This window comes from Perca fluviatilis, chromosome 15 (assembly GCF_010015445.1).
Source record: "Perca fluviatilis chromosome 15, GENO_Pfluv_1.0, whole genome shotgun sequence".
NCBI classification, from domain to species: domain Eukaryota; kingdom Metazoa; phylum Chordata; class Actinopteri; order Perciformes; family Percidae; genus Perca; species Perca fluviatilis.
This window is the reverse complement of record NC_053126.1, coordinates 35,615,670-35,685,874: the sequence shown is the minus strand read 5'-3', so window position 1 is coordinate 35,685,874 and position 70,205 is coordinate 35,615,670. Positions and strand designations below refer to the sequence as shown.

The 70,205-nt window shown below is 40.5% G+C and overlaps 2 protein-coding genes across 2 annotated transcripts; one reads left to right on the top strand and one right to left on the bottom strand.

The window, feature by feature from the left end:
- The first annotated feature begins 15,206 nt into the window (after positions 1-15,206).
- On the top strand, positions 15,207-46,268 carry LOC120574811 (protein NLRC3-like). The gene is made up of 11 exons (XM_039825264.1): positions 15,207-15,270; positions 30,956-31,045; positions 35,451-35,579; positions 36,063-36,167; positions 36,649-36,727; positions 36,888-37,116; positions 37,206-38,967; positions 39,065-39,238; positions 40,899-41,072; positions 41,200-41,246; positions 44,553-46,268. The coding sequence occupies exons 2-11, from the start codon at positions 30,978-30,980 to the stop codon at positions 45,083-45,085; spliced, it is 3,300 nt and encodes a 1,099-aa protein (XP_039681198.1). The 5' UTR covers positions 15,207-15,270; positions 30,956-30,977; the 3' UTR covers positions 45,086-46,268.
- A 4,607-nt stretch (positions 46,269-50,875) lies between these two features.
- Positions 50,876-59,354, bottom strand: LOC120575321 (keratin, type I cytoskeletal 13-like). The gene is made up of 7 exons (XM_039826037.1): positions 59,119-59,354; positions 56,963-57,045; positions 55,160-55,316; positions 53,734-53,895; positions 52,068-52,193; positions 51,590-51,840; positions 50,876-51,473 (listed from the first exon to the last, which is right to left on the bottom strand). Exons 1-7 carry the CDS (start codon positions 59,293-59,295, stop codon positions 51,386-51,388), a joined length of 1,044 nt encoding a protein of 347 aa, XP_039681971.1. The 5' UTR covers positions 59,296-59,354; the 3' UTR covers positions 50,876-51,385.
- Between the last annotated feature and the right edge of the window lie 10,851 nt (positions 59,355-70,205).

Below are 70,205 nucleotides of genomic sequence, written 5' to 3'. Positions count from 1 at the left end.
ATATCATGGATTAGACTTGCTTTCATGACAACATCATGACAGTGTAACGAAAACATTCTTTGAGCTCAAGTAAAGTGGTACCAATTGTATTTGTCATTAAGATATCATGGATAAGACTTGCTGTCATGACAACATTATGACAGTGTAACAAATACATTCTTTGACCTCAAGTTAAGTGGTACCAATTGTATTTGTCATTAAGATATCATGGATAAGACTTGTTGTCATGACAACATTATGACAGTGTTACTAATACATATTTTGACCTCAAGTAAAGTGGTACCAATTGTATTTGTCATTAAGATATCATGGATAAGACTTGCTGTCATTATCACATTATGACAGTGTAACAAATACATTCTTTGACCTCAAGTAAAGTGGTATTAATATACACAAATATACACAAATATGGCATACATACAGATAAACTAACTGAAAAAATAAAGTGTGCACACAAAAGAAACCCTTTTCAGTTCTATGAGCTCAATTGTTCTTTGATGACAAGAGTTCAGAGATGTTCAACATTGGGTCCCATATGAGTTTGGTTTCCGTTTGTCCTTCCACCATGAAGAATGAATCAAGGGAAATCCACCTAGGTTCAGAATCTCGATCCTGAACTGGGAATCTATAAACCCTGGAAGTCTCTGGGATGTGAAGAATCGATGTGATTCAATATCGCTCTGTGGACTGGGCCTCCCCTGCGTAGCCTTTTCACCTCCTCCACCTGTAGATAAGGCCAAAAACTTTCTCTCAATTACTATTCAGTAATAAAATCAATTGCTTAGGCTACAATGAAAATAAAATTAGGTCATATTTCAGTTAACTCATATTGAAATATCTAAACCTCTATTCAGTTTGTACAACCGTTCTTACATTTCTTCTTAGGTATCAAACGTATATAAATCCCTTTCATGTACCAAAAGCACATTTATATTAATAGGCAACCTTTATACAAACAGTGCATTTCTAATTGAAGTTGTATGGAACCTTAGTAACATTAACACTATCCTAAATATAATTGCATAAATTGCATGTAAACATCTCTCAAATTGTATTATTTTCCCATAACTTAAGCTACAGTGTTGTAATCTAGAGGCATTAAGTGTTGTGTGCTTATTTATCTCTCCCTGTAACTGTAGAAAGAATGCACTAAAAATTAGCCTCTTTTAGTTAGCTACTTCACCATAAACTCCAGTTAAACAGTTAAACTTACAATTTGTACTAACATTCATTCAACAAAATACCCACAGCTAGCAATAGTGTTGAAAAGCAACATTATACTTTCCATTACCAATAGATATAATCGTTAGCCTTTTCACAGGCAATATGCAGTAGGTCTGCTAGCCTTCTGTGGCTAATTACCCTATTAGTATATGAATACAGCACCTTAGCTAACCCGTTAACGTAATGCTATTGCACCCGATTAGCATGGATGCTAGCAAACTCAAGTGTTAAGGGGGTGACTCACCATTTTGCTGCCTATAACTCTGTGACGATAGTCGATTCAGGCACAGCTCTTTTTCACTCTATTTACAACAAGGTATAGCCAGTATTAGATAGTATTTAGTATGTAGAATTGATTTATTTCACTAACTGGCGTTCTTTCTATCTTACTGAGTGAATAACGGCAGCATCCTCCTATTTACCAAACATTTTGATGGGTTTGTAAATAAGCCAATGGGTGAACTTGGGTCCGTGAGCTGACCAATCAGATTTACGTCTCCTCACATCCCTTTTGGCACCTGCATCAGAATGTAGGATGCTGCCATTATTCACTCAGTAAGATAAAAAAGAACGCCAGTTAGTGAAATAAATCAATTCTACATACTAAATACTGTCTAATACTGGCTATACCTTGTTGTAAATAGAGCGAAAGAGAGCTGTGCATGAATCAGCTATCGTCACGGAGTTATAGGCAGTAAAATGGTGAGTCACTCCTTAACACTAGAGTTTGCTAGCATCCATGCTAATCGGTGCTAATAGCATTAAGCTAACGGGTTAGCTAAGGTGCTGTATTCATATGCTAATAGGGTAATTAGCCACAAAAGGCTAGCAGACTAGCTACTGCATATTGCCTGTGAAAAGGCTAATGATTATATCTATTGGTTATGGAAAGTAATGCTTCTTTTCAACACTATTGCTAGCTGTGGGTTTTTTGTTGAATGAATGTTAGTACAAATTGTGAGTTTAACTGTTTAACTGGAGTTTATGGTGAAGTAGCTAACTTAAAGAGGCTAATTTTTAGTGCATTCTTTCTACAGTTACAGGGAGGGATAAATAAGCACGCAGGTCATAATGCCTCTAGATTACAACACTGTAGCTTAAGTTATACAATTGAAAATAATACAATTTGAGAGATGTTTACATGCAATTTATGCAATTATATTTAGGATAGTGTTAATGTTACTAAGGTTCCATACAACTTGAATTAGAAATGCATTGTTTGTATAAAGGTTGCCTATTATTATAAATGTGCTTTTGGTACATGAAAGGGATTTATATACGTTTGATACCTAAGAGAAGAAATGTAAGAACGGTTGTACAAACTGAATTGAGGTTTAGATATTTCAATATGAGTTAACTGAAATATGACCTCATTTTATTTTCATTGTAGCCTAAGCAATTGATTTTATTACTGAATAGTAATTGAGAGAAATGTTTTGGTCTTATCTACAGGTGGAGGAGGTGAAAATGCTACGCAGGGGAGGCCCAGTCCACAGAGGGATATTGAATCACATTGATTCTAAACATCCCAGAGACTTCCAGGGTTTAGAGATTCCCAGTTCAGGATCGAGATTCTGAACCTAGGTGGATTTCTCTTGATTAATTCTTCATGGTGGAAGGACAAACGGAAACCAAACTCATATGGGACCCAATGTTGAACATCTCTGAACTCTTGTCATCAAAGAACAATTGAGCTCATAGAACTGAAAAGGGTTTCTTTTGTGAGCACACTTTATTTTTTCAGTTAGTTTATCTGTATGTATGCCATATTTCTGTGTATATTAATACCACTTTACTTGAGGTCAAATAATGTATTTGTTACACTGTCATAATGTTGTTATGACAACAAGTCTTATCCATGATATCTTAATGACAAATACAATTGGCACCACTTTACTTGAGGTCAAAATATGTATTAGTTACACTGTCATAATGTTGTCATGACAACAAGTCTTATCCATGATATCTTAATGACAAATACAATTGGCACCACTTTACTTGAGGTCAAAATATGTATTAGTTACACTGTCATAATGTTGTCATGACAGCAAGTCTTATCTATGATATCTTAATGACAAATAAAAATGTTACCACTTTACTTGAGGTCAAAGAATATATTTGTTACACTGTCATAATGTGGTAATGACAGCAAGTCTTATCCATGATATTTTGATGACAAATACAATTGGTACCACTTTACTTGAGGTCAAAATATGTATTAGTTACACTGTCATAATGTTGTCATGACAACAAGTCTTAGCCATGATATCTTAATGACAAATACAATTGGTACCACTTTACTTGCGGTCAAAGAATATATTTGTTACACTGTCATAATGTGGTAATGACAGCAAGTCTTATCTATGATATCTTAATGACAAATAAAAATGTTACCACTTTACTTGAGGTCAAAGAATGTTTTCGTTACACTGTCATAATGTTGTCATGACAGCAAGTCTTATCTATGATATCTTAATGACAAATACAATTGGTACCACTTTACTTGAGGTCAAAGAACGTATTTGTTACACTGTCATAATGTGGTAATGACAGCAAGTCTTATCTATGATATCTTAATGACAAATACAAATGTTACCACTTTACTTGAGGTCAAAGAATGTATTTGTTACACTGTCATAATGTGGTAATCACAACAAGTCTTATCCATGATATCTTAATGACAAATACAATTGGTACCACTACTTGAGGTCAAAATATTTATTAGTTACACTATCATAACAGTGTCATGAGACCCAGTTTTGTGAAATTTCCTGTCAGACATCTATCTGAAAAAGTGCTAGAATTGGTATCTAATCTTGCACATCTAATTATAATAATCATTAGGTCAAAATGTCATAAATACAAAAAGAGGTGAATTTCTGTTTATGTCAAGTTGTCATGACAAAGACATCCTCTGGTAATGTCATCCTGGTTAATGTCAAGTTGTCATTACAAAGACATCCCAAACTAATTTAATGTCAAGTTGTCATGACCAAGACAACTTCTGGTAATATCACTTTGATTAATGTCAAGTTGTCATAATCAAGACAAGCCCAACAATGTCAACTTGTCATGACAAAAACCAAATGACACTTAATGACAGAAGTCATAAACGTTTATGACTTGTTTATAAGGTTTATGACACATTCATGACAGTGTCATGTCATAGTTATGACAGTGTCATGTCATGGTTATGTCGGTACTGTCAAGTAAACTGTTACCCAAAAAAGTGTGAAATAACTGAAAACATGTCTTGGTAGCACTTTATAATAACTAGCCATAATTCATCATTTATTAAGCATTAGTTAAATATTAGTTAATGGTTTGTTCATTATTACTTATTAATTGTTCATACATAGTTCATCACGAGTAAAGTATTTATTCACACAGTTATAAATGTTTTTTTCATAGTAAACAAGCCTATTAGTTAATGGTTTGTTCATCATTATTAATTAATTGTTCTTACATAACTCATCATCAGTAAAGCATTTGTTCACATAGTCATAAATGGTCTGTTCATAGTAAATAAGCCAATCTTGAAAAATATGTTTGTAAGTACACAATTTATACTTAGCAAATAATGAAACAACCATTTGTAAATGAAATAAATTTCCCATTATAAACCAGTTACTATCTATTGCTAAATGCTTTGTTCATCATTTGTAAAGCACTGCTCATATGTTAATTCTCATGAATAAAGCATTTGTATACACATTCATAAATGGTTTGTTCATAGTAAATAAGGCTCTCGAAAATTATGTTTATAAATAGAAGTTTGACACTTTCTAAATATTGCAAAATCCATTAGTAAATTAAATAATTTTCCCTTTATAAACTATCTACAAACTAGTAGTAATTTATTTGTTTATCATTTCTAAAGCATAGTTCCTACATTCATTCTAATCAGTAAAGCATTTGTAAATGCAGTTAGTAAATGGTTGGTCCATAGTAAGTAAACCCATGTAAAATGTTTATCAGTATATTTTTTAATAATTCCTACATGATGCATTAACCATTTGTAAATTAAGTAATTTTACCATTATCAACTAGGTACTCAGGAACGTAAAAGGTTTTTTAAAACTAGGAAGTTAATGATTAACAGACTATCTAGACCTACTTTTGCTCATGTCTTAAATAAAATGTTATGATTTAGAAAAAGGCCTAAACTAATAGCGGGGGTGTTAACACATATGTTACAAATACTTACCACTAATGTAATCCATGATTAACTCATGAGTTACTACTGGTTAGTTGACTACATGATGTGAGCCCATCTAAAGTGAGGACTTGCTATGCTTTACAAAGCATTTACAAATGAGTTGCAAAGGCTAGCAGATACAAAAGAAACACAAGTCAAAAAAGTATTTGTAACCCTTATTACGATGTAGTAAGAATGTACATTTATAAAATAGCTCGTAGTAGTGTTATGTAGTTTATCAGTGTGAATTTCGACCAGAACCAGAAGAAAACTAGATTGTTAAGAGCCCGAGAATTGAACATCAATAAAGAGACTAGGAAACCAAGATAAAGTTTGAGAAGTGTATTAATATACACAGAAACATGGCATAAACATATACAGATAAAACACAGGTATGAAAAATAACAACTACAATAAAGCGCTCATAAAGAAACCCTTTCAGTTCTATGAGCTCAATTGTTCTTTGATTATCAAGTATTCAACAGATGTTAAACGTTAGAGGTCGAGTTTGGTTTCTGTTTGTCACTCCCAGAACGATGAAGGAATCTCGGGCATATCTTAAGTTCTGAGTCTTGCTCTCTGTAACTGCCACCCAGCCAACTGAACCTGGGAATCTGTAAACCCTGGAACACTGGGATCTGAAGAATCAATGTATCATTTCTCTGTCTTCTGGACCGGACCTCCCGTGCATAGCTTTTTTCAAATCTCCACCCTCACTCCACCTGTGTAGATAAGCGCCAAATCAGTTCTCTCAATTACTATTCAGAAATAAAATCAATTGCTTAGGCTACAATGAAAATAAAATGAAGTGATATTTCAGTTAACCCATATTGAAATATCTAAATCTCTGTTCAGTTGTACAATTCTGTTCTCAAATGTCTTCCTTAAGTATCAAAATATAAATTACTTTCAGGTATCAAAGTGTACATTTATATTTATACGTACCTTATACAAAAAAACACATTTCTAATTCAAGTTTTATGGAACCTACCTTAGTAACATTAACACTATTCTTAATATAATTGCATTAATTGCATGTAAACATCTCTCAAATTGTATTATTTTCCACAAAACTTAAGCTACAGTGTTGTAATTTAGAGGCATTAAGACTTAAGTGCTTATTTATCCCTCCTTGCACAGGTAATAGTAGAAAGAATGCAAAAAAGACTAGTATCAGTTTCTTGCTACCATAAACTCCAGTTAAACAATTAAACACACAACTTGTACTAACATTCATTCAACAAAATACCCACAGCTAGCAATAGTGTTGAAAAGCAACATTACTTTCCATAACCAATAGATAGAATCCTTAGCCTTTTCACAGGAAATACACAGTACTCTGCTAGCCTTTTGTGGCTAATTACCCTATTAGCATATGAATACAGCATCTTAGCTAACCCGTTAGCTTTGCACTATTAGCAATAGACAGTATTAGCACCGTTCTCTTAATACATCCATGATTAGCACCGATTAGCATGGATGCTAGCAAACCTAGAGTTAAGGAATGACTCACCATTTTAATTGAATTCACTGCCTTTAATTCCGTGACGACAGTGTATTCAGGCACAGCTCTCTTTCGTTCTATTCACAACAAGGCATAGCCAGTATTAGATAGGATTTAATTCACTAAATGTCGTTCTTTTTCTCTTACCGAGTGAATAACGGCTGCCTACGTTCCGATGTAGCGCCAAAAGGGACGTGAGGAGACGTAAATCTAGAGATCTGACGTAGCCTAGTTGATAGCTGATTGTTCAGCTCACAGACCCGAGTTCACCCATTGGCTTATTTACAAGCCCATCAAAGCTAAGTGAAAGTTAAATCGTTTTCCACTATTTTCTCCCATATCTCTTACAACTACTTTTGACCATATTTTATAACTTGGTAAACAAAACGAATGTCTCAAAATAAAATAAAATAATATAGGGGTGTCATTATTGTTAACTTTGATGGGCTTGTAAATAAGCCAATAGGTGAACTTGGGTCTGTGAGTTGACCAATCACCTATCAACTAGGCTTGTTTGTTGAGCTCTATATTTACGTCCCCTCACGTCCCTGTCAGTACCCGTGTCAGTACCCGATCTGTTCCACATGCACAATCCGTTCTGCGCATGTGCAAGATGACACGTGTGCCATGACGTAGGCGCAAATGATAATGCTGCGTTCATGCCATTCAGTCTAAAATAACGTTAAGTCAAACATAATGGGAAAAGCAGGCTACAGCTAAATTAAGACTTTACAGTAATAACAATAAAGACAAGAATTGACTGATTGTATTTTAAATGAGCACAAGTAAAGTAGAACTGACATAACAGCTGTTATATATGTTAACATTTATTTTGAAAGTTTTATTTTGAGGGTCTTTTAAAGTTTACATGCTGTCTCAGCTAGCGGTTAGCCGAATTAGCTGTTAGCTAAACTAACGTTAGCTTAACTGTGGAGGCTAACAGCAGACCGCTATAATCACCTAGCGGTCTGCCGAATTAACCGTTAGCTAAACTAACGTTAGCTTCCCGGTGGAGGCTAACGGCAGACCGCTATAATCACCTAGCGGTCCGCTGAATTAGCTATTAGCTAACTAACGTTAGCTGGAGGCTAGCATGTGAACATCTTGGCGCGCCAGAACGGATCGTGCAGGTGGAAGCGGTGCCGTTATTCCGAGGTAGTGGGTGCATGAACGTTAGCATTATCATCTGTAACCTCGTCATGGCGACAGCGTAATAGCTTGTAATACGCCAGAACGGATCGTGCCGGTGGAACGGATCGGTTACTGACAACCTGATCCGTTCCACCTGCACAATCCGTTCTGCGCATGTGCAAGATGACACGTATGCCATGACATAGGCGCAGATGATAATGCTGCGTTCATGCCATTCAGTCTAAAATAACGTGGAACGGATCGGGTACTGACAGTCCCTTTAGGCGCTGCATCGGAACGTCATATAAGCCTGTTGTTATTCACTCGGGAGGAGAAAAAGAACGACATTTAGTGAATTAAATCCTATCTAATACTAGCTATGCCTTGTTGTGAATAGAACGAAAGAGAGCTGTGTCTGAATCCACTGTCGTCACGGAGTTAAAGGCAGTGAATTCCATTAAAATGGTGAGTAATTCCTTAACACTAGCTATGCCTTGAGTTCGCTAGCATCCATGCTAATCGGTGCTAATCATGGATGTATTAAAAGAACGGTGCTAATACTGTCTATTGCTAATAGTGCAAAGCTAACGGGTTAGCTAAGGTGCTGTATCCATATGCTAATAGGGTAATTAGCCACAAAAGGCTAGCGGAGTACTGTGTATTTCCTGTGAAAAGGCTAATGATTCTATCTATTGGTTATGGAAAGTAATGTTGCTTTTCAACACTATTGCTAGCTGTGGGTATTTGTTGAATGAATGTTAGTACAAGTTGTGTGTTTAATTGTTTAACTGGAGTTTATGGAGAAGTAACTCAAAGAGGCAAATTTTTAGTGCATTCTCTCTACTGTTACCTGGGCAGGGAGGGATAAATAAGCACGCATGTCTTAATATCTCTAAATTACAACACTGTAGCTTAAGTTATGGGAAAATAATAGGCCTACAATTTGAGAGATTTTTACTTGCAATTTATGCAATTATATTAAGAATAGTGTTAATGTTACTAAGGTAGGTTCCATAAAACTTGAATTAGAAATGTATTTTTTGTATAAAGGTTACCTATTAATATAAATGTACTTTTGATACCTGAAAGGGATTTATATATTTTTGATACTTAAGCGAAGACATTTGAGAACGGTTGTACAACTGAAGAGATTTAGATATTTCAATATGGGTTAACTGAAATATCACTTCATTTTATTTTCATTGTAGCCTAAGCAATTGATTTTATTTCTGAATAGTAATTGAGAGAACTGATTTGGCCTTATCTACAGGTGGAGGAGGTGGAGATTTGAGAAGCGCTATGCACGGGAGGTCCGGTCCAGAGACGGATATTGGATCACATTGATTCTTCAGATCCCAGAGTCTTCCAGGGTTTACAGATTCCCAGTTCAGTGGGCTGGGTGGCAGCTACAGGATCAAGACTCAGAACTTATACGGATTGCCCTGGATTCCTTCTTCATGGTGGTAGGACAAACAGAAACCAAACTCATATGGGCCCCAATGTTGAACATCTCTGAACTCTTGACATCAAAGAACAATTGAGCTCATAGAACTGAAAAGGGTTTCTTTTATGAGCGCAGTTTATTATTTTAGTTGTTATTTTTCATACCTGTGTTTTATCTGTATATGTGTATGCCATGTTTCTGTGTATATTAATACACTTCTCAAACTTTATCTTGGTTTCCTAGTGTCTTTATTGATGTTCAATTCTCTGGCTCTTAACAATCTAGTTTTCTTCTGGTTCTGGTCTAAATTCACAACACTTCCTAACACTACTACGAGCTTTTTCATAAATGTACATTCTTACTACATCGTAATAAGGGTTACAAATACTGTATTTTACTTGTGTTTCTTTTGTATCTGCTAGCCTTTGCAACTCATTTATAAATGCTTTGTAAAGCATAGCAAGTCCTCACTTTAGATGGGCTCACATCATGTAGTCAACTAATCAGTAGTAACTCATGAGTTAATCATGGATTGATGTGTTGGTAAGTGCTTGTTAAAGATGTATTAACAATAACTATCCGTAGGCATATTTCTGAAGGCATGTCCAAATAGAACAATACATGGGTGTGTCCAGGTTCTGGTAGCCTTTGTAAAGCATAGAAAGTACTCACTTTAGATGGGCTCACACAGTATACTTAACTAACCAGTAGTAAATCATGAGTTAATCATGGATTACATTAGTGGTAAGTATTTGTAACAGATGTGTTAACACCCCAGCTATTAGTCTAGGCCTTTTTCTAAATCATAACATTTTATTTAGGACATGAACAAATGTAGGTCTAGATAGTCTGTTAATCATTAACTTCCTAGTTTTAAACAACCTTTTACGTTCCTGAGTACCTAGTTGATAATGGTAAAATTACTTAATTTACAAATGGTTAATGCATCATGTAGGAATTATTAAAAAATATACTGATAAACATTTTACATGGGTTTACTTACTATGGACCAACCATTTACTAACTGCATTTACAAATGCTTTACTGATTAGAATGAATGTAGGAACTATGCTTTAGAAATGATAAACAAATAAATTACTACTAGTTTGTAGATAGTTTATAAAGGGAAAATTATTTAATTTACTAATGGATTTTGCAATATTTAGAAAGTGTCAAACTTCTATTTATAAACATAATTTTCGAGAGCCTTATTTACTATGAACAAACCATTTATGAATGTGTATACAAATGCTTTATTCATGAGAATTAACATATGAGCAGTGCTTTACAAATGATGAACAAAGCATTTAGCAATAGATAGTAACTGGTTTATAATGGGAAATTTATTTCATTTACAAATGGTTGTTTCATTATTTGCTAAGTATAAATTGTGTACTTACAAACATATTTTTCAAGATTGGCTTATTTACTATGAACAAACCATTTATAACTGTGTGAACAAATACTTTACTCTTGATGAACTATGTATGAACAATTAATAAGTAATAATGAACAAACCATTAACTAATAGTTAACTAATGCTTAATAAATGATGAATTATGGCTAGTTATTATAAAGTGCTACCTTTATTTTTAAATAGCAAAACAGAAGTTTCTCATGCTTGACTGACGCCTGACATTGATACATTTTCTGAAGTATTTGGCTTAAATATCATTTTGAATAAATGTGACATTTTTGCAGCATCCCCGTAAAAAAAACAATAAAATATTTAGGAATTGTAATTAACAAGGATGATAAAATGCTAATGAAAGACAATTTGGATCCAGTAATAACGTGAAAAAAAAAAGAAAAAAAAGAAAAAGAAATGTAGCTCTTGGCTAGTTTTTTTTAGTTAGTTTACTTTTTTTCTTTCTTTACTTTGTTTGTGAAGACTGTTGTTTCTTGTGCCAACATTACGTCAATTTGAATGTATTTGACAAGTGGATCATTTGAGAAACTGTTAATATATATATTGCTCAGTGTGGCGGCATGCACAAGACATTTCTAAGATAAGATAAGATTGACTTTATTAATCCCACACTGGTGAAATTCCTGTGCTAAAGCAGCTCAAAAGAAAAATGCACACATATCAGAATAACACAAATACACATTAATTAGACATAGGAGAAAAATATACATTAACTATAGGAAATGGAAAAATATAATAGAATTAGTTAGAATAATAATAGTAATAAAACAACAGTATTTAAACAATAAACAATCTTATACAAACAGACAGTATATAAACACAGATGTACAGATGAGTAAGGTGCGAATGAATAGAGATGACATATTGCACAGTTGGAGGTGACACAGAGTAATAAATAGATAAATGTGCATAGTGCAGAATATTGTCCAGTGATAGCTCAACAGCTAGCAGTGCTACATTATGATGTTGCATTAAAGAAGTCTGACTGCTGCTGGAATGAAGGACCTGCGTTAGCACTCCTTCTTGCACTGAAGGTACAGCAGTCCGCTGCTGAAAGAGCTCCTCAGGGAGCTCACAGTCTCATGTAGAGGGTGAGAGGTGTTGCCGATGATTGCCGCCAGCCTGGCTAACATCCTCCTCTCCCCCACCTTATCTATGGTGTCCAGAGGGCAGACCGGAACAGAGCTAGCCGTCTGTCCCTCTCGGTGCTCCCAGCTCCCCAGCAGGCTACTGCATAAAAGATTGCAGACGCAACCACAGAGTCATAAAATGTTTTTAACAGTGTGAACACCCAGATATTTGTCTCCACCATCTCGATGTCGACACCCTGGATGTTCACCAGTGTAGTATCAGGCGGCCTCCGGCGAAAGTCAACCACCATCTCCTTTGTCTTGCTGGCATTGATTCTACTAACGTTACCAAGGCAACCACACACTCTTCTACTCTCAGCTGCAGTTTACTTGTCTGATCATTATTAATCTTAATATCTGTCATTAATTCTGGAAGTGCTAGTCTGTATATATATAATTATAAAGTACGTATTATTAGATATAATCAACTTGTTTTATTGTTCCTTCAGTCGGTAAGTACCGTTAATGGTAAGTAACGTTAGACCAAGTGTGGATAACATTAAAGGGGTGATAGATTGATTATATAGGGTATTTCACACTGTTCCTTAAGGTCTCCTAATGGGGTATGTAACATTGGTTGGGCTGAAAATGGCCCAGGTGCTATTTGTTATTGCCCTTATGCATCCCTGTGTAATGGCTCTATTTGGAACGACAGTTTTTCTTCCAAATATGGTATGCTCATGAATATTTAGATGAGCTGCGCGCTGATTGGTTGAGCGAATCCCCATACACACGCGCTGATTGGTTGAGCAAATCCCCATACACTGTCTGTTACATGCCTAGACATGCCCAGGCGAGAGCCGCAGCTGCTAAAACAGCCCAGAGAAAAAAATAAAAAAGTTTCGACACTTTCATTATAACTAGTGTTGTTCTAACGTTACTCTTGCGACATAAAAAAAACCTCCACCAAAGAATTAACTCACCTTGTAGCTAGTAAGCGCGGGGAGAGGAGAGTGAACCCCTGCAAGCCTGTCTTCTGCCAGTGCCTCTGCAGCGCTGCGTTAGATCCACAACTCCCTCTTGTCCGATATACTCGTTCTGAACACTTTTCTCTGGGCCAGTAGGCTATTCCGTTGTACAGTCTGCAACACTGCATTTACGACCGTGGTTCATTTTCAATATCCTTGCAAAACCTCCAAACTTTCTTCTTTTCTAAAGTACACTGCGTAGCTCGTGTGTGAGATCCTGACAGAGCTCAGCGGGTCTGTGAAGTGGGAGAGGCCGACAGGGAAGGCAGCTAACCCGGCTGGCAGCTGCCGCCTGTCCAGGCAGATTGTGGAGCTTGTAAAGTCCGACATTGTCTTACCAAATTTGCAATTAGCCATCAATTTTCATAAAACGGCCAATAATTGAGCTTTACATTTACATTTATCGCATAAAAAAGTCTCAGAAGTGAATTTTGTAATGGAATAGCAGAGATCTGCATGACCTAGATTTAGAAGACTAACTGACCTTAGATCAGTTAGTGGCCTATGTAATATTTTGGGGCGTTACAAAGATAGAAGGTTGAGCCAAATGAGGAGGATTTGAGAAGTTGACGTCAACTTTTAGCTTTGTTCAGATTCGCCCGTTTCCGAGGCAGCTGCAAATTGTGAGATTTGCAGAGGAAAGAGGTGTCATTGGGATTTTGAGCTTCTATGTATGTCCTAGTTACCCTCCAAACTGTCATTATTCAACTATGACAGGGTAAAATCGGTTTTGCATTCTATCACCCATTTAACATTTAACAGAGCAAGCTCGCTGTGTTAACTGTTTTACAACATAATTCTATTTTACTAACCCAAAGTAATGTAGTTCCAATGAGACAACCTGTAGGGGGACCGAAGCGGTGGGTAGTGCGAGCCGTAGTTCCAATGAGACAACCTGTAGGGGGACTAAAGCGGGAAAAGTTACATAGTGTTGCTTTAAGTAAATCTGACGACAGTTAAAAAGAGACTATGTTAATGTTACCATCAAAAACAGCGAACAGGCTCATATTAGCAACGCAACGAAGCTAGCTTCATGACATAGCATTAGTTATCAACGCTCAAGCTAACGTTAGTTAGCATTGACCTAACCATTAAAACAACATTAGCTCCCGTTACAGGCTGGTGTTCTCAGTTAGCTTAACATAGCTAACGTTAACTTGATTGTGTAAGAATTTCGCCCATCTCGCGGTGAAATTGTATATGACAACCAATATTACTTTTTAGCCCTCTAACTCCTACGGTGGCCGTATGGAAAGATTAACATGGCTTGTTTGTACGAAATTAATAGTGTAAGGTAATGTTTTTAGCGTAGACTACATATTTTTCTCTGTGAGCAGAGTCAGAGATCAGCGATGCAACGGAAGTGCAAGGGCAAGCTAAAGGAAGAGGGAAATAAGGTAAAGAAAAACCAAAAGACAGAGCCGGTGGCAGTGGATGGGTAAGGCCTCCTAGGCAAAGAAAAACTAAAGAGACACGCTCCAAAGATGACGAGGAGAGAGTGGAAGCCCTACAAAGACATTTGTTACATGTACTTACACGTCCTCGAGCAACTCGCTCGTATGTATTCTGAATGGCAGATTCAGTTGGTGGAAGTAATTACATATGAATGAGCTCATATTTGTGAAAGAACAAAGGTTTTTTTGCTAAGGATCAACTCAAAAGATTACACGGTGTAGGTTTAATCAATTGTTTAATAAACAGCAGGACAGTTGAGTGTGTTAACGTAACTAACTGCTTAAAGTCAGTTGAACAGGTGAAGTGAAGATAACGTTGTCGGTAGCCGAGCCGGTTACCAACGGGCCCGGTAGTTAACGACACGCTAAAGTTCTTCTGACGGATTCAGTGTTTTTAGCTGAGATGGGCTGGAGAATATTCGGTTAAAACAGATCTGTGGTGCTGTTTCTCCCTCATCGTTCTCTGTGAAATTGGCTGAAAGTAACGTAACGTAGTGTTTTATAACGAGTGAGCAGAACTGTGCCGGAAAAAAATAGCCTTTTAAACGCTACATTGCTTGTAAAAATATAACGGGAGTAACTGGCGAACCAGCTTTAAAAGTGACGTATTGTACTTTTAAATAATTGCTGTGCTGCATATCAGCTCCAAGGTGTGTTGTGTGTGTGTGTGTTGTTTAATAGTGTGTCATATATTTTGATAAGGTAGATTAAAGTCCAGAGTCAATCTCTCCAGTTAGTTCACTTTGTCCCGTGTTGTGACACAGATGTTTCTCCATGTTCAGCTTTTGGTAAGTGACACTTTTCAGTGTTGAACGACTCTCAGCTGATTTCTGATCTCATGTTAGTTTTCTCAAACTGCTAAACACAGAAAGTCAGGTGTTTGTGTGTGAAAAGCTACAGTTTGTGTTGAGAAGAGCTCAGCTCTGTGCTAACAGTTAGCCACCATGTCCTGCGAGTAGCAGAATAACGTGTTGATTTGATTCTTTCGTCATTTCTAATGTGCAGTGAAACTAATACCAATAGGCATACTAATACCACCATGTAAAACAGTTCAGCACTGAACACATTACTTAGATAAAAGTACAGAAGTATAATCAGCTAAATGTAGTTAAAGTACACAGGGCAGTTAAATGTCCCCTGTGGGTGTGATACTATAAGCTGTATACTTACTGATGCCTTCCGGTGTAAACTGCATTTTACTGTTTTAAACTGCTGATTATTTTCTTAGTTAATCAATGAATTAATCTGTCTGTTGAAAGACAGGAATTTGAGAAATGTCCGTCACAAAGTGGGGTCTTCAGTCAAAACTTCAAAGCCCTAAATGATCTCTTAGGGACTGTTCGTTATTTATTTCAGGGGCCACCGAAGGAGTTTTGGGATCTTTAGTCAAAATAGACTTGACCCTCCCTTTGCCAGCATAAAGTTTTCTATGACCCTCCAAAATGATATGGAAAAAAGGCATGACCCTTGTGGTGGAAGTTTTCTATGAAGCATCAGAGTAAACAAATATCAATGATAAAAATGAAAACGAATAAAGACTGTTTGAGATTTTAAACCAAAGTCTGGTCTTTGAGCATTTATTATATTTTGCAAAATATGAGAATACAGATTCAAAGGTACATGCAGTACAACTGAATGAGCATTACTAAACTAAAATCTAAACATCACATCATCATATAGTCAAAACCCCTCTCAAGCCACCCCTCTAACTTTATCTTTTAGCCTGGTCAGAGTTGAAAATAGGACATCATTAGAAGTCAAACCATCCTTACCTTCCCCTCTGCTCCTGTTCTTTTCATTAGCCTAAACAACCCTTTATCTCAGGAGGCAGAAGGAAACATGGTTTTGTGGCCTTCTCTACTTTGTCAGCTAAAAAGTTAAACAAAATGAGAAGCTAGAGTTTCTTAAACAAAAACCACTAGGCTAATAGTTCATGGCTGCTGCTGTCCCTCTCTGGCCTTTAAGAGTCTAAGAGGAAGGAACAGCATTTTATGGAGGTTTAAAACAATCTTTAAGCAAATGGTTATAATCATTAATCAATAATGGTTAAAATAAAATTTGCCACCACAGTCCACCCTTTTGATTACAACATAATCACACAAAATAAATTTTACTTTAAAAATTCAAACCTTATTTCTTAAAGATTCAAACTTATGGATATATTGCTGAAATGCTGTTTTTTAAAGAGGTACAAAAGAAAACCCTTTTTAATTGTAGCAAGCGTTCACGTCTAAGTAAAAATAATAAAACAAAATTTTTTAATCAGTCTCACACAGTATCAGAAACAGTATCCAGAACCTCATCATCATATCTGGACAGACGAAACAAGTCAGAGGACTCAGTATTCTGAAGTGCCTGATACTGTATCATATTTACCATGAAGATGGAGGAAATCATTTTCTTGACTAGTGGGATTATGCAGCATACACAGATCAGGAAACCAAACATCAAAGTTATTAGTGGTGCAATAAATCTAGCTAACCAAGCCTTCCACCCCCCTTGAAAAACCCAGGCCCACCAGTCCCATCCTGCATAGTGTTCTGGAACGTCCTGTGCTTTGAGATTAGTCAAAAGTAGGTTCAAGTGGTGAATGGTGTCAGTGATGTTTCCTGAAATGTCTGGAATGAATGTGCAGCAGTGTGTGCCTATTATGTGGCAAAGTCCCCCCTGTGCTGCTAGCAATAGGTCCAATCCCATCTGATGCTGCATTAGCATGTTTCTCATAGCTCGCATAACAGGAGGAAATTCTCCAAACCCTGAAATCATCATAGCAGTCAAATTCTCAAGACTTTCCTGAACCTGATCAATGTTATGTGCATTATTTATTGTTCCATACCAAGGAAAAAACCCTGCTGCGAATTTAGTTCCTGGGCTGGTAACCTCTCGCTTATCTCTAGCAGAAACATCAGATGTGGGCACGTACATGGGATAGTGGTGTGTTGTATGCACAAGGGAAGTCATAACTGTAATGGAAGGTGTCAAATATATCATACTACATCTTCCTGCCCATCGTGAAGTCAAAATCTGATACCAATGGTCTCCACAGAGCCAAACATAATCCACAAGAGACCCTGCGCCAGAATCATCAGGCCAACGCATGGTGTGAGTCAAAGATGGTATCAGTACTGAAGCACTAAGATACCCTGGTGTGGAATGTAAGCATGCACTAATATTTAAATCCCCTGTTGCGCACGTACAATTCAAAGTCCGCTGACAACCCATGGTTACCCCCAAATACTGAGAACCCATGCGACGAGGTCGTTCAATGCATAAGGCATGTGTCAAATTCTTCATAAGGCTATGGTGAAACTGTCCTATACTATCAGATGCTTTTCCATTTTTAGTTTTAAAATAGTTACCATTTGAGCACGCACAGTGCGATTCGCAAAACCTCCACAAGGTGAAGGTTGAATAAAAGCCGAATAGAACTGACCCCCTCCTCTCTAACATCCTTGAGTGCTGTCAGAGCACAGACAACTTCTGTGAGATTCAATGTGTGTGGTTTTACTGGGGTAGCCTGCTTCTGAGAGTGGGGAAATAGTGAACATACATAACAAGAGTCATTATACCCTACATCACGCGTGAACTTCTTAACTAGGCCAAGCCATGCATTAGTGGAGAATGCATCATTATCCTCAGAAGATCCCCATCTGTTAGATAAACTTTCAAAAGTCTGCGTCAAATGTGGTGATTCTGTGTGAGATGTGGAAGGTGAGATTACTTCAAGATAAAAAGATCCACAGGGAAGCCTCCCTAAGGTCATAATACACACAACGGTAACCTTGGTCCGAATACTGAGCATTGGTCAATGTTAACAAGATGCCTGTTGAGGAATAGTTTACCTTCTTTATTGATAATCTATTGGTTAGGTTTGTGTGGTCGTTAGGAACTTCATAGCCCCAATCTGCATTACCTGTATACCAAACAGCTTGTTTCCATGAGGAACATAAGGGTCCTCCTTCTCTGTAATAACCTAAATCCATCACCTCTGCAATGTAACATACATATACCTCTCTCTCTCCTACTGATGCTCCATGCTCCCCGCACCACACAAAGTCACAGGGCTGAAGCATAAGAGTGGATGTAGTGTTGACCATGATAGTAACATTAGCTCTGTGATACCTGTTGTACTCTGAACGCCATCTACTCCTAGACGCAGAAACTGTGGAACGCTGCCACTCGCTTTCCTCCCATGCTCCCCACTAGTGTTCCTAGTGTGTCTGGGTGTGTCTGTGTCATTGGGAGAAGTGGTGTTGGAAAAAATGGTTACTTCAGTCAGCGGTTTATCATATCTTTCTAACATTACGATACAAAATCACCAAAATGCAGTAATGAAGAATAAACTCAGTACAAATTTGGACCCCCCGAATCTCCTCGGAGGGTACCATTTCAGTAGTTTCTCGTGCTGATCCATCATGTGTGCATATCACAGCACTCTGCTCCTGTATGTGTGCCTGAGCACACTGCTCTGAGTCACAGAGGAATGTCAACAGTTCCTCAGTGTAAAGAAAACAAGGACTGTGCTGTGAGTGTCAGAGCATCAGAATGAGTGTTTTTCAGGAATGTGCTGTGTTCAAAAAGGTACAATACCAGTATGTTGGTCACACTTTCTCTCCTCCTTCAGTGTGTTTGCAAATCAGTGAGAAAAACTCCAGTTTTTCCCCGATTGATTTCAGAGATAGCACAGAACGCCGTCTGTCAAGCTGGTCTCTGAATCGATTTCCCTCGTAGGTGACTCAGCAGGGAACCTGCTCGTCACTTGTTGCAGGTGTTAGCGAACCTGGCACCTCTCCTGGGTCTGGAACCTGTTTGCAGTGTGTTGCGTGCACCCATTGGATCGTTCCGCGACCTTGACTGCTGTGTGAGTGACCAGGAGGATCTGGCAGGGTCCTTCCACCGTCTGGACTGCCAGTTCTTCCTCCTGAAGCTTTTGATCACCACAAAGTCCCCAGGCCGGAGCTTATGCAGTGGTCCCTCAGCTGGTTTAGGCAGACCCGCTGAAACCTGTTTTCTTATGTCAGAAAGAGCAGAAGAAAGTTGGGTGCAGTATTTCAACATGTCATGTTCACATAGAGCTGTTGAGGGAATTGCCGCCTTTGGCATTTCTGTCCTTACATAAGGAGGCCTGGCAAACAGAATCTCATATGGACTAAGATTGGAACGAGATTGTGTACGCATTCGCATATACATTAGGACCAAAGGAAGCGCCTTTGTCCAAGGAAGTCCTGTGTCTGCACAGCATTTAGCTAGTTTTGCTTTTAACTTCCCGTTAATGCGTTCTATTAATCCCGCGGACTGTGGATGGTAAGCGCAATGCGTCTTGATGTTTATCCCGATAAACAAGCTTATTTGTGTTATCGCTGAGTTTACAAAATGAGCTCCATTGTCGCTAGACACAAGGCTCGGTATTCCCCATCTGGGAATGATTTCAGTCATTAGAGCTTTTGCCACCACTGAAGCTGTCTGTCTTTTGGCCGGAAACACCTCCACCCATTTAGAGAACATATCAACCATAACGAGGCAATGTTTTTTCCCCTCTGAAGGTGTTAGCTCAACAAAATCCATCATCAAATGTTCAAATGGTCGTGTTGGTGGTTGGTGTGCTGCCTGTCGTGTTACATTCACTCCTCTGCCAATGTTGTGTGTTGTGTGGCTTATGCAAGCTTTACAAAATTTTTCTGCAAATGTAGTGAACCCCTTTGTAAACCATGTCTGTGTGATAGCTACCATCATTCCCCTTTTGAGATATGGTCTAACCCATGTGTCAACTTAGCAAAATGTGGGAAAAAGTGTTTTGGGAGACATGGTTTAGAATCTGGGCCTCGCCAGATGCCAGTGTTAAAGGTGCACCCTACTGTTTTCCACTGTTGTCTTTCTTGTGGTGTAGCATGTGTCTGCATAGCAATGACAGACTCTGGGAGTAGAAGTGATCCTCTGCAGTGTGAGCTAAGGTGTCAAGTGTGAGGGCAGGCGTGCAGCTGCTTTGGCAGCTATATCAGCACAACTGTTACCCCTAGAGACAGCATCTTGCGCTCCTGTGTGTGCAGTGCATTTACATACAGCCACCCGTGTTGGTAGTAGAATAGCAGTCAAAAGATCATTGATCAAATGATGATGTAAAATGGGCTTACCGTCAGATTTCAGAAATTGTCGGTGCTTCCACAGTGCACCAAAGTCGTGCACCACTCCAAAAGCATACCTTGAGTCCGTGAAGATGGTAACAGATGAGCCATCAGCCAACTTACATGCTTCCGTGAGGGCAATGAGCTCAGCAGCCTGTGCAGACAAATGGTTTGGGAGAGATTTAGCAATCATAGTTTCAGTTTCAGAAACTACAGCAAATCCTACCTGTCCCTGTCCTGTTTGTGGGCACGCGAGGCTGACCCATCTACATACAAAATGAGGTCTGGATTCTCTAAAGGGAGTATCCGAAAGATCTTGGGGGGTGTGCATGTTTGCGCCAGCTCTGCCAGACAGTCATGTGGTTCTCCGTCCTCTGGTGTAGGCATAAGAGAAGCAGGGTTAAGTACAGTACAACGTTTAACTGTTACGTTAGGCATGTCAAGAAGTATTGTATGATAACGTAGGTATCGTGCTGCAGACAAATGTGAAGCCTTTTGTTCAAGTAGGATCAAAGAGACAGCATGTGGGACTAGCAGTGTGAGTGGAGCATATCCTACTATATCACGTGATGCCGCCAAGGCCCTTTCAGCAGCTGCTACAGCCCTGAGACAAATCGGAAGGCCTGCTGCAACTGGATCGAGTTTTGCAGAGAAATAGGCCACGGGCCTCAGTCTGTCTCCATGCGGCTGCAGGAGAACAGATGTCATGCATCCTACGCGTTCATCCACTGTCTGAGTGAAATGAAGATTTGAGTTTGGCAAACCTAAGGTTGGGGGACTTTGAAAGGCCTTTTTAAGATCTACAAAGGCCTGCTCAGCCTCAACAGTCCAGGTTACCACATTGTGTGCAGTCAGTCCCTTACCGTGTATCACGTCCCCCAAAGGTTGAACAAGTTCCGCGTAATTTGGGATGAAAACACGACAGTAGGAACACATCCCTAAAAATGACATCATTTGTTTTTTCGTTACCGGTTTTGGTAGGGAAACAATTGCCTCAATTCGCGAAGGAGACAAGGTTTTCCCTGACCCCGAAATGTCATGTCCCAGGAAGTGGACCTCTTGTTTTACAAATTGCAATTTCTTAAGACTGGCTTTGTGTCCCTCAGTTGCAAGATGACACAATAGCGCAATCGTGTCTTGCTCACACAGCTCTTGTGTTGAGCTTCCAATCAAAATATCGTCTACGTACTGCAGCAGACTTGAACCTGGGTTTGGTGTGAAGCTCTCTAGGCTGTCGCGCAGTGCGTCATTGTAGATCGTCGGAGATTCAGTGTATCCCTGACAAAGGCGTGTGAAAGTGTATGGTTTTCCATCAAACAGGAAAGCGAACCAAAACCGACTGTCTTTGTCCACCGGGACACTGAAAAAAGCATTAGACAAATCAACGACAGAGAACCATTTAGCATCACTTTTAATTCCCTGTAGGATGGTGTATGGATTTGGCACATTTGGTGCGCGCGCATGAACAGCTGCATTGACAGCTTTCAAGTCCTGAACAAAACGCCATTCTGTCGGAATGCCTTTTGGCCGTATTTTCTTTACCGGAAAAATCGGTGTTCTAACAGGAGAATCTGGACACGGAATTATAACTCCTGTATCCAATAAGGAGTTAAAAACGGGTCGGATTCCATCAATAGCTTCCTGTTTTAACGGATATTGATGTTTCTGTGGTCTGTAGTCCGAACGTGGTGTTATGACGACAGGTTGACAATTTTTAATCAACCCCACGTCATATTTATGTGTCGCCCAAAGGTGTGTTGGCACTTTGGCTAAAAGTGGTGAGAGTCGTCAGGTAAAATGTCGTTTTTACCGCGGAAAAATGTGTCTGTTGTAGGCGCAGTTTCGCTCAATATATAGATACTGCGGATACAAGCGCACGCGCCATGATAAAAGTTTTCTATAATTTCCTGTTGAGGGAGAATATGAAATACAGTCATCAGCCGTGAGTCCAGTCAGTCAGTTTCTCACAGGTCATGACAAAGTGTCCCGGGTCTGTCTCCTGGTCTGTTGGAGACAAAGAGAGAAGAATATGAGCTACAGAGTTAGAAATTCTGAAAAACTTTTTCTGTTTATCAGTCAAGGCTACCGTCACTGCGCATGTGTGCGTGTGCCAGTAGACGTAAGACAACTCTAGCTCGTCCTTGGACTGGTCAAGGAATTTGTCCACATATTCTTCGTCTGGAGTTGGGGAGACAAGAGAGATACAATGCATTTGTTGTGGTGTTCTCATCACTGCTAAAGGCGACACTAGTTGTTGTGCTTCTGTCAGGAGGTCGATAGCCCGACAAAGGTTAATGTCCCATAGAAATGTGAAGGAGTGTGTGCTTTTTGATTTTAACAAAAACATGTCAGGAAAAAGATGATTTTTGTCAAAACGCACAACCCTGAGGCCAGTGGGGGTAGGAATTACCCCTATACCAAAAACACACATTAGATCTCTTCCTAATAAATTTACCGGGCACACAGGTGAGAGCAAAAATGAGCATTTTGCTCTTCTATCTGGGTCTGGATCTGTAGAATCAGTGTGCACACAAGTCATTGGAACGGTAAATTTCTCTGGCATTATCATACCACTTGCACTTCTAGAAAGAATTACCCTACCAGAAAGTTTTTGTTTTGGAAACAATGATTTTTTCAAAACCGAATTTGTAGCCCCTGAATCAACCAAGAATTCTATTTCCCTCCCCTGTATTGTCAACACTGTTGTAGGCAATTTTTTATACACTTCTGATGAATACATAGCATAAGTAGGCATTTTCTCTGCCAATTCCTTCTGTTCTATATGCTGTATTGCATCTAGTATGTTTTGCTTATTGTTTGGGGGTGGTGTAGATGTTTGTGGTATGCAGGAAAGCATGTCTTCATTGCAAGCATGTGTATCTGTGCGTGTGTGCATGTTACCCTCCTTAACAGGCGCACTCGTGTCATCCAGTCTGTCCATTCCACCCGTCTTTCCATCCCCCACCGCCTGTCAATCTGCAAACTGCTGGGGGTCGTTGCGCTGTCCCTTGGACGAGTCCTTCTTGGGGTGGGGACATTCGTAGGCCCAATGCCCTTTCTCGCCACAGTTGTAGCAAGTGTCTTTGTCCACTATCGGTGTGTTGCCACGGCCCCTGCCTCTGCTTCCTCTGCCTTTTCCTCTGCCTCTGCCTCTGCCTTTTCCTCTGCCCGCATTCCTTCTTTCTTGAGACATTGCTGCCACAGTTTTTATGAGGGTTAACTGTGCAGCATCACTGTTTGTTTTGTCGTGTCTTTTCTTCTCCGTCTTGTCTCTTGTGCTGGTCAGGATTTTCTCAGCATGTCTAGCATGTCTAACAATCTCCATCAGGGCTGAATCGGGCAGTCCAATGCAGGTTTTGTCCACTTCAGCTCGTATGTCAGGGAGCAGCCCACTCAAAAACACGTTTTTGAAATGAGCTTCCCAAAGTTCAACCACTGCTCCGGCGGCAGTGGTGCGAGCGATGCCACTGTGTCTATCAAAAGTCTCAGAAAGCCGGTGCTGGAAGTCCTCCACCGTCTCGCCTTTATACTGCCTGGTGTTTGTCACACGTGTCATGTCGATTCTGTCTGGAAACACGGTCTCTAGTCCGGTGGAGAGATCATCCAGCAGGTCATTGTAGCCATCATTTGCTCTATTTGCGAGATTTGGATGCAGAATGACTGGATCATTGGTTGGGTCTTCGGGGAGAAGGTGTCGGATCTTTGCATAGGCCCCAGGTTTACCATCAGAAGACGTCGTATTTCTGGAACAGTGGGCAGAAAAGTCTCAATGAATGCCTGAAGGGCTATGGTAAATTGTGCACCAGAGTTTTTGCACGGGGGAAGGTGGCTTGTCGCTTGTCTAATGTCTAATTCAGTCCAGGCCCTATACACCAGGCCTATTCCCCCTCCTTGTGTAGGGACTTGAATCATGGGAAATGCATCAGCTTCATCTCCGTCCTCATCAGTTTCCTCTGTGAGGCCTTGGAATACTGGCAATCCAGCGGTCGCAGCTGCTTCAGTGCGGCGGAGGAGTGAGATGAGCTGTTCCCGTGCCCGATCGCCTCTCGTCTGTCGGGTCGTTGGTACCGTGGCTGCTCTCTTCCTCTTCCGTGTGGCGGGGGTAGGATACGGGGGTGGAATGTCCAAGACCGGATCCACGATTTTCAAACTCGGATAGAGAGGAGAAAATGTGTCAGTGACATTGTTCATATCTTTTTCTTTTTTCTCTTTTTCTTTTTTCTCTTTTTTGTTAGTATCAGTCATGCTCAGAAGTGTCATCTGTTTCTGCAACTGTTTTCTCTCTCTGTTATCAGCTTCTTTCATCCACACATTAAAACATGCCTTATTATCCTCAATTTGCTCTAAGACCTCTGTTTTAATTGTTTTCTTCCCCTTCAATTTTTTTTCCTCTGTCTGTAGATCTAATTTTAGCATCCTGAGCTTCGCTACACTCAGGGAACCATTTGGCGGAAAGCCAAAGCTTTTAGACCAATAAGATAGACACCGCAAAACAATCCGGTCCATATTTATGAGTCATTTCAACCACTATGGGTCCAGTTGCATCACTGGAACGGGAAATTTCGTTTCCCATAATTGATTCTTGGACTTTATAGTATACTATGTCTTTGTCCGATGTGATCGTCACCACACCGGGCGTTTATGTTATTTGTTCGGAAACTTGCGTGAAAACCCGTGTACAGCCCTGCGGGACGAACTCAACTTAATAGTCAAATAACTTGACCTATTCAGTATGTTTTCGCCTTGTTGCAGTCTGTCTCTAAATAATCAAGAGGCTCTTTTTAGAGTAACGTTACGACCCAGACCGTCCTGCAGGTTGTCCTTAAAGGGTCCAGAACTTGTTTAGAGTATCGTTACAACCCAGACTGTCCTGCAGGTTGTTCTTAAAGGGTCCAGAACTTGTTTAGAGTATCGTTACAACCCAGACTGTCCTGCAGGTTGTCCTTAAAGGGTCCAGAACTTGTTTAGAGTATCGTTACAACCCAGACTGTCCTGCAGGTTGTTCTTAAAGGGTCCAGCACTCTCTTAGAGTATAGACTATTTGTTTTTGTTCGGGAAACTTATATGAAAAACCCGGTGCGACCCTGCAGTCAAAATCTCTTAAATAGTTAACTATTTAATTTACTCTGCAGTCGCCTCTTCTGCCAGTTCTCTTACTGGTCTTGTCCGTCAATCAATTGTCTTATCACCATATGAGAATTCAATCATAAATATGTCCGTGTCTGCCAAAAGATGTCATTCATAACCTCAGTTATGTTTTTGTTACCCAAAATGACCAACAACACACATCTAAATACTCAGTCTCAAAAGTCAGAATAAGTTTCATTTGTTTGTATAACACAATACTAATGATTTTTGCAATTATTCATTTTGATATAATTGACCAGATATTGATTTTACAATCCAATTAAATTGTTTAATTTGGATCTTACCCGTGCTGCCAGAAATCTCTTCCTGTTCGTTTTGCGAGTGGAAAAACAGCTTGGAGTCCTCCGCGGTCCTGGCCTCCTTCTCTCTGAAAATGTTTTTATTTCGAGGTATAGAAGCAGGCTGATCGTTGATCTCCTGGTTTGCAAAACCCCCAGGCCCACGCGAGGTCCTCCGTGCCGCTGTTCACAACCATCCTGTTCGTGACGCCAAAATGTGGTGGAAGTTTTCTATGAAGCATCAGAGTAAACAAATATCAATGATAAAAATGAAATAAAAAGACTGTTTGAGATTTTAAACCAAAGTCTGGTCTTTGAGCATTTATTATATTTTGCAAAATATGAGAATACAGATTCAAAGGTACATGCAGTACAACTGAATGAGCATTACTAAACTAAAATCTAAACATCACATCATCATATAGTCAAAACCCCTCTCAAGCCACCCCTCTAACTTTATCTTTTAGCCTGGTCAGAGTTGAAAATAGGACATCATTAGAAGTCAACCCATCCTCACCTTCCCCTCTGCTCCTGTTCTTTTCATTAGCCTAAACAACCCTTTATCTCAGGAGGCAGAAGGAAACATGGTTTTGTGGCCTTCTCTACTTTGTCAGCTAAAAAGTTAAACAAAATGAGAAGCTAGAGTTTCTTAAACAAAAACCACTAGGCTAATAGTTCATGGCTGCTGCTGTCCCTCTCTGGCCTTTAAGAGTCTAAGAGGAAGGAACAGCATTTTATGGAGGTTTAAAACAATCTTTAAGCAAATGGTTATAATCATTAATCAATAATGGTTAAAATAAAATTTGCCACCACACCCTCCCCAACAATTTATCGATGCCTTCTGTACTGGTTTGCACTTGGCAAAGATGTACAGATAGCCACTTTTTTTTTACAATCATGACATACATGACTTAACCTCTGTTTTCTCATCTTACACATCACACTCCACCAAGATTGTGGCCATTTCAGTAGATTTACTCACTAACATTGTTGTGCAAACACAATAAGCATGGAAACTAAATGCAGACTTCCTGTATTACTGCATTACTTGAAATACTAAGTTACTCTTCAGGTAGCCTAGTATTCACATGAAGTAAAACAACAAAACATTGAGACATTCAATAAAGCACACTGGGTAATACAAAATTCAACACATGAACTGGTTGCTATGGACTCATCACTATAGGCTTCCTCAGGCATTGTATATTTTAGCTGCCGAAGCTGAACATCCAAAATCCAAAACTCCATTTCTCAGACAAGTGTCAATTTGGGAGCTTGCATGCTACCACTCCTTCCTTCTCAAATGCCTTGAAAAGGCTGTCGTTTGCACAATTTCAAATCACCATGACCGAAAGGATATTTGAAGAGTACGTACTGGCGCCAGAAATCACATTCACTCTAGAAAGTGTTTTAACTTGCTGTATTATCTGCTGGTTCGGAAATGCCACTGAGTCTCAGAAAAAGACAATCAGAAAAACAGTCTTAACTGCCAGCAAGTTACTTGGGGTAACACTACCGAGCATTGAACACATTTACAAAGACAGACTGGTGAGAAAGGCCAATAACATTGTATGTGACCACACACACCCCCTGGCATCACATTTTAAACTACTGCCATCTATCGCGCTGTTCTGCCTACCCTTCTACGCCTACCAAGAACAGATCCAAATTTTCTTCGTACCACAAGCCATAAAAGCCTTAAATCAGTCAGAATAAGCTAGTCGTCCAGCTGGTCTGACCATACCCAAGGGTGTATAGTGTATTGTAGTGTGTGATGTATATTCTTCATGTTTTGTTTGTCGGTGTCTGATATAATAATTATTTGTTTGTATCATATGTCTGATGTCTTGTTATAAAGTGCCTTGCGATTGTGCCGCAAACCCAACTGCCCCACGGGGACAATAAAGTTTATCTACTACATTTGAGCCGGAGGGGGGGGATGCAAAATACAGTAAAAAGAAAAAAAGAAACCTCATTATAGCAGCTGAGACCTGGCCTACCACTTGGGAAACACAGCACTAGCACATATGGAAAAAAACAAACATGTCAAACATATATGTTTATTTTTAAAGCAGATTTTAAATTACATTGTAACAATTTAACAATTCACCCTTATGAAATCCAATCATGGCACGGCTGTCTTGGAACATGATAGACAGACGGTGGCGGAATGCCCCGACACTTAAATTCAACTAAAATGTAACAGTGAACAATCAGTGTTTGACCTACAGTCTGTTGAGATGCGTCTCCAAACACAGAAACCAAGCGCAATCACACCATAAAACGTTAAGAAAAAAGATCTGTATTTTGCTGTAATCCAATACAAAAACAGTAATCCACAGAGATCAGTAGATCCACAAAAAGTCACGGTGTATCCAGCAAGGCCTACGTGCGTCACATTCACCAGCCAGCTCCAAACAGGTGAACGAGGTCTCTCCACTTTGCCGTATAAACAAAGTGGAATAAACATATAAAAGTCCAAAAAGCGCAATCAATTAGTAAGCTGACATCAAATTTATATACATGGCATTTAGGAAACCTTTATTGCAACGTTGGCACGGAAAGATGTCTAGTAACTATAACTAGTGCAACAGTAATTTTCGTTTTTTACGTCCTGCTGCTCCCATTGTCAGCCAGGTAATATGTTTTTTTACTAAAGCAGTATATGAAATCAGATGTATTACCTACTACCATTTAGTTGTTTTGTGTTATTTAAAATATTTATAAAATATCTGGTCATGCCAGATGTAATTATTCCACTCATTTTTGAAACATCACAATTACCCGTTTCAGCCACCAGGGAGGGCAGTGCTCCCCCTGCCTCCCAGCAAACTCCGCGTGTGGGTTAGACCCATCTGCTAAGGGGGCCAAGACTGAGAGATATATGGATAAATATGCACCAAACAAGCCACTTTGAAATGTTGCTGTTTTCATGAATACAAAAGTTGGTTGACCCCCACCTACACTAAAAAAATGTTGGGTGACCCTCCCCTCAACAAAGAATAAAACGACATGACCCTCCCCTATTTTCCTCCGGTGGTCCATTCCATAAATACCGAATGGTCCCTTTACTGTTATTTAAAAGAAGTAAAAGCTGCAGATAGGCACCTTTAAGAAGCTGGAACCATTACATTTTTGAAAATGATTTAAACCTCTCACATATCAAAGAAGTTTTATTATTTATTACAATTCATCAACTCTTTGTTCTCAACTTTCATTTAATCTACAACGTATCAGACTTCATGAAGTCTTTGATGAGTCTTTAAATCTCCATCTGTAGAGTAACTAGAACTGTCAGATACATGTAGTGCAGTAAAAGTAGAAAGTAACACAACATGGAAATACTAAAAGTACAACAAATTTGAAATGTTCCTTAGTGCAGTACTTGATTAAATGTACTGAGTTACTTTACACCACTGCTGATGTTGGACCTGTTAGTTTTTATTATCAATGTTTAATTATTGTATTATGGATGAAAAATCTATAAATCATCTACCAGTTTATGAGGTCCATGAAGTTCAAAGTGCTGCAGTAAATCCTACTTTTGGATTAGATAAAACTTTATTGATCTCTAGAGCACAAACTCATGTGTTGTAGCAGCACAACGATAGAAGGAAGTACAGCGTGTGTGTTTCTAGTGTTTATAATGTCTCATAAAGTGCTGTAACTTTAGATTGACTTGTGTTGATTTGATTCTCAGTAATTTCTAATGTGCAGTAAAACTAATACCAATACTAATACCACCATGTAAAACAGTTCAGTATTGAAACCATTACTTAGGTCACGTAGGACACGAGGACCCGGATTGAGATGGCCGCTTGAGACTTCTCTGCGGCTCCAGGTTAAAACAAAGTAATAACTTTCTCCAAGCAAACTTAAATGTAGATATATTTTAAGACCAAACCCTCCCTGATCTATTGGAATAATGAGTTCAATCTTTTGTGTAAGTCATTGAAACAGAGAGTTTATTTCTGTTTCCCCTGATTGCCAATACCTAGAAGAACACTTTTCAAAAGCCAAAAGGAACTGTCATTATTGTTCTCTCTGTGATTTCAATACATTTCTGTCAGCTTTCATTTCCGTTTAGTCTTTTCTTTTGTCTCTATAGTCATATAACAGTTTAGAGATCCATGTGAAATCCCTGCAGCATATCCTGATAGCCCAGGTTCTCCTGGAAGAAATGATGTCTAGAAATTGATGGTTCATCACAGGGTTGAAGTTATACAAACATTATTACACAAGGAGACCAGGGGAAACAAAGATGGGAACAAATGTCTTAGACCTGAGAGGATTAAACTAGTCTGGACCCAGCTTCTTATGTGCTTTACCATCCCATTTAGGATTGACCCATCTCCCAGAACAAATCATCTTGGGCTGAATGGAACCTGGGTCCCTGCAATCAGACATCCCATTACATTACATTATCATGTATCCCGGTCCAAATTTCCTGGACCTTATCACAGGACCATAGGACATGAAGGAACTGGCCTTCCTCTGTCTTACTGTGTCTCTAATTATTAACGTGACTGTCATTTATCTCCAAGTGGAAATGACTGTCTGCCTCTCGATGTTAAGAACACTCTTTCCATGAGTTTTTTTGCTTTGACAAAGCTGTTTTCCCCAACCCTCCAGCTAAATGCCTCTTCATACGACAGCCAGATTTCAACAGAGACAAAGCTAAATAACTCAGATAATGATTAAAAGTCATTGTTGTTTACTTGTTTACTTTGTAGTTTATTTTTATTGGTTTAACATTTATGTCTCTTTGTCGTCGTGCAAAGAAGTGATGTTCTCAGCGTTTTGAGGCTACAGAGGTGTCTTTGATAAACGTCCAGAGTAGAACTACAGCAGCTGATGATGCATTCAACTGACAGTGATGTGAAAGAGACAAGAAGAGCCAATGACAAATTATGTTTCCTCTGCAGATGAGAGGCTGAGTTCAGCAGCATGGATCAGTGTGAGGACAGAGAAACCACTCTGTGTGGGGAACAGGACAGCCAGACCAAAGCTCAGAGGTGAGATGACCATCTCTAACTGTCCAGCACTCACATCACTCCACCACCTGAAATACACAAACTTGTAGTGATAATGAGATGGACTCATGATCTTCTATTAAGTACTTAATAGTACGTTTTGCTCAATATACTAGGAGAGAGAATGCTGCAACATGGCCATCGTTCCTCTGTCTCTCTAACGCCTACCATACACTAGAAGACACCGAACAAACTGAAGTCTGACACCATCCACATCTAATGATAAATACACACTGTAGTCCCAGCTCAGAGGTGAAAAGATGAACTTGAAATAGTATTGGTTCCTCTGTCTCACTCACACATGTCCAGCTGCAGTCTTATATAAAGTACTTGAAAGCAATACTTGAGTAAAAGTACAAGTATTTGACCAGAAAATGACTTTGGTAGAAGTTAAAGTATCCTTTTAGAATATTACTTGAGTAAAAGTCTTAAAGTAGCTGATATTTACTGTACTTAAGTTTCAAGAGTCATTTTCTGATATTAAATGTACAACCCCAAAACAGAAAAAGTTGGGACAGTATGGAAAACACAAATAAAAAAAAGAAAGTAGTGATTTCTAAATGTACTTTGACTTGTATTTCATTGCAGACAATACAACAGCACATAATTTAATGTGTTCCTCATGATTTTCATTTTATTTTTTTTTTCAAAAAAACTAAATTCCTATTTTGGTTCTTGCAACACATTTAAAAAAAAGTTGGAAAAGTTTTACCACTTTGTAATGTTGCCATTCTTTTTCACAACACTTAAAATGTCCATTATGTAATATTTGTACTGTAATAAATCCAAAAATGACACCAATGCCTCATCAGATATTAAGGAAAGATGTTAAACTGAAATACTATCTTTTCTGACAACAATGCTAATGTCAGTATTTTTTCTTTCTGAAATTTGCATTCCGTGACGGAATTTATGTTTATGTTTTGGTCTGTGGTTATTATCAACGGCCCAGTTTGACAGCCAGGCCGGGTTGCCAGATATACCTGTAAAAACGTAAACCCAGCGCGCTACAGCTGTAACGTTGTTACAGCCATGAAAGCAGCTAACAAACGAACAGGATCAATGGAGATAGATTCTACCCGACCTAAAAAAAAAGTAAACAGCATGTTTCTAACAGTTGCGTGACCAGAGACGTAACAACCCCCTGGTAAATATTGGAGATGTATTTGAAAGATGGAGACAGCTTAGATCCCAAAAGGACGCAGAATTGGCTTATTTCCTCCTGAACAGGTAAGCATTAGCTTCAGGCTAATTTATCACAGCCACTAGGGACGGGCATTTTATGTCATTTCAACATTTGCGTACTCGCATTGAATTATATAGCTAGAGTACCCGAGTTGGTTACTCGCAAAAACAATTGAGACACAGCCAGTAAAGTGATTCCGACTGGTCCTGGCTAACGCTCCCATGCTAACCCTGTTAACTGCTAACGTGACCGGGAGGACCAGGCAAGCGGGCCTTGGCTGTTTACAACGTGTACTTCAGCAGCTGGAGCCGACAACGGTGAGTTATTTTAAGCCACGAGAGGGGGGCTGTAAATCGGAAAGAGAGAACTATGAGTTTGCAGTGCGTTTAGCGATTGTTGCCGTAATTCTAAGCCAATGAAGTGTGTTCCGTCGGCAAGGTAGCTAGTGGTATTTTTAGCGTTTTGTATTGTAATTCTAAGCCGAGGAAGTATGCCTGACTGGCGTGTGGAGAGGACGGTGAGGTTGTTGTGTTTTTAGCGGTTCATACTGTAATTTTAAGCCGAAAAAGTGTGTCTGTCAGTTGGTTACAGAGCTCCGCGTTGTGTATATATCTAAGGCTCCGCGTGAGCACGGGCTTTTATGACTGTCGATATAGCCAGCATAACGTTAGCTACTCCGCTGTGCTGTGGAGTAATGTCTGGCTATGTGAGACTAGCATCTAACGTTAGCTACTCTGCTGTGCTGTGGAGTAATGTCTGGCTATGAGAGACTAGCATCTAACGTTAGCTACTCTGCTGTGCTGTGAAGTAATGTCTGGCTATGTGAGAAAAGCGTCTAGCAACATTGTTGTGAATGCTGCGGTCTCAGCCTGGCAACCCCCGTGAACTTCGAGTCTGGGCAGGAGGGGGCAGGGGAAATTTAATTTTGTCCCATTCTTGCTGCAAACAAGTCTTAAGTTGGGCAACAGTACGGGGTCTTCGTTGTCGCATTTTGCGCTTCAAAATGCACCACACATTTTCTATTGGAGACAGGTCGGGACTCAGGCAGGCCAGTCAAGTACCCGTATCCTCTTCCTCCGCAGCCAGGACTTTGTAATGTGTGCAGAATGTGGTTTTGCATTATCTTGTTGAAATATGCATGGACATCCCTGGAAAAGATGTCTTCTTGAAGGCAGCATATTGTGCTCCAAAATCTCTCTGTACTTTTCAGCATTAATGGTGCCATCACAGAAGTGCAAGTTACCTTTGCCAAGGGCACTGACACAACCCCATACCATGACAGACCCTGGCTTTTGGACTTGTTGCTGGTAACAGTCTGGATGATCCTTTTCTTCTGTGGTCCGGAGCACACGGCGTCCATTTCTCCCAAAAAATACCTGAAATACTGATTCATCTGACCACAGTACATGTTTCCACTGTGTGATGGTCCATCCCAGATGCCTCCGAGCCCAGAGAAGTCGACGGCGCTTCTGGACACTGTTAACATAGGGCTTCCTTTTGGCACAGTATTTATTTATTTTCAAGGATAGCCCCTTGAGATGCACCATCTAATTTTCGAGGGGGTCCAGTACAGTTTTAACTGGCATTTGTGGATGTAACTACGTATTGTGGTACTTGACAAAGGTTTGCCAAAGTAGTCCTGAGCCCATGTGGTGATATTGCTTATAGATTAATGACAATTCTTGATGCAATGCCGCCTGAGGGATCGGAGATCACGGTTGTTCAGCTTTGGCTTGCGCCCTTGTCCTTTACGCACTGAAATTCCTCCACATTCCTTGAATCTTTTAATTATGTTATGCACTGTTGAAGGTCAAATAAGCAAACGTCTTCCTATCTTTCTTTGAGGAACATTGTTTTTAAACATTTCAATAATTTTCTCACGTATTTGCTGGCAAACTGGCGATCCTCATCCCATCTTTGCTCCTAAAGGACTAGACCTTTCTTGGATGCTGCTTTTGTACCAAATCCTAATTACAATCACCTGTTGACATCACCTGTTTCAAATCACATCATTATTTAACCAATTTACCTGATTACTAGCCCTAAATTGCTCCTGTCCCAACCTTTTTTGGAATGTGTTGCAGGTCTGAATGACAGGAAAGGATGTATATTTACAAATGAAATAAAGTTGACCAGACAAAACATGAAATATTTTGTGTTCACATTGTCTGCAATGAAATACAAGTCAAAGTACATTTAGAAATCACTACTTTCTTTTTTTATTTGTGTTTTCCATACTGTCCCAACTTTTTCTGATTTGGGGTTGTACTTAAGTATTAGAAGTAAATGTACAAGTAAAAAAAACTTTGATTATGAACTTCATGGCCAAAAGTTTGTAATGTTATCTTCATCACCACTGTTGTCTGGTGATCATCATCTGTTACCATGGCAGCAAAGCCTGCACCAGGTGCTTCCATGACACTATCAGTCATTATGTGTCCTCCTCTTATTCTTTAGTTTTGGCTTATGGTTGTTTTCTTGCCGCTTGGATACAAACAGGCATCACGTCACCAACTGGAATGGAGCGTTATCTTGGCAATCTAGGAACAATCATTCACCAAACCTGTTTTATTCCAATGTAACAAATTTCTTCAGATTTTATTTTGTAGTAACGAGAACTAAGATGCTTCAGGGAAATGTAGTGGAGTAAAAGTATACATTTTATTTAGGAAATGTTGTGGAGTAAAAGTATACATTTTATTTAGGAAATGTAGTGGAGTAAAAGTAAAAGTTTCCAGAAATATAAATAACGAAGTAAAGTACAGAAACGTGAAAATTCTACTTAAGTACAGTAGCAAAGTATTTGTACTTTGTTAAATTACAACACATATACAGCTGTCATCCTTTCTCAATACAGTCTAATGTTACCTGCACATACAGGACATTACCAAGATATCTAGAATAACAACTATCAACATATAAGATATGAAAGAATATGCATAGGAAATGATTTCCCACTATCACCACCATTATTCACACTCAGGGCCCTATCTTGCACCCGGCGCAGCCCAAAGCCCGACCCTAGTGTTTGCTAGTTTAAGACCGACGCAGTTGTCAGTTTTCCGTCCAGCACGTTGTTTAAACAGCAAATGCACCTGCGCCCATCTTTGCGCCCATGGGCCCATGGGCTGGTCTTACAACGAGGTGTGTTCAGGTGCAGGTAGAATAGGGCCCTCAACCTCTGTCTATGTTGTGGTAAAGCCCAGAGCAGCAGCTCACACCTGACTCTGCTGGACCTGAACCTGAACCCAGCTGTGTGTCCATGAAGAGTGACCAGTCTAAGGATTGGCCTGTGGCCTTCAGAGATGGACGTCACTCTGGTGATCCAAGGTGAGGATTTAAAACCGAGAAAAACTCTGTTAGTGTCAGATCTTCAATTGTGAGTCATTGGTGTAAACTGCCAGCTTTCAGAACGCTGCAGACCGGAGCATTGCGAGTATCTGCAAGTTTGAACTGGTCCCGTCCAGAATCTTTGGTCTGAACTGGACTTTAGCAAGCAGGCCACCCATAATCCTTTACTAGGGCAGGTGGTCTTGCCAAGAATAACAGAACAGCAGGGGTCAACCCACAAGCAACCTGCTCCTTACCATGCATATCTGATAGTGGTCTACAAGATGCAGCCCACCTGTATGTTTCACATGGATTCACTCTGTACCTTTAAAACTGTTTGTCTGTTTCAGTGAAATCAATGTTCTCCTGGATCGCAAGACAAAACAATGAGAAAATATTGTCTGAAATGTATCCACAATCCATTGTTGCACAGTGTTAATGGTACAGTGCAGATTAAATTCAGTTTTTATGTGTTTCTATCAGGAGAAAGCTGGAAGAACCAGAACCCAGCTGTGTGTCCATGAAGAGTGACCAGTCTAAGGATTGGCCTGTGGCCTTCAGAGATGGACGTCACTCTGTTGATCAAAGGTAAGGATTGAACTGAGAACAAAAGAAACTGTGCTGCCTTCCTGTTGGTCTGATTCATCAAACAATGTTGTTTAGCGTTCCAACCTGTACAGCTTTGGGGCATCGCACTCTGGTGTTGTAGCTCAGTTTTAGAGCAAAACTCTGCTGTGTACTCATGTTTTGTTCTAATATTAAGACAATATTTTCTGTTGAAGTAGATTTGTTTCAGCCCAATATTCACTTGTTTTGTGTTCACACTAAGTTTGTTAACACAAACCAAGATAAATCCTTTGTGAAAGACACTAGTTGCAGCCCTTGTTGGCTTCTTAGTGCTTCCTGTTGAATCACAGTGGGATCAGCAGTACGACCAAACATTTTATGTCAGGGGAAACCATGTGATTCAATGCTGTAATCAACACTTTAATTCAGAGGACCTTTACCTCGTGTGTGTCTCTGTGTGGACAGACATAATGTGAGCTAATTCTTCCTGATTCCTCCACAGATTGGACCAGGATAGCTCAGAGGTTCACAGTGGTCAGTCTGCCCAGCAGCATCAAACACACCTGGACTCCATATTTATGGTCTGTACATGTACAACAACTACTTTTACATCTATTCTGTTCACAATCATCTGCTGTACGTTTTAGACCAGTGGATTGTCAGTCTTTCCAACATGGATCTGATGTTTGCTTCCATCATTTCGTCGTTTGATTTGGTCATTCATATATTCTTCTGTTACAGCTGCTGGAGGAGGACATTGTCACTTTTGTGAAGAACGACCTGAAAAAGATCCAGAAGCTTCTGATTCCAGATTACCCAGAATGCTCAGAGAGTCAGAGGGGGGGTGAGGAGGTGTTGGACAGTGAGGATGAAGATCAGAGGAGGAGCATCAGAGAGGCATTTCTAAAGATCACACTGCACTTCCTGAGGAGAATGAAGCAGGAGGAGCTGGCTGACTGTCTGCAGAGCAGTAAGAGGATTAATATCTTTAGGGGAAGTAAACTACCATGTGTACTTTATAAATCACTTATTGATCTTCTTTGTTGTGTGTTCGTTCAGGAAGTCTTGCTGCAGGTGGTAAGCGTAAACTCAAATGTAACCTAAACAAGAAGTTCCAGTATGTGTTTGAGGGGATTGCTAAAGCAGGAAACCCAACCCTTCTGAATCAGATGTTCACAGAGATCTATATCACAGAGGGAGGGACTGCAGAGGTCAATGATGAACATGAGGTCAGACAGATTGAAACTGCATCCAGGAAACCAGACAGACCAGAATCAAGAATCAGACAAGAAGACATCTTTAAAACCCCACCTGGAAGAGATGAACCAATCAGAACAGTGATGACAAAGGGAGTGGCTGGCATCGGGAAAACAGTCTTAACACAGAAGTTCACTCTGGACTGGGCTGAAGACAAAGCCAACCAGGACATCCAGTTCACATTTCCATTCACCTTCAGAGAGCTGAATGTGCTGAAAGAGAAAAAGTACAGCTTGGTGGAACTTGTTGATTATTTTTTTAGTGAAACCAAAGAAGCAGGAATCTGCAGGTTTGAACAGGTCGTGTTCATCTTTGACGGTCTGGATGAGTGTCGACTTCCTCTGGACTTCCACAACTCTGAGATCCTGTCTGATGTTACAGAATCCACCTCAGTGAGTGTGCTGCTGACCAACCTCATCAGGGGGAAACTGCTTCCCTCTGCTCGCCTCTGGATAACCACACGACCTGCAGCAGCCAGTCAGATCCCTCCTGAGTGTGTTGACATGGTGACAGAGGTCAGAGGGTTCACTGATCCACAGAAGGAGGAGTACTTCAGGAAGAGATTCAGAGATGAGGAGCAGGCCAGCAGAATCATCTCCCACATCAAGACATCACGAAGCCTCCACATCATGTGTCACATCCCAGTCTTCTGCTGGATCACTGCTACAGTTCTGGAGGACGTGTTGAAGACCAGGGAGGGAGGCGAGCTGCCCAAGACCCTGACTGAGATGTACATTTACTTCCTGGTGGTTCAGTCCAAAGTGAAGAACATCAAGTATGATGGAGGAGCTGAGACAGATCCACACTGGAGTCCAGAGAGCAGGAAGATGATGGAGTCTCTGGGAAAACTGGCTTTTGAGCAGCTGCAGAAAGGCAACCTGATCTTCTATGAATCAGACCTGACAGAGTGTGGCATCAATATCAGAGCAGCCTCAGTGTACTCAGGAGTGTTCACACAGATCTTTAAAGAGGAGAGAGGACTGTACCAGGACAAGGTGTTCTGCTTCGTCCATCTGAGTGTTCAGGAGTTTCTGGCTGCTCTTCATGTCCATCTGACATTCATCAACTCAGAAGTCAACCTACTGTCAGAAGAACAAACAATATCAACACAGTTCTACCAGAGTGCTGTGGACAAGGCCTTACAGAGTCCAAATGGACACCTGGACTTGTTCCTCCGCTTCCTCCTGGGTCTTTCACTGCAGTCCAATCAGACTCTTTTACGAGGTCTGCTGACACAGACAGGATGTGTCTCACTGACCAATCAGAATACAGTTGAGTACATCAAGAAGAAGATCAGTGAGAATCTGTCTGCAGAGAGAAGCATCAATCTGTTCCACTGTCTGAATGAACTGAATGATCGTTCTCTAGTGGAACAGATCCAACAGTCCCTGAGTTCAGGAAGTCTCTCCATAGATAAACTGTCTCCTGCTCAGTGGTCAGCTCTGGTCTTCATCTTACTGTCATCAGAAAAAGATCTGGACGTGTTTGACCTGAAGAAATACTCTGCTTCAGAGGAGGCTCTTCTGAGGCTGCTGCCAGTGGTCAAAGCCTCCAACAAAGCTCTGTACATGCACACACAACTATCCAGATTAAATGGAGTTTTTCGTTATTCAGAAAATAAATAACTTTTGTTTTCTTGTGTATTGCTCACTCCTCTTCAGACTGAGCGGCTGTAACCTGTCAGAGAGAAGCTGTGAAGCTCTGTCCTCAGTTCTCAGCTCCCAGTCCTCTAGTCTGAGAGAGCTGGACCTGAGTAACAACGACCTGCAGGATTCAGGAGTGAAGCTGGTGTCTGCTGGACTGAAGAGTCCACACTGCAGACTGGAAACTCTCAAGTTAGTGTTTGTATAACAATTCAAATTAAACATATGTATGATGCTGTACCATCCTAACCCCAGATGCATGTTTTGTTTAAAAAAGTAAAACCACTTACCCTAGAAAGAAGCTGAAAAAAAGTTTTTTTGCATGGGATTCTCAAAATTCGTTGTCTGAAAAAATATTTTTTCTTTGCTTGCCAATTACGTTGAATTTAGAAAGTCAACCACTTATCATGTTTTATAACAGTTAATATCTTTCATTCATTATTATTATAAGATACTTGGGGGTTTGAACTGGCCAGTTTTGACTGGTGATACTATTCCCCCTGTATATTATGCCTGATACTGCTCAAAATACATTTAGGAGCTATTACTGCTTCTGGCCATGGTTGTGCTTGTTAAAGGGATACTTCATCAATTTAGCATTATACTTTGTATCAATAGAAACCCGGTAGTATTTTCGAATGACTGTGCTTCCTTCCCTCATGTCCCCCTGAGACGAGAGATCTCTGTATTGTGGGTCTGGAAAAAATCTTCTGATGATGGAAAAAACAGCGATTTTTGCTTCATTGGAAGATTTTTTGTCCAGAGGCAATGGACTACAGCCAGTAGTAGGAGCTACTTCCGCATGTTTTCAACCCACCCATAGGGGGTTGGACTGTCGTCTTTATCCGAAGCGAGAAGAAGCAAAACAAGCTTCAGCCATCTTGAAGCTAAGCTAAACAGGCTCTGTCTTTTCAGCAGAAAACTTTTACAACAATTATGCGCATTCAAACTACCGCACATGTGTACCACCGGGATACATTGGTACAGATCGGAGAAAATGCAGGAAACTTCATTACAGACGGAATACTCGACACACTAAGCGAGCTTTGCCTGCTACGGAGACCAGCACCTCAGCCTTTGGTGTCACCCGATGCCGGCTGTGTTCATACTCAGTGTTTACAGCCCACCAAGCGCTAATGCTAGTATGTGTTAGCTGAACTTTACGGAGCTTATAATGTGTGTGCACTAAATGTAGCCTGTTTTGTATGTTGTTTTTATATAATGTTTATATATTTTAAATGTGTAACACCACTTGAGCCATGGTGAAACGTTGTTTCGTCAGTTGAAATGACAATAAAATACACTTGAGTTGACTGTCTCACTGTCTGTCTGTCTGAAAATGGTAGGTGTGGCTTGGGAGTGAACTCTAAAGCTGCGAAGCAAATGCATTCTGGGATTTGGTGTCTTTCATCCACATGGGCCAAAAACACATTTTCTGGCTTTTCTCAGCCTAAAAGCCACCAATTTCTAAAACAATTTCTACATATGTGACCCAATTTAAAGATATAGTCATCTTTCCTACGATGAAATATCCCTTTAATTTGAGATAAGAATTTTGAATAATAATGTGACAGCAGCAAAAACATTAACAAATTGCTTGGTTTTCACAGGGTTAAATGTGGCAGCCATATTGTACTGAAGGAGTTAGCATAGACTTTGTGATAAGCAATAGTTGGAGCACACTTCCCACTAACCCATCTTCAGAACCTCCGGTATGTCAGACTGAACCTCATCTGCCTGGTGCCTTGCCACAGGGAGCAGGTTAAGGACTTCCTCAAAGTTTTCCTTTCACAGTCTGATAATATCTCCACTGTGTGTGTGTGTGTGTGTGTGTGTGTGTGTCTGTGTGTAGTTTGTCATTCTGTCTGGTCTCAGAGGAAGGCTCTACTTCTCTGGCCTCAGCTCTGAGCTCCAACCCCTCCCATCTGAGAGTGCTGGACATGAGCTACAATCATCCAGGAGACTCAGGAGTGAAGCTGCTGTCAGCTGGACTTAAGGATCCCAACTGGAGACTGGACACTCTCAGGTATGGACAGACAATAGCAGCTCTCCCACTGTTTCTCTGTCACTGACTGATGAGCTCTGGTTCATGATTAATGGAGGATCTGAGTGAAGGTGTATGAAGTTGATTCTGACTTTGTTTCTTCCTGTAGGATGGACCATGGTGGGCAACAGAGACTGAGACCTGGTGTGAGGAAGTGTGAGTCTGTTTAAAGTTTGATTCATGAGAACTCAACTGTTTGTTTGAAATTGTTTGGAGGTAATAGAATAAAGTGAGTTGAGGTGGATTTACCTTCTAGTTCCTCCCCGAATGGAGACCTGGGACCAGATCTACGACACAAATGTACAAATACTTTTACAGATAAACTGGTATTTCTATAAACAGAAGGTGTGCACGTCACACTGACTTCAGACCAGCGTACACATGGTTTTAGAGCCAGCTGCAGGTGATCAGGTGGAAATGGAAAACTGAGAGACAGAATCTTAATAATAAAACATTTTGTTTGTTGTGATTGTGTGTTTTCAGTCTACACAGCTGTAAATCTGTAAATCACCATCACGTGTATTTATAAACTGAATTCATTGTTATATATATATATATATAGCTAGAATCCTGGCTGGAACCAGATCATCTGAACACATCACACCTATCCTCATCAATCTACACTGGCTCCCTGTGCACTACTGTACTGAATTTAAGACCCTCCTCATCACCTACAAAGAATTTCATAATCTCGCACCCGGTTTCTGACCTCCTACCAGGCTATGTCCCTTCTCGCTCCCTCCGCTCTTGCTCGACTGGCCTCCTTGTTACCCCCACATTCCACCTCTCCACCATGGGGGCCAGGGCCTTCAGCTGCTCTGCCCCAAGACTCTGGAATGCCCTCCCCTCCCACATTCAACAGGCTGACACAGTAAATTCATTTAAAAAAAATGTTAAAGACCTACCTTTTTAAAGGTACAATATGTAACATTTCTGCTTTGAAATGTCTAAAAACGACCATACCTATGTTACATATTTTTATGAGTTGTGTTCTTACGCTATTCCAAATTTTTCCACCAAATGTCAAACCCAGAGAAATCTGTTATTTTATTTTCAGACATGGCACGTTTCCTTTAGTCGCCCGTCAGTGGCGTCATATAACGTTTCACCCTCTAGTTACTCTAACTTCTGTCAGAACACTGGCACCAAGATGATACGTCCAGGAGTAATTGTAAATCATACAATGTCACAGAAAAAAATACTTGTAACCGTAATACTGCTTTTTTTTTGCCATACAGCATCATTTTGTGATTAATTACATCCCACTTTTTATCACAGTAATACAACAGAGACTTTATCTATTTTGAAAGTTCAATATCGATACCAGCTTAACATTACTACAATGTGCTAACGTTGATGCTAATGCTTTGTGGGTAACATTATGAGGTTACAACATCGGTCAACACGCTAATAAAGTTATTTTTAGTATGACCCACGAATAACTTCACTAGTAACGTTAACATTAGCTGTATAGATAGACGATTAATCTAATGCTAATTTAGCCAGCTAGCACACCCCGGTCTGTCTGCCTCACTCCCCCGGCGCAGAGAGACTCAGTCGGGATGACAGTTGACAACAGCCCCGGGACATATAGCTAGCTAGTTACCGTTAGCCACCAGTCAGCTATCAGCCAGCTACTTTCATTACAGCAACCCCCCGGCCAGAACTTATCTCCAGTGCCTGGTGCTTATGACGCTAACGCTAGTTTAATTAAACATCGGGAAACAGACTATATCACACCAGGCACCGAGTCACAACAGCGGCCATCCATAGCGGTAGCTACATCTCCGTAGCGCTACCGGTGTATGTGCCGAAAATCTCCTCCCTGCCGAATTTCTCCCCCCTTCGCATTTAGCTGTCTTTACGGTTAGCTAAATTAACCCGAATAAAGGTGGGTTAAGCACCAAAATGAAAAGTTAAGATTACTGAAAAGTGAAGGGGAGATAATTCCGGGCAGCTGGGAGATGTTCTGCTGCTGCACAACAGGCATCGAACGTCCTGGCTCGCTGTCGCGGAGATTCCCCCGGCAATCCCCATCCACACCCGTCTCTCAGCCTCGTTTAGTAGCTAGCTAGCGTTACAACAAACCCCATCCACCCCGGTGTTGAAACCATCCAAAAGGTGACATTGATATGTGAAATATTTTGTGTTTTAGCTGCCGGCTACTGTTAGCTTGCTGGCTCACTAGCTAACTGGTCAGCTACAAATAAAAATCTAATCAAGAAAAACGTAATTATGTTGGGGAAACTGCAGCTATTTTATTATAATAACATGAATAAACGTTACTAAACGTAACGTGAATAAACGTCAATGGGTAAACTCGTCCGTGAACTGATGCATTCTGACCGGCAGCGAAGGTGTTTAACACTAAAAACTCCCATAATTCCACGCAACTTCCCAACGTCATCAAAAGTCCAGTTTTACCATCCATTGTTTTGGTTAAGAGACCCCTAGCGGCAGAAAGTTACATATTGTACGTTTAAGAAAGCTTTTAATCTTTAAATCTTCATAGTACTACATCACAGCACGGTCTCACGGCAGTTTGTTATATAGTTACGTTATTTTAATTCGTGGACAGGTTACGTAAATGCCTTTTTTTTCGTGTGGCGATTACGAAATTGAAAGCAATGCATTTTAATGGGAAGCATATTTCGTGATCCCAGAACGCGGACGGTAGCGAGTAGTATTGATAAGGCGAAAGTCTGCGTAGGGAGGTTGGTCAGGGTGGTGGATGGGTCAGAAAACACAGGACTTTCACAGGAGACCCGCGTGTTGCAGTACCTTTGTCCCGCGTGTTGCAGTACCTTTGTCCCACGTGTTGCAGTTCCTTTGTCGGCGTGTCCCGCGTGTGACGGTTCCTTTCCCCGTTCTTCTTTTTTCCTAACCACAACCGTCCCATTATTGTGGCGTTTCATTTCCCCGTTGTTGTGTGCCCCTGCGCCCGTGGATCGCGTCCTGCGAGTGGCGGCCCGCGAGTGGCGGCCCGTCCCGTTGTTGTGGCCGCCATGTGGCGCCTCATTTCCCCATTGTTGCGTCCCCCAGAGCAGGTTCGAAAAGCGTGACCTGTACATGTTCAAAAGTCGTTGCATGTACACGAAAAAAAACTTCAAAATCGTAACATATACACGAATTTATGAATCAAAATAACGTGACTATTACACGACCTGTCGTGATACCGGGTTGTACATCACCATAGAAACCCTCCCGACACACTTTTTTTTACTGCTTTTCTGCTTTTTTTGCGTTCTTAGCACTTAGTAAATGTCTATTTTGTAAAATGTATTACTTTGAAGCTAAATGTATTTTATTGTATTTCCTTCTTTTATGCCCTCTTAAACATGTAAGATGTCCTTGTGTATCTTGAAAGTTGAAATGATTTTCTTTCAGTAATTGTCAGTAAAGTTGTTAATAAATCAACATATGATAACCCGCAGCTGTATTGTGTCTTGTTCTCTCCATCAGATGTCTGTGAACTGGAACTGGACACAAACACAGTAAACAGATACCTCAAACTGTCTGACAACAACAAGAATGTGACATATATTGAAGAGGATCAGTCATATCCTGATCATCCAGACAGATTTGACACCTGGTCTCAGCTGCTGTGTAGAGATGGGCTGACTGGTCGCTGTTACTGGGAGGTCAAAAGGAAAGGATTGGTTCATATATCAGTGAGTTACAGAGGAATCAGAAGGAGAGGAGTCAGTGTTGACTGTGGGTTTGGATGGAATGATCAGTCCTGGACTCTGAGGTGCTCTGATCGTGGTTACTCTGTCTGGCACAATAACAGAGTAACAGTCCTCACTTCTTCCTCTGTCTCTAACAGAGTAGCAGTGTATGTGGATTGTCCTGCTGGCACTCTGTCCTTCTACACAGTATCCTCTGACTCACTGATCCACCTCCACACCTTCAACACCACATTCACTCAACCTCTTTATCCTGGGTTTATGGTCTGGCCTGGTTCCTCAGTGTCTCTGTGTCCTCTGCAGGACTGATAGTCTCTCCTGTGAACAGAAACACTGACTGAAGATCAGCTGCTGAAATCAAAGTTCAGTCTGTTCACCATCACACACACTCTGCACTGTGAAGCAGATCTCTCTCAGACTCAAATAAAAACATTCACTTGTCTGAGTTCATCTCTGATGATCAACATTTTAACAGTTTAACTAGAAACACTTTATGGTTTCTGACATCAGCTGACTGAGCTGAGTAAATGTAACGTTTGGCCAATTCCAACGTCTTTGACGTATCTGTGACACAGACCAAGAGTTTGTCAGACCGATAGAGCTGGCTCTGACAGTGCTGGCTCTGTTGTTGGCATTGAGCTGGAGTCGCTCACAGCCACTGCAGAGAAATGGACCATGAGAGGATGCTGGCGATCATGGACAATGACCGCCACCCACTACACAGCACATTCATCAAACAGAGGAGCATGTTCAGTGGCAGACGGTCCTTTGTTCCCAGGGCCATCCAACTCTTCAGTACCACACAAAGGAGGAGGGGAGAAATGGACTTTTCAGCATGAGCCTGTCTCTCTCAGCACCTACCATTACATCACTTTGTCTGCTGTACAACTGTCTTATAGGCTATATTTGCCCTCCTACACAATCTGAACTGTGGTCATAACATCTACATCTTATAACTTGTTCCCTGTTATATATTGTTCTTATTCTTATTCAATCAGTCAGTTAATATATTATTATGTTAATATTTCATAGTCATAGTATTTAATAATAATCTACTGCACTGTTCAATCCCTGCACTGTTTACTTTTGCACTATCACCATTGCACACAGTCTACCATAGCACCTTATCTTGGCCATTGCATTTCTGTGAGTGATGTTTATTTTTATTCTTATGATATATGTGTGTATATGTGTTTGTTGTGTTATGGTTGTCTAAGCTGCTGTATGCCTAAAATTTCCTTTGGGATGATAAAGTATCTATCTATCTATCTATCTATCTATCTATCTATCTATCTATCTATCTATCTATCTATCTATCTATCTATCTATCTATCTATCAAACAACAACCGGGATGCTTACAAAAAGGCTCAGGTTACCTCGATATCTAAGCTCTTTAAAAGATGCTTATAAATGTGGCCTTTGTGGAGTAAGGGAGTGCAAGCAGTTCAGTGACGTCAAAACGTATTAAAACATTTATTACCTGTAACATTATGTATGTTGTGTACTGTTTATCTTTTACACAAAGTTGCTTTTAGATAGGCCAGACAAAGACACGCCTGAAAGACAGAGTTCCTCAACACAAGTATGCCATTAGAAAAGCTAATTTGGATTACCAATGGCTAAACACTTTTTAAAGTACATAACAGCAACCCAGACAGCCGTGTAGTTGAAGGCCTTGAAGCAGGGGCGGATTGGCCATCTGGCAATTCTGGCAAATGCCAGAGGGGCCAGACCATTTTTTTTAATTTGGGCCGGTCTGATTTTTTTAATTTTTTTTTATATACAAATAAATTGTCTTTACAGGCCGACACACAGCGCATAGGACGGGTTTTTATCGCTTGCACAGTTTCTCTATGGTTATAATAATAATAATAATTATTATTATAATACATTTTAAGCATTTGGCCAGTCATCAACGGCCGGCCTGGTCCCGAGATGGGCTGACCGACCCATCCAGAGTGTTGGGACCACCAGTGGTGTTAAATCTGATTTTAACCAAAAGGCCTCAGATTAAACTGACCTCTGGATACAAGACACATGTGGCACATGTGTTCAGAGACAAAAAGCTCAGAGACAAAAGGTAGGCCTACTTGCAAGCGCCTCAGCCTGGTGAGTTCACACCTCTATGCAAAAGTCCCAGCCAGAGGGGACAACTGACAGGAAGTCAAGTTTTCTTCAGTAAGTCAAAAGTCTCAGAGTCTGTCCTAACTACACGTGTGGTCCAGACCTGAGTGGCTGAGGGGGGCTGGTCATTATCGATAACTAAGATCAGTTTGTCTCTATTTCTTTACCCTTTCTTCTTTTACTAATTATACACACACACACACCCCCACACACAAGCTAGCCACGGAGCTCCGAGCTAACGCTGCTAGCTTAACCACGTGGAGTCGGCAGAGTGTTTGTACAGAGCTAACACGTGGCCTAGCATACCAGCTATGTGTTAAGCGTGCGCGTTGCCTAGCAACCCCCTCGACCTGTTCAACCCCTCCTCGTGCACGCAGCACCACTACCGCCCTCTTGAAGCTAAATAGTTATGTGCAGCTCACAGGAGTAGCCATTTTGGTAGTTGTTTTTGTGTTAGACTACATTTCGACACCGCCCCCTCCACTTTCACTCACTCTCTCACACACACACACACACACACACACACACACACACACACACACACACACACACACACACATACACACACACACACACACACACACACACACACACACACACACACACACACACACACACACACAGACGTGTCCATGACACATGCTGCTTTGTTTTTGCTTGTTTTGGTTGTGATATTGTAAAAGGTATATAAGTTTATTATTGAAGGATTATTGATTAGCTACTGATAATTGTGACGTTAATAAATGTTATTATACTTAAAGGTCCCATGGCATGAAAATTTCACTTTATGAGGTTTTTTAACATTAATATGAGTTCCCCCAGCCTGTCTATGGTCCCCCAGTGGCTAGAGATGGTGATAGGTGTAAACCGAGCCCTGGGTATCCTGCTCTGCCTTTGAGAAAATGAAAGCTCAGATGAGCCATTTTGGAATCTGCTTGTTATGAGGTCATAACAAGCAAGGTTACCTCCCTTTCTCTGCTTTGCCCGCCCAGAGAATTTGGCCCACCCATGAGCGAGAGACATCATGGCTTTCAAACGAGAAAAGTGGCAGTTGGTGAAGGCCACACCCCGACCCTCCACCTTGCCACTCCCTCTCTCCTCCTCAATAGCTTCAGACACAGAAATGGCACATCCTGAAAGCTCATTGTAGGACTGGCTCTAGTGGCTGTAGTTCTGCACCAAAGCTGAATTTCGGGAAAGAGACTTCAGATACAGTATTAGGGGACCACTAAGGTCTATATAAAAGCATCCAAAGAGCACCATGTCATGGGACCTTTAAATAGCAGTTGCTTGTGATTATTTGTGTACTTATTGTGATAATTGCTGGCTGAACAGGTCCGTGCTCGGATTCACCCCTTCCTTTGTTTCCTTTGAAGGATTACCACAGAAATGAGACTGTTCCACAGTTTGATTATTGGTCCCTGACTTGCAGGTTGGTGCCCCGTTTTGATTGTTTGTTGATTTGATGAAGTTATTAATAACCATATTCATAACTTTATTAATATTGATAAAACATCTTTGATAATTTGCCAATGATCAAATCTGTACCCTACGGGTATCCAACAAGAGGTTACTCAAATTGGGACGTTTAGTCAAAATCAAGAACGTCACCTAAAAACGTGGTCTCCGCTCAGCGAGAAGCCGCTGCTGACGGGCGCAGAGCTTAGCCAGAGCTTCGACTGCTGTCTGTCCGCGCGGCTTTCTGACGGCATCAGTATTAAATTGAGACATTTCATTACCGGTTAAAAACGTCTCGTCACGTTAAATAGTAGTCTAATTCGGTGTTTTGGTACAGTTGGTTTTAACGCCTGATGCGAAGTGTAGGCCTATAGGAGTACACATGAACCTGAATAAGCAGCGTCGTTCTGCTCCATCTTTCTGCTGTGCTCCATTCACGTAGTGTTTAGTTTAACACTATGTAGGTTAAACTCTGCAATTAATCCACGGTTCACATGTATGCATGAACTGTGGCGGTCCGTTACACTGTAGGCTATATTCAACATCACTGATATTTTTTGATCAATAGAATGTAGAAAACATTACACTTCACAATGTTTTGTATCCATAACATGATTATGTTATTGTACAATTTAGAAGTAAAAGCAGTAGCCTATGTAAGTCAATCCTACATTTTTCAACTTGGGAGCAAAACGTGCTCCTTGGGGGAAAAAAGTTACCATGTAGCCCTGTTCATGCTAATTAAACAACTGGACTTTGGGGTCAAGTGTTGTCGTATCCGGCCCATGTCCCAGATGTGAAAGCCCACTTACTGGACTACTGAATATAATATTATTCCATTATATTTTGTATTTTGAATTGTTACCATCCACCGGAATTTTGTGATTTCCTTGCCATAAATATAGACGTTTTTAACATAAATTGGTGCCTAAAAATGTATCAGAATACAGGAATTAAAGTCTTTTACCCTGAACATTTCCTGGGGGAGGACCCCCTGACCCTCCCTGCTTTATGTGTTTCCCCAAAGGCCAATTCTGAGCAAGGAGAAACCCTGAAGTATAATCACAGACAGCCATAAAAACATATTTCAATTGCAAAGTTAGGGAGTTAAAAAAGATGACAGAACTAGACAGACAATGTGTGTAGTGTCAGCAGAGAGAAACACGGAAAAATCGGAGAGACAGACAGTGACGACAAAAAAACACATACTGTAGAGAATGACAGTAACAGCATACAAAATGGCATAAATAGGCAGTATGTGTAAATTTGTTATAAACGTGTGCTCTTTAAAAAGTAGAAAGCATTGTTTGCCAGTTACTTACATTAAGTGTTTAAAAATCACTTACATTAGGTACTGCTTATATTATTTCACCATCTGTACACAAATGTAATTAGTGAATGCATGTGTCCGTGGGTGGGGATGCATGGGTGTGGTGATATGGGCTGGTGTGGCTACAGTGCCAGGGCTGAATTTTTGTCCCAGTCCGCCCCTGCCTTGAAGCCATAAATAAGAACATTTGGGGTGGTTATTGACAAACTACTATTGCAGAGAGATACCTTCTATATATACTGTATATAATATGGAGGCCACAATTGATCCAGGACTCAATGAAGGGATTGATTACAGTCCTTGTTTTGTAGTTCTCAATTATATGCTATAATGCTTTAGCAAAAAATCCTGTAAATGGTATAATGGTATAATCCTGTATAATTAGTCATATATAGTTTTGTTGTCTGCACACCCATGTTTTGTCCTTTTTTTATTTTATTTTTCTCTTATATATTTTGTAGAGCCGTCTGGAGGGTATACTTTGCATTGGTCACCTTTTGAGATCCCTGGCTGTGTGCTCAGGTGTTTACAATTATCAGATGTTTGTAATCATGATGTCAACAGAGGGGCCATTTTGTGCCGATACGCGTGGGTTGCTACCCAGTTCTATGTTTAATGTAATATTTCAATATGAAATAGCCATTGCAATAAAGGCTTTTTAATTTTTTCAAAAGACCTTGGACCTTTTCTCTCTTTCAAATGGAACTTTACGTTTTTCGTAAATCTGAGTTGATCTGTACCACGTTCATATCTTTGGAACGTCTGGAGGGAATTTCTTCAAACTTGGTGTAATCGTCCACTTGGACTCAAGAATGAACTGATTAGATTGTTTATCCAAAAGGTCAAATGTCAAGACTTCCTATGCTAACTATGAAAACATTTTACAAATATGTCTAATAGGATAAAAACTAAAATTCTAATTTGTGTTAGGTGTCTCTTTTTGTCTTAATTTTTTTAAAGGGTGGTTCTTTACCTTATGATCACACGTTTTCTGTTATGTTACCCTAAATATTCACCCAGTGGCATCTTTATAAGGTACATCTGTACAGGTTCATTTTACAGGTCCGTCTTCCAAACACATCCTCAGCCGGAGGAGTTACTCAGTCAGTATGGAAACATGGAAGATGTTCTTCACTTGATATTTCTCTTTTCAAACTGCTATTTCAGAAACATTCAGACACATTTGTTTGAGTTTAGTTGAGTTTTATTCCTTGAAGAAGACAGAAGCTTTGTTGGAAGTAAAGTTGTCCCTGACCCAAACTATCACACAATGACAATCTTTGACTCATTGATTATGTTTACATGCACACTAATATTCCACAAATTTGACACAGGTCATGTAAACAGGAATATTAGTGGAATATTGACTTTCTATAGCCGTGGAAACAGCTTGGTAGGGACACTGTCTTTTTCAGAATGAGGACAAAAACTGGAATATTATGTGCATGTAAATGTAGTCACTGATCTTTTACAGCCATTATTCAGGCAACCTTGATTCATGTCAGAGGTGTCATATCTAGGGCTGGGTATCGCCACTGATTTCCCAAATCAATTCAGTGTGAATGCATCAATGTTTAGATTAAGAATAGACCCCAAATCAGATACCTTAATGAGTGTTTATAGTGTGTTTATATGTTCCTGAGTCAGTGGAGATTTGACTCCACCCCCGAGTCAGAGGTAAGACGTATGATTGGTCTCAGATGGTCTCCTCGATGACTTTTTTGACGACTGTGGTGCTGCTGCTGATGACGGTTGAGGAGGAGGAAGAGGACAAACCTGTCGATCTGAGAGAGAGAGAGAGAGAGAGAGAGAGAGAGAGACAGGAAGTTAGATGGATCTAGTGTTTGGTATCATGGATAAATGAAACCACAGTTGGATTGAATCTCTGATCTCTTCTCACCCGCCGCCGCTGCCGCCGCCGCCGCCACTACCACCAGCCTCTCCGTCCAGCAGCCTCCTGTACTCGCCGATCTCCATCTCCAGTCTGGTCTTGATGTCCAGCAGCATCTGGTAGTCCTGTCCCTGTCGCTCCAGGTCAGCCCTCAGCTGCACCAGCTGCTCCTCCATACCGCTCACCATCATCTGGTATCCGTTCAGCTGCATGGCGTAGCGGCCCTGGATGTCGGCCAGTGTGGCTTCAAGAGACGCTTTCTACAGGGAGACAGACAGTGAAGCCCTTAACTGTAAAGATGCTATAACTTAGCCACTCTTTTCGTCCCCTAATTTCAAACGATATCATTATACGAATTGTTGCGCATACGTTTTCATACGACATCATACAAACCTGTTAAGAAAAACTTACTAAAAAGCGGGCTCGATCGAGAGTCAGTGCATGCTAACAAAGTTAGCTTTAGTAACAGTTAGCACTGTGCTCTCACCATGCTGTGCTGTGATTGGAGTTCGATCTCCAGAGCCTGAAGCTGACTCTTCACCTCCTTCACCTCCGAGACCGTCGATTTGATCGTCATCTCTGTGGTTGCCACCTCCTTACTGAGCATCTCCGACTGGGAGGAGGAGGAGAGAGAGGAAGTCATCAAAAGACAGAAAACAAAAACATCTTCGTTGACTTACATCTTCACGATATGATACAATTTTATTATCATTTGACACTGAAATTTATTTTGCATTCCCGAGCAGCTCGGCTCAAAAAAGAAGAGTACACACAAAGTTAGATAATAATTGCACACATAGTTAAAAAGATGAAAACAAATCAACGGTCATGACAGAGAAATACGTTTCATGAAATCCTCAGATCCAGAGCCTAATTGGCAGCACACTTTGATTTTGGTTTAGCATAAGGATAGACTGATGTACTGTATAAAAGACTTCTTTAGCCTGTTGTCTCTAAATGAAGGGACTCTAAATCGCCTGTCAGAAGAGATGCGGTTAGCAAGCCTGAGCATGCTCTTCAATACTCAGAGTCAGGGAGGATTCTAGGATCAGAGCTTTACGGATGCCTGGCACCCTTTTTAAAGTATTTTTTTTTTTTAAATACTGCTAACTGTGCATTTTAACATAATTTTGGACCGTCATGGTATAGGAACTAGACAGACACATCACTTGAAAACGTTAATGCTGAGCCATTAATAAGAAGGCGAGGTACTATTACAACGTGTGTGTGTGTGTGTGTGTGTGTATATATCAATAACTTTAGAAAATTAGAGATTTGTGGGATTTTGACAAATGTTCGGCTGGATGTGTGGATGTGCATTTTGAGCTGAAACTGCAATATCCTAGGTGGCTCAACAACTGATCACATGGGAGCTTGTCAAACAGAGACTTTCTTTTTTTAACAATTATTTTTTAGGGGTGCCGGGATCAAGTTTAGGTATCCTGAAGCACCCCTAAAAAAGGGCTATAATCGCCCCTGCTCAGACTCTTAGCAGAATCTTATGGCGCTGACACACCAACCCGATAATTGTCCATCGGATAGTCTGGCGAGGTCAGTGACTCGAGTCTGTTCGGTGTGTTCCGTGCCGTCGTCCGTCGGAGGAGCTGGCGGCTTTAATTTTGGCCGACCTGATTGCTGGGTCAGAGGGCGGGCAGTCGGACTAAATGACCAATCTGATTGGTGCTAACCTGGAAATGACAAGCGGAATGAGCGTGTAAGCCTCTCAAAATCTGACGAAAATCTTTTAAACTGACCTTTGTCGATCTGAAATGAGGACAGATTCAGAAACTGTATGGCCTATTTCTCTCTTGAAAATGTTTTCTGAAACACGTTTCGATGAACTATCTTCGTAAAATATGAGATTTTATCCCGAATGAAGCTGCCATTAAGCCCGGTAGCAAAATTCGGGATCAGCCAGACCCACGTGACACGTTCGTCCAATCAGTTCAGACAATACAGATTAGCGCCGCCTGCTGTTATAGAGACGTATTACGTCTCGTGCACACGCAGAACGTACGCTCAAGTCGGCGTCGCCTCGGTGTGTTCCGAGGCACTTTTTGGACAAACTTGGGGAGCCGACTGATCAGTCCGACTGCCTTTTCTGCCAACGGTCGGCCGTCCGGTTGGTGTATCAGGGGCTTCAGCCTTCCCACCTTGGAATGGAACCAGGACTCCAGCTCTTTGTTGGTCTTAGCGGCGAGCATCTCGTAGTGTTCTCTCATCTCTTCCATGACCTTGGTGAGGTCGGTTTGCGGACCGGCGTCCACCTCCACGTTCACCTGACCACTCATCTGCGTGCGCATGGACATCAGGTCCTGCAGGAGGAGGGAGGATGTAATGTTACAATTAAGGGGACACACTACAGACAAAAACAGTTCATGTGTTCTTTCAGACTGGTGGAGAGACTGTCACGATATTGGGTTTCTGTTGTAGTTTTTCCTGTTTTATTCTCTAAGTCTCTCTCTCTCTCTCTCTCTCTCTCTCTCTCTCGCTCCCCCCTGTTATGTCTTGTTTTACTTTACCTGCCTTGTGTTTTCCCACCTTTTTGATTGTCTGCCCCACCCTGATGTGTTTTACCTGTTCCTGCGCCCTCGTGTCAACTGTCCCTTGTTTCACCCTCATTACCCTGTGTATTTAGTCTCTGTGCTGTCTTTGTCTTGTGTCGGTTCATTGTCACTCCTTCCTGGTTGTTTTTCCCCTGTCATGTCTTCTGGTTTATCTTCGTTTGTGCCTACCTTCCTCAGGACACCTTACTTTGTAAGTCTTTTCTTTAATAAATTACCTCAACTCTGCATTTTTGTGTCCAAGCCTTGCATTTCCTGACAGAGACAACCTTTATTTGACTACACTTTGTCTATTTGTGTCTGTAGATTTCTCCTAAATTCACCAAAAGTTAACTTAAGGTAATGGTAATGCCTCATTTGCACATTTAAACAAAACTAAATACAAAATACAAAAAAGAATTGCTTTAATGTCAGTGATTATCTGGGAAGGTTTCATGTTGATATATTGTATGTTATTTACATTTTAGTCTGGATGAACACAAGTACATTTTAAACATAATAAAGCTGTGTATTTAGAAGATGTGGATGCTTGGTTCTTTTGGGGAATGATTGTAAAGATTTACAGAGAATATGTTTAGGGCATTTCCTCTCTAACAGGGATGTTGTGAGACTGATTGGTGGGATTGCTGTGGACGAAGTCCACACGGAGATACACTGGTAAGAGCCAATGAGGTTTAACCATGTATCAGCTCATTTAAATAGCTCATGTTACTGTATTGTGTCAATAGTTAACTTCATTTAATATTGGATGTGGAGTTTTCTTTTGTGGGGTGCAAATGTTCCACCAGAACAAGTTCCTTCCTGAAATTATTTAGCTGTGTCCCGAGCTTAGCGCCGCCCACGATGACTGGGATTGGTTTAAAGAAATGCAAACAAGCCGGAGCGTTTTTTTTTCTTCTCCTATCCCAGAATGCATCTGTGGTGTAGCCAGACCTTAGTGCAGCTGTGGAGACGGGGCTGGCAATGCGCAACTAGATTAGTTGTGATCAAAAACTTAAATGTGAAATGCTGGTACCTCTTCGTGGTTCTTCTTCATGGTGACCAGCTCGTCCTTCAGGCTTTCGATCTGCATGCTCAGGTCGGTCTTGGCGACGCCCAGCTCTCCCAGCACCATCTTCAGCCCGGCGATGTCCGCCTCCACAGACTGACGCATCGACAGCTCATTCTCAAACCTGCACAGTTTATTATTGGATCAAATTACAGTCAAACAGACAGAGATATCCAGATTAAAACGCCGTTGGAAATGAACCTGTGAAAAAACTAGTTTGTGAATGTAGAAAACATTTTGGTAACACTTTACTTGAAGGTATCTACATAAGAGTGACATGACACTGTCATGAACACATGACAGTGTCATGACACAGTCATGACACATGAACTCTAATCCTAACTCTAACCCTACCCCTAACCATAACTTGTCATTACAAAAAAATGAATGACACTTACTAAAATAAGCATTATGTCATAAACGTTTAGGACACATTCATGACAGTGTCATGTCACGCTTATGTAAATACCTTCAAGTAAAGTGTAACCAACATTTGTAGTCTGAATTAAAATTGGACAGAAATTATATCAACGCTAACGTTCTGTTGACAAATAAACCGGAAACCGTAAAAACAGCTCAGATAATTGAATCAAATGAAGAATTTTCAAAGAATAACTCGACGAGTAAAAAAAACAGGAGCATTCAAAAACTGTTTAACTTTAAAGAAAAGGTTTTCCGATTTAGTTTTTTTTCAAAAGGTTGTATTAAAGCTGCCAGTTAACCTGAGACACCCAAGTTACAAGTATGAAGTTCAGCCTGGTATGATTTCAATTTAGACATTCTCAAAATGTTTCTTAAACTATCAAATCTTTGCAACTTATTCAGAAACTTTAAAACTTTTCACAGATTAAAAAAAAGGCTTTGAAATTGTTTTTCAAACTCAGAATCTTATCAATTTTATTTAACTTTGACTGATTGTTTTTACATGTTTGCATTGGATATTGTCAGTTGAATTGTCTGTATTTTGGCAGGAAATGCAGCTGAGGCATTCTACAAAAGAGCCAGCAGAGAGAGCCGATGCTGCTGATAATAATAACCCTTGTGTTGTCCTCGCAGATCAAAATGAACACTGTTTTTTTCCCACGTTTTGCTTGCTTCTTTCAACGTTTTTTGGCGGTTTTGGTTTTCAACTTTTTTCGATATTTTTTTCAACGTTTTTTTTGCCGGTTTTTTTAGGGGTTTTTGGGGCGCTTTTTTCAACGTTTGACACTTATTTCCCCTGTTACCACCAGTATATTCACCACTACAACACATCTATTAACACTAGTTTTAAACCTATTTTTGAATTCATGGTCAATAAACCTCATTTATATGAAATCGTCTAATTTTTGTGTTAGAAAAAAGGCAGAAACTATGAATGATTTGGACTAATAGTTAAGATCAGAGGAATGAAGGCAATGGGCAGTCACAGATATGTCAGTTTAGTCAGGATAATGCTATAAAACACCCAGAATTCAATGAGAGTAGAGATCTCATCCTTAATTTCACTTGTGAAGAGCGTGTTATGAAACCATCCATGTTATTTTGGGACAAATTGGTTGAAAGAAACCCACACGTCTCATCTAGAAACTTTGATAAATTTGAATTGAAGTGAAAATTGGTCAAATGCAGAAAGTCCTGCTGCTATCTGCTCTTTCATTTAGCTTGGAAACATTGTGTGTCAGAATGATTCATTCACTCGTTCCTTTGCATTGATTCTGTGATGGCTGGCTGTGTTTTTGTGTGAGGAGAAAAAGACAAAGATGGGTGTGAAGATGACGAGTTACTGACTTGATTCTGAAGTCGTCCTGAGCCAGTTGGGCGTTGTCGATGCTCAGCGAGACCGTCCCTCTGAGGAGGATGGCGTCCTTAATCTGAAAACACCGTGAAGACGTTTTCAACATCAGACAGGAAAACATTGGAAAACAGGACAAGTGACAAGGTACAAAACGGGTAAAGTGACAAGTGTCGAAAAAAAACATGTTCTTTACAACTTCCTATATGTATATTTACACACCACAAAGATTTTACCTTCCCGTATATATTTATCATAAAAAATAAGTAATGAAGTGAACATAAATTAAGTAAAGAAACCCTTGGCTAAACCCCTTCCACCTCCCTTACAGAAAACCATAGTACTTTTAAACTAGGTCATACATATCTTTAACGATAAGAAATACAAGAAGTTTTAAGGTACCTAGAGCGCACAGATATATTAAAAATACTTAATTTATACCCACTATAATAAAAATAAATCCAGGGAGAGGGCACCCATAAAAGGCAAGGGGGGGGGGCACACGATACTACTACTACATACTACTACTCTACATACTACCACTCTACATACCACTATACATACACACTTACTACATACCACTACTCTACATACTATATTACATACACACTCTACATACCACTTACTTCTACATACTACTACTCTACATACTACACTACTACATAAAGACGAAGAGAAAGAAAAAGAACACATAAAGGGGGGGAAGGAGAGGAAAGAGGGAGGAGGGAGGGGAAAAGGAAGAAGGGGGGAGGAGGGGAGGGGGGGAGGAAGGAGGAGTGGAGGAAAGGGAGGGGGGAGAGAGGAGGGAGAGGGAGGAGAGAGGAGGAAGGAGGAGAGAAGGAGGAGGAGGAGGTAGATAGTAGAGGGAGGAAGAGGAGAGGGAGGAGGAGGAGGGAAGAGAAAGAGAGAAGAAAATAGAGAGAGGAAAGAAATGAGTGAGAAGAAAGAGATGTAGATGAGAGTGAGATGAGAAAGAAATGGAGGAGGAGGAGAGGGGAAAGGGAGGTGAGGGAGAGAGGATGAGAGGAGAGGAGAGGAGGAGGAGGAGGAGAAGGGAGGAAAGGAGGAGGAGAGGAGGAGGAGAGGAGAGAGGAGGAGGAGGAGGAGAGGAAGGAGGAAGGAGGGTGGAGGAGAGGAGAGAGAGGAGGAGGAGGAGGAAGGAGGAGGAGGAGAGAGGAGAGGAGGTGGAGGAGGAGGAGGAGGAGGAGGAGGAGAGGAGAGAGAGTGGAGAGGACCCCCCCCCCCCCCCCCCCCCCCCCCCCCCCCCCCCCCCCCCCCCCCCCCCCCCCCCCCCCCCCCCCCCCCCCCCCCCCCCCCCCCCCCCCCCCCCCCCCCCCCCCCCCCCCCCCCCCCCCCCCCCCCCCCCCCCCCCCCCCCCCCCCGGAGGAGGGAGAGAGAAGGAGGGAGAAAGGAGGAGGAGGAGGAGAGAAAGTGGAGGAGAGGGACCCGCCCCCCCCCCCCCCCCCCCCCCCCCCGACGAAGGGTGCAAGGTATGAGAAGTGAGGCAGAGACAGAAGTGAGCATTAAAAATATGACAAATCCAAGGCATTCTCTTTTAGAAAAAAAGGCAAAATGTCTTCATTACATCTGGCCCATTCGGAGAAGAATCTGATTAAAAACATCACTTCAGCGCCTTTCGGCATCCAGCCTTCTTCAGGAAGTTACAGTAAAAGTTGTAGGTGCACCAGGTGAGAGCAAATAAACAGGTGCAGACAGTTACTGGAGTAATCAGGGTCAACCAATCTGAAACAGTGTTCAAGTAACGTGCCTACACACTGAGTAGAATTTTGATACGTTAAAAAAAAGTTTGAGTAAGTCACATATGCCTCTGAAACTTTCGACCCTCATAAAAAAATTCACTTAGTTTAGTTTTCTGCATTTTTGACAAGATACCAAGGTATTTTGACACTTCTAATTAATAGATTATCAAAGTAGTTGGCGATTGATAGTTGACACCTAATTCTTTTAGCTCTCCATTTTTGCATCTGAAATTTTTTACCATTGACAACAACAAATATGTTCAAATTCAGCTTTTGAGCTTGCATTCAAAGAGGTAAATTTAGAACAAATAAAACAGAAACAAAAAAAGCAACAAAAGCATAAAAAAGGGACAAAACATTAAAAGACAGCACTAAAAACTTTGAAAAAAAGCACTGACCCCACTTCCTCCGGCTCCTCCTGCCATGCTGAACGCGCTCATGCCTCCGCCGAAGGATGCTCGGCTGCTGCTGCCGCCAAAACCCCCACCGCCGAAGCCGCTGCCGCCGCCGAAGCCACCTCCGCCAAAGCCGCCGCCCATGGAGCTTCGGGAGGAGTACACCATGGTCATGATGATGGAGAGATTAAAGAGCAGTGTCTGTTCGCCGGTGCAGGGGGAAGGAGAGAAGAGGAGTGAGGAGAGAAGGAGCAGTTTGTCTCTTTTAAAGACGCTCAGGTGGGCTGATCTGCAGGTGAGGGGCGGGGACGACACACCCCCCAGTTTCTTCTATTTTAGTCAAGTTATTGGAAATGCTAATCCCCTGGAGTCTGGGCGGGTCAGCTGCTCCAGTACTGTCCTTAAGTCCAAATGTTGAGGTATTTGTACTTTACTTGAGTCTTAATATTGGACTTTTTACTCCACTACATTCACCTGTTCCAGCTTTAGTAGTTACTAGTTACTTTAGTTACTCCACTACATTCATCTGTTACAGCTTTAGTTACTAGTTACTTTAGTTACTCCGCTACATTCACCTGTTCCAGCTTTAGTTACTAGTTACTTTAGTTACTCCACTACATTCATCTGTTACAGCTTTAGTTACTAGTTACTTTAGTTACTCCACTACATTCATCTGTTTCAGCTTTAGTTACTAGTTACTTTAGTTACTCCACTACATTCATCTGTTACAGCTTTAGTTACTAGTTACTTTAGTTACTCCACTACATTCATCTGTTTCAGCTTTAGTTACTAGTTACTTTAGTTACTCCACTACATTCATCTGTTACAGCTTTAGTTACTAGTTACTTTAGTTACTCCTCTACATTCATCTGTTACAGCTTTAGTTACTAGTTACTTTAGTTACTCCACTACATTCATCTGTTTCAGCTTTAGTTAGTAGTTACTTTAGTTACTCCACTACATTCATCTGTTACAGCTTTAGTTACTAGTTACTTTAGTTACTCCACTACATTCATCTGTTACAGCTTTAGTTAGTAGTTACTTTACGAATTAAGATTTCTGCACACAGAACACATGTAGTTTATAACATCTGATGTTTGATTGGTGTTGGGGGGGAATCACTTTTTTTTCTCTTTTTCATCAAACCGCAGTTTTTGCAAGTTCCCACAATTTTTGCAAGTTCCTGCATATTTCCTCGCATAAAATTGTATAAATATCCCGCATATTCCATTGCATTTTTTAAGAAAATGTGCCGCATAATCAAGGATTTTTATTCGCAACAATCACAAAAAAACTTTTTTCTGGAAGGACTGTGACCATTAAACATAAAACTGGTTGGATCCTTCACACTTTTTTAAAACTACATTTTCCTGATGATACTTACAGACTTTTACTTAAGTAACATTTACAATGCAGAACTTTTACTTGTAACAGAGTATTTTTACAGTTTGGTATTAGTAACTTTACTGCAGTAATCTGAATATTTCTTTCTCATCTGCTGATGTTCTGCCTTTGCAAGAATGCAGGTCTGTTTAAAAAGCATCGCGCATCCCAAAACTGGTTATATCATGTGTTCACTGCAGCTCAGAAACATTGCAAAAATTAGATCTACATTCACAGCTTTATTCTTTCTCTTCAGCCTGAATCCATCAAAAACTCCAAACAGTCCGCTCACAAAGCTCCCAGTTCACCTGCAATCTTTATGTAATGAACACATGAACGCATCAATAAATAAAATATACACTATTCTGAAATAAGCCAATCTGCCGAATGAGCACTGTAACTTTTGCTACTCATCATATGTTCATGCACTTTTGCACTTTTAAGTAAAATGAATGCCGGACTTTTACTTGTAACAGAGTATTTCCACACTGTGGTATTACTACTTTTACTCAACAGAATGATCGGAGTATTTCTTCCACCTCTGAGTAACAAAAGGTTTGGCATCCAAAATGCATCAAAAAGCATTGAAAGCCTTTCCAAAGTAGCATTTGCCAACGCTTTCTCATCAAAAGGTTCATAGGATACAAAAACTTATGCACAACATGTGACAGTTACATTAAGCGTCTTTACAGTTAAATTTGGCCGAGAAAAGGTGAGTGTGAGCTGGGTACAGAGCACCATGAAGTGACATTACCTTCAGAGGCCGATGCAGATGAGTTTATCTGACAAAAAGTGAGCATCATGCTTTTCTCCTTAACTTCTTCTCTGGGACATTAGGATCTTCACACTCTTGTCCAGCAGCAGTCAGTGTGCTGCTGACAGTGATGAATACGTGAAATACATACCAATTACAGAGCTTTACTTTCCAGAGCTATATGTATGGATGCTTCATAAGTACAGGCTGATGTTACATCATAATTTATTAGCTGATGATATTGAATAATATCCTGTAAAGTAACTGATGCTGTGAGATGGATGTGCAGTGAAAATTACTTTGTAGAACAGAAATACTGGAGTACAGGTAACTTTAAACTACATTCAGTTACATTACTCAATGCACTTTGTTTTATTCCACCTCTGTTACTACTTTAACTTCAGAATACAGTAAAAGCACTTCTTCCTCTCGGTGAACACACTGAAACATTGGATCCAGTTTCTGCAGCCTTGCTGTTTTTCTCTGTCAGCACATGGAGCTGAAATGCCTCCTGGCAGCGGGCGGGCACTCACCTGTCGGTCTGACAGCGTCCTGCTCCAGGTGCAGGCTGTGGGAAAATGCCGTCGGCTGCCCAGAGAGAGAGCGTTGGTTTGTTGTGTTGTCCTGGTAACCTGCAGCGTATATCATGTGTTATACCCAGAAAGATAAAGTCTCAGCTATGGTATGTGTTTGTGTTCTCGGTGGGAACCGTTTGAACCCGAGGCTCTTTGTCTCGGCTTTTAAAAGTCACTACTCATGAATACCGTCATTTGATTTGAATGTGCTTTTGTTTCCTCTGTCAAAGCACTTTGCAAACTATTGTTTTTTTTTTAAGATGCTATACAAAGAAGCTTTAAGTCTTTGAGGTTGTTTTTATTCTTGAAATATACGCTCTTGACATAAAGGTCCAGAGAGACTGAAACATCAGATCAACAAAAGGAAAAGTTGGCAGTTTAGACATATTACTAAAATCTACATCCACACCTTATATCCTCTCAGTTGAACACTACTGCATTTTTTCTTGCAGGCTGAATCCATCTTAAACTAGCTAATAAACACCAAACAGTCCGCTCACGAGGTTCCCAGTTCAGTTGCAATTGTAATGTGATGAACACATGAATGCTAGGGGTGGGAATCACCAGAGGCCTCACGATACGATATCATCCCGATGCTTATGTCACGATACGATATTATTGCGATTTTAAACATATTGCAATATTCTGCGATATATTGCAATGTATTTACCTTTTTTCCAACTTCAGATTTTCCCCAATTTCAAATGATGTCCCCAAAAGGACAATTTTGTCAACATCTGTTTTATCTAAAAAGATACATTTCTCTGTCTGTTCATCTCACTTCAATTTTATTGCTGCAAAATAGGGATTGTCAAGCAGACAGACTGACCAACACATATATCATAAAAGATTGATACTTGATACTAGATTGCGTCTGTGTATCGATACAATATTGCCACGGAAAATATCGCGATACTATGCTGTATCGATTTTTTCCCCCACACCTAATGAATGCATAGGTAATTACACATTATTCCCAGCTGTGAAGGTTTGCCGAGAGGGCTTGGTGTCGTCTGCGCTGGTGTCACAGAGGGAAGCCGAACACCGTTCTTCTGCCAACACTGCCGAGACACAGAGCTGGATTAAAATCTGCAATTCATCACTTTAAGCAAAAGTACAAAAGCAAAATATTTCGAGCTCAGTGTGCAAGGACCTTAACTTTGAGCGTTTTGTAGTTTCAAATGATGCCAATACAATAAAATTAGTTTATCTGCTTTAAAAACAGAGCCGAGTAAAAGATTCAGGGCTTTTGAGCAAACATTTGGGGCTGGAGCTGCAGCTCCGCCGCTGCAGGTTGGTAAAATAAAGAGATACAATAAACTTTATTGAATTGAATCTTTAATTTATGACCTCTCTCAGATGTCTTTAGTCTCTTTTTGACTCTGCAAAGAAAACAAACGTTGCCTTGTTTTCACATTTGAGTGATCAGAGGGAGTGTGATTTGAGAGGCGTGTGTTCGGAGTTAATCTGCTCATCTGGCAGCTGAGTGAGATCTGATCCCAGGAATGAAAAGGTAGTGGGTCTGATTGATGTGCAGCAATCTGCTGTCACACGTATATGAGCTTCAGGCCTGCAGCCAGTGAATCCAAACACTCATTTCTGAGTGATGCCATCATTTGTGGGCGCCTGTGTCTCTGCATGCATCAATAGTTCATGTATTAACTTTCATACCTGCAGGTAGAAACAAACTGCACACCCTGCTCTCGCTTTATCTCTCTCTCTCTCTCTCTCTCTCTCTCTCTCTCTCGCTCTCTCTCTTCAAACCCATGTTATGCATCTTGTCAAATCAGCAGGAAGGACTGATGTGATTGACTGAAAAAAGACACCCAGGAACTCTTAATATATTGCACATTTTCAATATCTTTACTTTTCTATACTGTTGGGTTTTGCCATTAATTTGCACTATTTTGAATGTATAACTGTACTCTATATATTACTTAACTTTTTTTTAAATCTATATTTGTATATATTTCTTATCTTTTATATTATGCTTGTTGTATGTGTCATTTTTGCACCGTGGCTCAGAAAGAAACGTATTTGCTCTCTATGTCTGGCACATGCTGCAGAATTGACAATAAAGTTGACTTGACTTAACTGATGTCATTCTGAATCATCAGGACCCACGTGGTGACTGACAAGTTTCTCTGTGTATATTTATGTTATTTGGTGTCACAAAGAGTTCCTTTATAATTCGGGTAGTCAGGGTAATCCTAGTCTATATCCACGACGCTCCACTTCCGGGACTGCTCCGGTGCCACCGGAAATTCTGCCGGATGTCCCTCTTTTCTGTCCGTCCCCTTCCTCTTGCTTTGTGTTGGCGTTCTAACCTCCGGTGGATTTGTGAGGACTATGGTTAACTGCTCCTCAGATCTCTGCAGGGTCAATCCAGACAGCTAGCTAGACTATCTGTCCAATCTGAGCTTTCTGTTGCACGACTAAAACTACTTTTGCTGCTATTTAGCAGAGGCACCGTGGCTCCATCCGGCGCTTAACTCCGCCCAAGACGATTGTGATTGGTTTAAAGAAATGCATATAAACCAGAGCACGTTTTTCTCCTATCCAGGAATGCTGTGTGGACTCACCAGACCTTCCTCTACAGCGCTGTGAAGGAAGGTCTGGACATGCAAGACTAGGTTAACGCTAACCTAGTCTGGAATTAATGGAATTATGTTTCCAGGATAAATTCTTCCTCTCTCTCTGTGTGTTGATGTTCCCAAACTCCGTTCTCTTCATGAAACAACAACAAACTTCGAGCTAGCGAGCTACACGCTGAAAATGTCAAGTTTTCAAGAACATTTAGATGTGTGGTGCAACAAGGCAGGCCTGCTTGGCTCTTTCGGGAAACAATTCTTTATGTTTATTAACCCCTCTGGGCGTCAATCCCTGTCTTCCCTGCACAGATTAGAAATGAATACCGACTCCATGTTGTCAGAACACTTAATGCAGAGATGCATGATAGTTGTTTTTCTCAGGTGACACAAAGAAACATAATCTTTTCTAAAAGTGTTGCCAAGCAGATGAAGCAGGCAGACAGATCTGTTCAGGGAATTATTAAAAAGAATAAAGGCTTACTGGCAGGGGCATGTAGGAAGGCATGTCCACGTCCAGTGGGTCAGAGGTCACAAAATGTTGTTGAAAATGACCACAAGGAGACACAAAGTTATAAAGAGATAAGTACAAAAGGACAAAACGACCATGAAGAGATGCTAAATGACCACAAACACATAGGGCCCTATCTCGCACCCGGTGCAGCGCAAAGCCCAACGCAAGTGTCTTTGCTATTTTAAGACCGACGCAGTTGTCAATTTCCCATCCAGCGCCCGTGTGGTTTCAATAGCAAATGGGAGATGATCTCTGATTGGTTGATTGCATGTTACGCCCAAAACACACTTATGACTAATGAATACACTAAGTACAACCCTTTAGAACCATACGCCCGGCACACAGACCCTTTTTTGCCAGGCGCTTCACAGCGTGCGCCTACATCATTAAAATAGGGCCCAGTGTCTACAGTATATCAATGACGGTTTGTTTGCTGGATAGTTCCTGCGCCTACGGAAGTCCTGCCGGATGTCCCTCACTTTCTGCTTATTTTATGTTATCTTTAAACTCTGGTCGGATCGAGCAACTTTAACCAGAACCTCTATCTAACGCTACAAGCTGAAAATGTCAAGTTTGGAAGAAGATGTGGATGGTGCAACAAGTCAGGCCTGTTTGGTTCTTTTGGGGAATGATTGTAGAGATTTACAAAGCTATTTACAGTGATAGGAAAAGTTTCTGAAACACCTCAAGAGTGTAGCGCAGTGTTGAGGGGTATGCAAGGATGAGGGCATTCATGTTTAGGGCATTTCCTCTCTAACTGGGAGGTTTTGGGAGTGATTGGTGGGATTGCTGTGTACAAAGTACACACGGAGATACACTGGTAAGAGCTCCTGTTACTGTATTGTGTCAACAGTTAACTTCATTTAATATTGTATGAGGCGTTTTCTTTTGCGGGGTGCAAATGCTCCACCAAAACAAGTTCTTTCCTAAGACCGGAGCTTAGCAACGCCCAAGATGATTGGTTTAAAGCAAGGCCACCCAATTTGGGGCCCGGGCGCCAAGTTATGCCCGTGCTCCCTTTGTTTTGGCCCGCCATGGCATTTGACATGCTCATGCTTATCCTCTCATTTTGAAAGATTTGTAAACTCCTAACCACAATGACTACGAAACGTACATTGTTGTGCAGCTAAAAAGTACTTAATCAGAGTTTTATGGCAGTGTAAAGCACAGTGTTGGTAAATTTCCCTATTAAATTACGGCTAGCTAAGTTTTATTTATGAAGAAAATTTATTTTCAGCCCATGGCCATCCATCCAGATACATTTTGGGACTTCATATGATAATTTGGGCACAGTTGGTTTAAAAAAATGTAAACAACCCAGAGTTTTTTTCCCCTATCCCAGAATGCAGCTGTGGTGTAGCCAGACCCTACTGGAGATACAGCTGGCAGTGCAAGACTATCCTAACCCTTTTCTATATTTGAAAAAATCTAATCCAATCAGTCATTAACCATTGTTTTTAAGAAAAGTTGACTGAACATGCGGCTTCACATTCAATCAGTTCCAGTTAGAGTCTCTGGCTCATGTCCACTGGTGGCATTCTGAGTTCAGTGTCTTTCTAAAGGGCACTTTGAAACAGTAGATTGTGGTTGGATTACTTATCTGGCTTTGCGGCTTGGTTCCCACCCGCTAACTTCAGCCTCCAAAATGTGGCCACACCTCAGCTCTGAATAAAGCTTAAGCTCTGTAAACCATCTGCCAATCAACCCCAACAATGAGGTTTAACTTGTCACTTTCTTTCCAAGTCACAACGGGCGGCCAATCATCAACCTGAACAACACTCAAGGGTTGACAGGTGACCTACTTCTTCTCCGTCTTTCCCAGTTAAATTCCAGTAAAACCTCCCCTTCGCTGTGAGATTGATGTTGAAAATTTCTTTATTAGGAGTAACCCCTTGAGATGCACCATCTCGTTTTCGAGGGGGTCCTTAACAATATTTTAATAAACATGATCTGAACAGAGTCACCTTTGACCCCCTACAGGACAATTTTACAGTATGTATTAACACTTATTAACATACGTAGGCCTATACATAATAATATAAATATATCCAAGACACGTACAATGAACATGTTATGTAACTGCTGAATTAGGGCGCTGGCCAGGAGTCCTCCAAACCCTCCAAGGATATGGGTCCCCCCCCAAATCCGAGTATCCTTAAACCTCTACGATTGTAATTGCTCTCTCTTTTTCTCTCTGTGGATGTTTTTTTTTTTTTTTTTTTTTTTTTTTTTTTTTTCTTCTCTTTCTCCCTCCCCCCCTTTTTTTTTTTTTTTTCGGCGGATGACGCGCAGCTGCATGCAATCTCTAATCAACCACCTGTTTCTCTTGGCTCATCAGCGCAGCTTCTTAAGCTGTGGTTGCTCTCTGTTCGGCGCCTGATAGTTAGTCTTGTCAGGTAGGTGAACGGCCAACCAGTATCTGTCTCTGATCTTTTTGCATCCTGTTGTTTTTTGCCTGCCAACCTTAATCCTGCTTCTCTCGTGTTCTGAAGGAAAACCACTCTGCTGGCGCTGATCCTGCCTGTTGATGTGCTATCACCAGCCCTGCATGCCTCCTCTTCCCTGCCTGTGTTCACTACCTGCTCTGTCACCTGAGAGGATTCCCCACCAGTCCATTCTGTTACATTCTCCGATTCAGAAATAAACTTTGTTAAAATGTCAAACTGTGTTTCTGTCTGCTTCTGGGTTCTAGCCACAAATCCTGACAGTTAATGATTAACAGACTATCTAGACCTACATTTGTTCATGCCTTAAATAAAATGTTATGATTTAGAAATAGGCCTAAAGTAATAGCTGGGGTGTTAATACATGTTACAAATACTTACCAGTAATGTAATCCATGACTAATTCAAGAGTTACTGCTGGTTAGTTAAGTATACTGTGTGAGCCCATCTAAAGTGAGTACTTTCTATGTTTTACAAAGCATTTATAAATGAGTTGCAAAGGCTAACAGAACCTGGACACACCCATGTATTGCTCTATTTGGACATGCCTTCAGAAATATGCCTATGTTTACTTAGTTTGTTAATGCATCTTTAACAAGCACTTACCAACACATCAATCCATGATTAACTCATGAGTTACTACTGGTTAGTTGACTACATGATGTGAGCCCATCTAAAGTGAGCACTTTCTATGCTTTACAAAGCATTTATAAATGAGTTGCAAAGGCTAGCAGATACAAAAGAGACACAAGTACAAAAAAGTATTTGTAACCCTTATTACGATGTAGTAAGAATGTACACTTATGAATCAATTATGATTGTAGTAGTGTTATGTAGTTGATATCAGTGTGAATTTGGGTTAACTGAAATATTACCTCATTCTATTTTCATCGTAGAAATTGATTTTATTACTGAATAGTAATTGAGAGAAATGATTTGGCCTTATCTATAGGTCAGGTTGTTGGTGGGGATTTGAGAAATGCTACGCAGGGGAGGTCCGGTCCACAGAGGGATATTGGATCACATCGACTCCTCAGATCCCAGAGTCTTCCAGGGTGTAGAGATTCCCAGTTCAGTTGGCTGGGTGGCAGCTACAGGATCAAGACTCAGAACTTATACAGATTGCCCTGGATTCCTTCTTCATGGTGGTAGGACAAACAGAAACCAAACTCATATGGGCCCCAACGTTGAACATCTCTGAACTCTTGTCATCAAAGAACAATTGAGCTCATAGAACTGAAAAGGGTTTCTTTTATATGCACACTTTATTTATTTCAGTTGTTATTTTTCATACCTGTTTTTTATCTGTATGTATGCCATGTTTCTGTGTATATTAATACACTTCTCAAACTTTATCCTGGTTTCCTAGTCTCTTTATTGACGTTCGATTCTCTGGCTCTTAACAATCTAGTTTTCTTCTGGTTCTGGTTCACTGATATCAACTACATAACACTACTATGAGCTATTTCATAAATTTACATTCTTACTACATTGTAATAATGGTTACTTAATACTTTTTTTTACTTGTATCTCTTTTGTATCTGCTACTCATTTATAAATGCTTTGTAAAGCATAGCAAGTCCTCACTTTAGATGGGCTCACATCATGTAGTCAACTAATCAGTAGTAACTCATGACTTAATCATGGATTGATGTGTTGGTAAGTGCTTGTTAAAGACGTATTAACACTAACTATCCGTAGGCATATTTCTGAAGGCATGTCCAAATAGAACAATACATGGGTGTGTCCAGGTTCTGGTAGCCTTTGGAACTCATTTATAAATTCTTTGTAAAGCATAGAAAGTACTCACTTTAGATGGGCTCACACAGTATACTTAACTAACCAGTAGTAACTCCTGAATTAGTCATGGATTACATTACTGGTAAGTATTTGTAACAGATGTGTTAACACCCCAGCTATTAGTTCAGGCCTATTTCTAAATAATAACATTTTATTTAAGGCATGAACCAATGTGGGTCTAGATAGTCTGTTTATCATTAACTTCCTAGTTTTAACCGACCTTATACATTCCTGAGTACCTAGTTAATAATGGTAAAATGACTTAATTTACAAATGATTAATGCATCATTTATGAATTATTAAAAATTCAACTTATTTTTGTATTTCATTTATTTATTAGGGACCATGTACAATTTTAAACATAAATATTACCATTTATTTATTTATTTATCATTTAGTTACCATTATAAACGTTTTACATGAGCTTACTTACTATGATCAAACCATTTATGAGTGTGTATACAAATGCCTTCTTTATGAGAATTAATATAGGAGCAAATGATGAACAAAGCATTTGGTAATAGTTTGCAACTGGTTTATAATGGGAAAATGATTTCATTTATAGATTGTTGTTTCATTACCTGTTAAGTATAAATCATGTACTTACAAACATATTTTTTTAGATAGGCTTATTTACTATGAACAAACCATTTATAACTGTCTGAAGAAATGCTTTACTGATGATGAATTATGTATGAACAATAAATTACTAATGATAAACAAACCATTATCGAATAGGTAACAAATGCTTAATAAACGATAAATTGTGTGTAGTTATTATAAAGTGTTACCGAAACGTAAATATAGGTCCGAATCATGCTGGAACAAACAAACCACTTATGGGGGATTTTTTCTGGGAGGATAGTCTCATTTGGGACCAATTCAAGCACTGGTCTCGGTACGCTTGTTTGGTCTGAAAGAACTTTAAAACACAAATTCGCACACAGAATTTGTTCTCCACTCGCTGCAGAAAAAAATGAGCCACCGGCACACTGACAGATCATAAAACTCTCAGATTTACGATCT

Bases quoted from the DNA above. Each gene is read 5' to 3' on its own strand.
- LOC120574811 (XM_039825264.1), top strand. From the start codon at position 30,978: ATGGATCAGTGTGAGGACAGAGAAACCACTCTGTGTGGGGAACAGGAC. The intron at 35,580-36,062 runs GTGAGGATTTAA...TGTTTCTATCAG, and splicing joins CGTCACTCTGGTGATCCAAG to GAGAAAGCTGGAAGAACCAG. The intron at 37,117-37,205 runs GTAAGAGGATTA...GTGTTCGTTCAG, and splicing joins GGCTGACTGTCTGCAGAGCA to GAAGTCTTGCTGCAGGTGGT.
- LOC120575321 (XM_039826037.1), bottom strand. From the start codon at position 59,295: ATGACCATGGTGTACTCCTCCCGAAGCTCCATGGGCGGCGGCTTTGGC. The intron at 55,317-56,962 runs GTCAGTAACTCG...TAAACTGTGCAG, and splicing joins CAGGACGACTTCAGAATCAA to GTTTGAGAATGAGCTGTCGA. The intron at 51,841-52,067 runs GTGAGAGCACAG...GTCTCCCTGTAG, and splicing joins TCCAATCACAGCACAGCATG to AAAGCGTCTCTTGAAGCCAC.